We start from the raw sequence: 72,089 nt of genomic DNA, 5'->3' as shown, positions 1-72,089 counted from the left end.
TAATAACCCTTGCAATCTTGAAAAAAGGATACTTTCTTAGGGGGATCGATCACATTCAGGGAAACCTGCCAATTAATAGATCGTGCACCCCTAAAATTGACTGCAGCTCGTTCGGGAAGGACTGGGCCCAATAGTCTATCATTCAAGAGCACTTTTCAGTGTTTTCTAAAGATGATTCTAATTTGTTTGGATTGCATAGAATGGGTGGTGGTAAAGGCCCATTTAAATCTCGAGTCCGAGGTAGTCTTCGGATGCTCCATCAATGTGGAACTTCTCTCGAGTGCCAAAATCGCATTGATCTCCCTGTCCAAAAGATCTGAACTGTAACCTTTTTCAAGGAACCTAATCTTAAGTAGCTGGGACTGGGACAAGAAGTCAGAGGTTCTAGTGCAATTGCGGTGTAACCTCAAAAATTAGCCACGTGGGATCGCTTTCAGCCATTGGTCTTGGTGGCAACTATCGACCAGAATGTAACCATTCCAGTCGGTAGGTTTGAAATAGGTTCTAAATTCCAAATGATCTTCTATCGCCAAGATCTCCAGATCTAAAGAATGAACCCTAGAGGTGCTAGCCTCGTAGCTCAAAGAGATTCCCCTGTCATTCAAATTAAGAGTGGCCATGAAGTCATCCAATGAGGTGCGAATTTCACGCCCATACCTCTACCTTTGAAATTTCCACCCCCTCGTGAACCAATCTAACCTCTTCTACGGTTGAAGTCACTTCATCTGTAGAAAACACGGTTCTACATTCAGGATTATGTAATCCCTCTTTATTCAATCCCCCTGATTCTTTAGCGCCTTCGGTGCAGGTTTTCAAAAACCTTGTTTTGGAGGATCTAGAGAAATTATCCTGCCTCAGAAAAAGGGTTTATATTAAACCTGACATTAAGATGGGACTTAAAGCATTATGCGAAAGGGAAAATCTTATAATCCTCCCCGCCGATAAAGGTGGTGGGATCGTGGTCTTAGACAAAACAGATTATTTGAAGGAAATGGGTAGAATACTGAGTGACACGGACACTTACAGCCCCATCCCCACAGACCCCACCATTGTCTATAAAAAGGCCCTGTTACAGCTAGTTGATGAAGGATTCTCTTTGGGGATTGTCAATAAGAAAGAGAAGATTTTTTTAGTTCCCCAAGCTCCACGTATTCCAGCCATTTATTACCTCTCTAAAGTCCACAAGGACTCTGTCAATCCCCCTGGCCAACCCATAGTCAGCAGGATTGACTCAGTCACAGCTCAGATTGGGAGGTACGTGGACTTTTATTTACAACCCTTAGTTCGCTCCACCCCCTCCTATCTAAAAGATACCAGGGATACCATCAAACTTTTAGAATCGGTTCAATTTCGAGAAGGAATGATCCTCGCTACAGCTGATGTGACAGCACTTTACACGTGTATACCCCATGATTTGGGGTTTGAAGCTGTCGAGGGTCATTTGTCTAGGGACGCCAGACTCCCTCTCCTGCAACGTAACTTTATTATGCAGCTTTTGTAGTTTGCCACCCGGCATAACTATTTCTGGTTCCAGGAACAGTTTTATCTGCAGAAGAGAGGCGTGGTTATGGGCGCGAAATTCACACCCAGCCTCGCCAACCTGTTCATGTCCAAGTGGGAGGAGGATGTCGTCTATACTGACTGAAGGCCGGAGTTGGTTCTCTGGGCCAGGTACATAGACGACATCCTCCTCCTTTGGGATGGGGATCGCACCTCATTGGATGACTTCATGGCCATTCTTAATTTAAATGACAGGGGAATCTCTTTGAGCTACGAGGCTAGCACCTCTAAGGTTCATTTTTTAGATCTGGAGATCTTGGCGATAGAAGATCATTTGGAATTTAGAACCTATTTCAAACCTACCGACCATTCTGGTTGATAGTTGCCACCAAGACCAATGGCTGAAAGCGATCCCACGTGGCCAATTTTTGAGGTTACGCTGCAATTGCACTAGAACCTCTGACTTCTTGTCCCAGTCCCAGCTACTTAAGAATAGGTTCCTTGAAAAAGGTTACAGTTCAGATCTTTTGGACAGGGAGATCAATGCGATTTTGGCACTCGAGAGAAGTTCCACATTGATGGAGCGTCCGAAGACTACCTCGGACTCGAGATTTAAATGGGCCTTTACCACCACCCATTCTTTGCAATCCAAACAAATTAGAAACATCTTTAGAAAACACTGGAAAGTGCTCTTGAATGATAGACTATTGGGCCCAGTCCTTCCCGAATGAGCTGCAGTCATTTTTAGAGGTGCACAATCACATTCAGGGGCAGGTTGCCCCGAATGTGATCGATCCCCCTAAGAAAGTATCTTTTTTTCAAGATTGCAAGGGTTATTACCCATGTCACAGGTGCAATGTGTGTCATCATAACATTGGGGGCGGCAAAAAATTTTAACATTTACATCTACTGTAATGTCCCATATATATCACATGAAACAGTTTGCCACATGCTCCTCCCAATATATTGTTTATTTATTGACTTGTCCTTGTCATAAACAGTATGTTGGCCGCACTATCAGGACCTTTTCTATCCATGTTAATGAATATGTGGCCGGAATCAAAGGTGGGAAAAGCATACATACGGTACCACGGCATTATTTACAACATCATAACAAAGATCCTTCTGGCTTGATATCGCCACATCACTTCCTTTTGTTTTACACGTGACCAGGCGATTCTACGGCTCTGTCATGTGGTCATGTGATACTGCCTACTTTCCGACCGTGTGACTAGGAAATGACATTTGGCAGGCTTCATATCGCCATGTCATTTCCTTTTGTTTGACACGCGGGTGGAGGACTCCATGGCGTGGTTAGTTCCGGCCTGTAGATTCATTGGAGGACACACCTGCTTTTCACTGTTTTATGTTCTTCTATTGGTTCCCTAGACCAAGTGACACACTTCCAGATTTGATTGATGCCTATTTATCCAATGGGATGCGATCTGAATTTCCTTTTCCCATTGGCCATGTATTTTATGATTATTTATAAATATTGGCAGCGTGGAGTGGGTAGTCCATGCCCCAGTTGAAGACCATTGGGTCGAAACACGTCGGGCGGTTACCCCCTCTCCATGCTGCCTTTGTTGTTTTTTCAGTGATCACCATTTTATTTGTATGTTTTTTTAGCAATAAAAATCTCCTTTTTTACCTGCACTATGCGGAAGTTTTAATTTTCTTTTACATATTACCTCGTTGAGAGTGATTGCCCATTCTGGGCCATTTTTGACACACCGTGCTTTCAAGGTTCCGGGTTTGGAATTCCTACCTAGATGACCCATCCTGATGATCTTTGGAGGTTTGTCGGTTGAAGCCCAGCCTGCCAGCTCCAGCATTCCGGATATCCTTCTACTAGCCCGGTGGGGCTTACTGCCTTACTGACTCCATGTCGCTGACATGGGAGTCAACCTTATCCGGTAAGAGTACCTATCTCTTCCCATTTATTGAAGTTGAACATCATTGATGTTGTGTCTCATCCACGGATTTACACCATCCCTGCCAGTCCTTTTTTGACCTCCACTATCCACTTTTGCTCTTGGTAGTGTGGTGACACAAGTGGACAATCATTATTTAACTTCTTTGATTAAGACTTTATGATTTATTTATCACATTATTCACCACTAAGGTTAACATTTATGGACTTGATTCATTGTTTATTTATTTTATGTAATACTTTTATAGCGCTGCATTTTTCACATTAATATTACAATTGTACGCTCATGCTAACAAGGGGCGTAACATAGGCAGACTAATTCTAATAAGGACTCAAAAGAATGCAAACATGTACTGAAAACATTATTAGTGCTGTGTGCACAGTTAGGGCAGTGTGCAATACATACAAAATAGAATACAATTGTATACAGAACTTACAAATTTCGTTAACAAAGTATTAGCTTAATTTTTGCTTTCCAGGGTATGATTTCACTGCCTTGTGAGTAAGTGAGCTAGAGCAAACAGAAAAAAAGACTTTTCAGACTTCTCTGGCTACATGCTTGTTCCTGGTGTGTGAACAGCAGTTCAACTAGAATTATGATGAGTTAGGATAACTTTTAGAGATCAGGTGGAAGTTAAGTGTTTTAGAATGTTTAGGATTTAGGATAGGTTTTATGTAACGGACAAGAGTGTATATGTGTTTTTCACTTGATATCTCACACTGGGAGCTAGTGATGACAAAACATGGTGTGGCTTTTCATCCAGGTGGACATTTTTTCTTCCTGAGAACAATAGATATTTCAAGAGCCTATGCAGATGTAACAGAATGCCATGGACAATAATCATTCTATACAGCTCTAATGCACCAAATCGAACTGTGTGAAAAGAATGTAAAATAGCTAAGTTAAATCTAGCATGACACAAAAAAATGGTAATACAATATATTTCATAAATTAAAACATTCAGGGTCAACTGGCATCTTTGCATTTAGGTATGATGCAACGCAATTTTTACTGGAGGTAAACACAGGAATAGTCTTTACCGACCAATCTCTGCAATGTGCTGAAATTTTCCTTTGCCAGGAGAAACTATGTTAACTTTGAGCACCCAATTATGTTTAAGGGTAGATTAAAAATTTGATTTTTTACTTATTTTTTTACTTACAACATACTTGGGTATTCAGAGTAAACACAACTTCAACTGATTTACTACTATTCATATTTCAAAGTGGCCATACGCTTTGCAAAGAAAACATTTACCTGCTGAGGATCCTAAATCTCACAAGAAAAAACACCTGCTGAGTGCTGAAACAACTTATTATGATATTTAGGCTCCTCAGGATCTGGGGGAGAAGGGACAGTGATGTCACCCTCATCTACAGGAAGTAGCCAGAAGGTGGGGTGTAGGGGAATAACTTTAACTTGCTTTCTTTTGTGTTTTCTAACAATGTTGTTTTATTTTTATTTTTTTAATTAACTTTCATTTTTTAAATGGTGGGTAGAGGGGCCAAAATATAAGTGCTCAGTTTAAGACATAATTCAATTTGGGCGTTATTTAGTAAGAAAATCTCTAATTCTCAAACCTTCCAAATTGTAGATTACAATTTAATTGTAGAATTTACATGTACTGTCATGTATTCTGACAGTACCCGCATCTGTCAGAATACACTGATCAGCAGCTGCAGCCAATGATCAACAAAAGGTTTCCAGCATGTCCCCCCGACAGAAGCTCATCAAACAATTGACTTCTGTCAAGCAGGGGTGGCCACACACTAATTGAAATTCAACCAGTCTATGCTGAACCATCTGGGTTTCGAGTCTATGGCCAGTTTAAATTTAGTTAATTGCAGCATCAGTAACATGTCTGCCCAGATTCATTGTGGGACCACAACCTATGTACAACTTGTATCTATCAATTTCAGATCATCTTTATGGCCTGCTTTGAGCCAATTAGAAAGTTTCCAGCTTATCCAGACAGTTTTATACAAAGTAATCAGTTATTTAGACTTTAATGTAATCCTTTGCAAACCCACAATGATTCAATATTTGAATTTCTATATAGCTCTGTCTTAGGAGGACAATAGACTGTAAAATCTTACTGTATGCCACGCTATATAGGCTGAGTATTGTCCAAATCTACTCAGGTATTAGCAGGGTAAACTGAAGGCAGCTTTTTATTAATACAGCAGTAAACAGAAGCAAAACAATTACAGTCTGCAATCAGTCCAATAATATTATAGACTGGCGTTTTTTTTTTTTCCTAGAGTTTAGTTTTAAACAGATGTAGCAAATAAGAATGACTTTCTTATGCTCCTGGGAGCTAAGATCACGCATGTCAGGGCCTGGAAAAAAACAGCGGTGTCTCTTTCAGAAAAAAAGGGGGGAGACCAGAGGGTCAAGGGACAGGGTCAATCAATAAGGGACACACTGGCTATAATGATAATTTAGAAACAGTTTATTACAAAATAGAATAATAAAAATAGTTTCCACCCACATGATGAAACTAACCTCCACCACTAAGAAAGTGACAGTGCAGAAGGACAGATACCCCACCTGGTACCCACTACATACATGTGTAATATCCCCATACATGACAGCAAAGAGCCATGACCAACTGAACCCGTGCCTGGGAACAGTGTGGTAGCCTGAAAGGAACAAACCCAATAATCAAACAAATACTGGAGAGGACAATACTAAGTGACAGTAATACGATCAGCTCTGAAGAAAATCGGTCAACCGATTGAAACGCGTCAGCTAGACGCCCCCACTCCTTGACAGTCACCCCCTGGACTGTATTTACTAACCCCTACTTTATTCATGATTTGTTTTTTTCCCCTGAATACAAGCTGTTTGAAGATCCTTTCCAGGATGTCTGCTTATACTGGTTAACTCTGGTCTTCCTGTGTCGTCATACCCTTCTCAGCAGCGATCTCATCAGAGACTCAATCATCCCATCCCAGCTGAGCCGTCTCTATGGAGCGTCCTACTGCAGCGGAGTGCAGCCAGCGTTGATCACTGCTCTTCACGCCGGATGGCTGCGGTGCCTAGCGACTCTGTTGCTATACTCAGAGACCGGTTTTTGGGACCTCGCAGTCCCCTTTCCCTTCAAGTGTCGTTCACCACAGACCCGGGGATCGGGTCAGCACAGCCATCCTACAGAAGGTAACTCTGAGAACTCCGTGAACGTTACAGGTCTTCCACTACCCGACCTGTTAGTTCCCGCATCCTGAGATCAGCTGTTTTACTCCCCTCCTTCACACTACATAGCGGAGAGAGCAGAAGACTGAAGGTATATGTTCGGCTACACTGAATCTTTTCTAAATAAGCCGCTTACTACACCGTCATCTGACTATCATTTTCTATATAAGTACGGCAAACTATAGAACGGTTATCAGTTGCTCCTTTTACAGGAAGATCCATTTGAACGATCAGTTTGTATGCTCCTACTGATATTTTTACCCTATTTTTTGGACTGGCAGGCTACATACAGGCTGTTCTTTATAAGGGATCGTATTACTGTCACTTAGTATTGTCCTCTCCAGTATTTGTTTGATTATTGGGTTTGTTCCTTTCAGGCCACCACACTGTTCCCAGGCACGGGTTCAGTTGGTCATGGCTCTTTGCTGTCATGTATGGGGATATTACACATGTATGTAGTGGGTACCAGGTGGGGTATCTGTCCTTCTGCACTGTCACTTTCTTAGTGGTGGAGGTTAGTTTCATCTTTTATCATGTGGGTGGAAACTATTTTTATTATTCTATTTTGTAATAAACTGTTTCTAAATTATCATTATAGCCAGTGTGTCCCTCATTGATTGACCCTGTCCCTTGACCCTCTGGTCTCCCCCCTTTTTTTCATATATGCAATGGTCTAGAGGAACGCACCTGCTTCTATTCCTTTATTGGCAGCAGGTATTTGGCTTTGTTTCCAGCTATGGGTTTGTGATCTGACGTGTCATACGCATCTTTACACATTACCCATCCTGGAACTATATATTATAGGCACAACCCCCTTCCAATTTTTTCGTTTTTCATTAGGTGTCTCTTTCAGAAGCAAAATGGAAAATCTCTTGGTCATGACCCAAGAAAAATGAGTTGCTACCCTTCAAGATAGGGTTTGGGTGTTTGAGATGACCTGGGAACCTTGGGTACTTTATGTGAAGGCCCCTCTATACCTTGGATTTTTAACTTCCTAATCTGGACTACCTGAATGGCCTAACCTTTTCCCCTCCTCCTCTCCCTTCCCTCTTCTTGGGACATCCTGGGTTATCACTTCTTATTCCCTTTTTTCTCCCCCTCATTTCTTTGTCCCCCCCTTTTTTTTTCTCTATTATACTTATTTATTAATTTATTACTTTCTCCTTACCTCTTTAAGTTCTATTATGGCTACTAGGGTGTGCTATAATACCGCTAACTGTATGATATCCCTAGCATAGCCCTATCTTTAGTATTATTGTTAGATTTGTAGGGCTTTCTTAGTAAGTCGCTACCCACCTTCTTTTGACACTCAGAGTGTAGGGAGAGGCTTCCTGACAGAACTAGTCACAGGTCATTGGTAACTCTCTCTATCTCTGAGCAGACCAGAAGTCTCGGCTCCGATCTATCCAGGTCTAATGGGTAAAGTCTACAGGTGGTTGAGGGTCATTGTCTGTTCTGCCAGTCCTCCTTGATGGGGCCATCCCATCCACAGTTAGTTCCCCTTGGGGTGGCGGGGCTGCGCTCCATTAGGTGTCCAGTTCTCAAACTATGTTTTTGACCTTGAACCCCCATCCAGCTTGTAATACTACTGTTCTACTCATGACTATACTAATGTTTTGCAGTTAATACATCTGTAGGTAGAAACTTTATCGTTTATCAACAAGTTTTTTGCCTTACATTTAACAAACTTGTTTTCTTTTGCCATTAAGCCCTATCTTGTTTTTGTTATTCCATTTCTTATTCTCATATTGACCATGCAGGCTGACAAAATGTCTGTTATCATTGTTTGATAATCAATACTCAATAAAAAATATTGAGAGAGAATGACTTTCTTATACCACACTTCTTACATTTGCCTCAGTCTAATTGGATACTTGAGGCTGGGTTCGCACGGATGTGGTGCATCACATCGCATATGATTTACACAGAAATTGCACCGCATTTCAGTGCAGATCACATGCGATTCTGTGCGGTGCAGTTTGACCCATCAATTTTTTTTTGCTGCACTGGAATTGGATCACATGGGTGCTCACACCCATGCATTTTGATTCTAGAAAACACACTGCGACCTGCTTGTGGGGTGTCATTAGGGATGAGCTTCGTGTTCGAGTCGAACCCATGTTCGACTCGAACATCGGCTGTTCGATCGTTAGCCGAATTGCGAACGATATGGGCCGTTCGCGCCAAATTCGTGTGGCGCGTCACGGCCCATAATTCACTGCGGCATCGCAGTGCATTGCTTGCTGATGATTGGCCAAGCATGCACTATGACCCGCATGCTTGGCCAATCACAGCGCCGCCTTAACAGAGAGCCATAATTGGCCAAAGCCAAGGAGGCTTTGGCCAATTATGGCTCAGGGGATTTAGTACACGCCCCACACTATATAAGGCCGCCTGCACGGCGGCCCTATGCAGTGTGTTCCGGTGTGCTTAGAGAGAGAGAGAGACAGTGTCATTTCATTTGAGTTAGCTAGATTAGGCAGGACAGTCAGTCAGTTAGCTGCACTTAAAGTGTATTGTGTATATATATATACATCCCAGGTGTTGCATATATATATATATATATATATATATATATATATATATATATATATATATATATATACACTGTATTCAGTTTAGCTAGATCCGTTCCTGTTATCTTCTAGACTATTTACATTTAGTGCAGTGCGTCCTGCTCACAGTGTTCAGCTAGATCCGTTCCTGTTATATTCCTACTGACAGGCAGGCTTGTCTTGTTACAGTATTTTGAAGAAAATTACTGGTGTTCTTTTGATTCTATTAGTACCACAGTCAGGCAGCTAGACTATTTACAGTTAGTGCAGTGCGTCCTGCCAACAGTGTTCTGCTAAACCTACAAGTAAGTGGGGTGCGTCCTGCTCACAGTGTTCAGCTAAACCTACAAGTTAGTGGGGTGCGTCCACCTCACAGTGTTCAGCTAAACCTACAAGCTAGTGGGGTGCGTCCTGCTCACAGTGTTCAGCTAGATCCGTTTCTGTTATCTTCTTACTGACAGGCAGGCTTGTCTTGTTACAGTAAATACAGCTACCTGAAGAAAATTGCTGGTGTTCTTTTGATCCTATTAGTACCACAGTCAGGCAGCTAGACTATTTACAGTTAGTGCAGTGCGTCCTGCTCACAGTGTTCTGCTAAACCTACAAGTTAGTGGGGTGCGTCCTGCTCACAGTGTTCAGCTAAACCTACAAGTTAGTGGGGTGCGTCCACCTCACAGTGTTCAGCTAAACCTACAAGCTAGTGGGGTGCGTCCTGCTCACAGTGTTCAGCTAGATCCGTTTCTGTTATCTTCTTACTGACAGGCAGGCTTGTCTTGTTACAGTAAATACAGCTACCTGAAGAAAATTGCTGGTGTTCTTTTGATCCTATTAGTACCACAGTCAGGCAGCTAGACTATTTACAGTTAGTGCAGTGCGTCCTGCTCACAGTGTTCTGCTAAACCTACAAGTTAGTGGGGTGCGTCCTGCTCACAGTGTTCAGCTAAACCTACAAGTTAGTGGGGTGCGTCCACCTCACAGTGTTCAGCTAAACCTACAAGCTAGTGGGGTGCGTCCTGCTCACAGCGTTCAGCTAGATCCGTTCCTGTTATCTTCTTACTGACAGGCAGGCTTGTCTTGTTACAGTATTTTAAAGAAAATTGCTGGTGTTCTTTTGATCCTATTAGTACCACAGTCAGGCAGCTAGACTATTTACAGTTAGTGCAGTGCGTCCTGCTCACAGTGTTCTGCTAAACCTACAAGTTAGTGGGGTGCGTCCTGCTCACAGTGTTCAGCTAAACCTACAAGTTAGTGGGGTGCATCCACCTCACAGTGTTCAGCTAAACCTACAAGCTAGTGGGGTGCGTCCTGCTCACAGTGTTCAGCTAGATCCGTTCCTGTTATCTTCTTACTGACAGGCAGGCTTGTCTTGTTACAGTAAATACAGCTACCTGAAGAAAATTGCTGGTGTTCTTTTGATCCTATTAGTACCACAGTCAGGCAGCTAGACTATTTACAGTTAGTGCAGTGCGTCCTGCTCACAGTGTTCTGCTAAACCTACAAGTTAGTGGGGTGCGTCCTGCTCACAGTGTTCAGCTAAACCTACAAGTTAGTGGGGTGCGTCCACCTCACAGTGTTCAGCTAAACCTACAAGCTAGTGGGGTGCGTCCTGCTCACAGTGTTCAGCTAGATCCGTTCCTGTTATCTTCTTACTGACAGGCAGGCTTGTCTTGTTACAGTATTTTAAAGAAAATTGCTGGTGTTCTTTTGATCCTATTAGTACCACAGTCAGGCAGCTAGACTATTTACAGTTAGTGCAGTGCGCCCTGCTCACAGTGTTCTGCTAAACCTACAAGTTAGTGGGGTGCGTCCTGCTCACAGTGTTCAGCTAAACCTACAAGTTAGTGGGGTGCGTCCACCTCACAGTGTTCAGCTAAACCTACAAGCTAGTGGGGTGCGTCCTGCTCACAGTGTTCAGCTAGATCCGTTCTTGTTATCTTCTTACTGACAGGCAGGCTTGTCTTGTTACAGTATTTTAAAGAAAATTACTGATGTTCTTTTGATCCTATTAGTACCACAGTCAGACAGCTAGACTATTTACAGTTAGTGCAGTGCGTCCTGCTCACAGTGTTCTGCTAAACCTACAAGTTAGTGGGGTGCGTTCTGCTCACAGTGTTCAGCTAAACCTACAAGTTAGTGGGGTGCGTCCACCTCACAGTGTTCAGCTAAACCTACAAGCTAGTGGGGTGCGTCCTGCTCACAGTGTTCAGCTAGATCCGTTTCTGTTATCTTCTTACTGACAGGCAGGCTTGTCTTGTTACAGTAAATACAGCTACCTGAAGAAAATTGCTGGTGTTCTTTTGATCCTATTAGTACCACAGTCAGGCAGCTAGACTATTTACAGTTAGTGCAGTGCGTCCTGCTCACAGTGTTCTGCTAAACCTACAAGTTAGTGGGGTGCGTCCTGCTCACAGTGTTCAGCTAAACCTACAAGTTAGTGGGGTGCGTCCACCTCACAGTGTTCAGCTAAACCTACAAGCTAGTGGGGTGCGTCCTGCTCACAGTGTTCAGCTAGATCCGTTTCTGTTATCTTCTTACTGACAGGCAGGCTTGTCTTGTTACAGTAAATACAGCTACCTGAAGAAAATTGCTGGTGTTCTTTTGATCCTATTAGTACCACAGTCAGGCAGCTAGACTATTTACAGTTAGTGCAGTGCGTCCTGCTCACAGTGTTCTGCTAAACCTACAAGTTAGTGGGGTGCGTCCTGCTCACAGTGTTCAGCTAAACCTACAAGTTAGTGGGGTGCGTCCACCTCACAGTGTTCAGCTAAACCTACAAGCTAGTGGGGTGCGTCCTGCTCACAGCGTTCAGCTAGATCCGTTCCTGTTATCTTCTTACTGACAGGCAGGCTTGTCTTGTTACAGTATTTTAAAGAAAATTGCTGGTGTTCTTTTGATCCTATTAGTACCACAGTCAGGCAGCTAGACTATTTACAGTTAGTGCAGTGCATCCTGCTCACAGTGTTCTGCTAAACCTACAAGTTAGTGGGGTGCGTCCTGCTCACAGTGTTCAGCTAAACCTACAAGTTAGTGGGGTGCATCCACCTCACAGTGTTCAGCTAAACCTACAAGCTAGTGGGGTGCGTCCTGCTCACAGTGTTCAGCTAGATCCGTTCCTGTTATCTTCTTACTGACAGGCAGGCTTGTCTTGTTACAGTAAATACAGCTACCTGAAGAAAATTGCTGGTGTTCTTTTGATCCTATTAGTACCACAGTCAGGCAGCTAGACTATTTACAGTTAGTGCAGTGCGTCCTGCTCACAGTGTTCTGCTAAACCTACAAGTTAGTGGGGTGCGTCCTGCTCACAGTGTTCAGCTAAACCTACAAGTTAGTGGGGTGCGTCCACCTCACAGTGTTCAGCTAAACCTACAAGCTAGTGGGGTGCGTCCTGCTCACAGTGTTCAGCTAGATCCGTTCCTGTTATCTTCTTACTGACAGGCAGGCTTGTCTTGTTACAGTATTTTAAAGAAAATTGCTGGTGTTCTTTTGATCCTATTAGTACCACAGTCAGGCAGCTAGACTATTTACAGTTAGTGCAGTGCGCCCTGCTCACAGTGTTCTGCTAAACCTACAAGTTAGTGGGGTGCGTCCTGCTCACAGTGTTCAGCTAAACCTACAAGTTAGTGGGGTGCGTCCACCTCACAGTGTTCAGCTAAACCTACAAGCTAGTGGGGTGCGTCCTGCTCACAGTGTTCAGCTAGATCCGTTCTTGTTATCTTCTTACTGACAGGCAGGCTTGTCTTGTTACAGTATTTTAAAGAAAATTACTGATGTTCTTTTGATCCTATTAGTACCACAGTCAGACAGCTAGACTATTTACAGTTAGTGCAGTGCGTCCTGCTCACAGTGTTCTGCTAAACCTACAAGTTAGTGGGGTGCGTTCTGCTCACAGTGTTCAGCTAAACCTACAAGTTAGTGGGGTGCGTCCACCTCACAGTGTTCAGCTAAACCTACAAGCTAGTGGGGTGCGTCCTGCTCACAGTGTTCAGCTAGATCCGTTTCTGTTATCTTCTTACTGACAGGCAGGCTTGTCTTGTTACAGTAAATACAGCTACCTGAAGAAAATTGCTGGTGTTCTTTTGATCCTATTAGTACCACAGTCAGGCAGCTAGACTATTTACAGTTAGTGCAGTGCGTCCTGCTCACAGTGTTCTGCTAAACCTACAAGTTAGTGGGGTGCGTCCACCTCACAGTGTTCAGCTAAAGCTACCTGTAGAAGGTTGGTGGTGTTCTCATACTACAGGCAGACAGTTGATTTAGCTAGCTGCAGTATCAGTACATATATATATATATATATATATATCCCAGCTTAGTGCAGCTACAGGCCATTAGTATGTCTGGAAGGCCAAGAAGGAGAGGCAGACAGTCACAAGCCAATAAGCGAGGGCAAGCAGGCTCTGTGTCTAGTGCTGGTCGTGGAGACGGTGCATCCTCATCAGCACGTGGCCATGGGACACGCTTGGCCTTTTTTTCGGCAGCTGGCCATGTTGAGCCGCAACATGTGGAAGACTTGGTCGAGTGGATGACCAAGCCGTCCTCATCCTCCTCATCCTCTCTCACCCATGCCCAGGGTACTTTGTCTGGCAAAGCAGCGGCCTCTTCCCTCGGCTCAATGTCATCAGTGACTCCTTCCCTAGCCCCACCATGTCCTCCTGAGGAGTCCCTCGAACTGTTTGACCACAGTGTTGGGTACATGCTCCAGGAGGATGCCCAGCGTTTGGAAGGCTCTGATGATGATACTGAGCTCGGTGAAGGCAGTAACACGAGCACGGACAGAGGGGGTGCCCAAGAAGGACAGCAATCTGGCAGTCATGCTCCCCCTGCTGCAGCATACTGCCAGGTTTGCTCCAGTGATGAGGAGGGAGGGGATGATGAGGTCACTGACTCAACGTGGGTGCCTGATAGGAGAGAGGAGGAGGAGGCGGCACATCACCAACGAGGCAGGATGCCCTCCAGGGGCCAGCCTAAGGGCAGCACATTGACTGCATCACACCCCAAAGCTCCACATGTGCAGGGCGCTGCAGTCTCTGCGCGTTATTCAAAAAGTTCTTTGGTGTGGGCCTTTTTTGAGACGAGTGCATCAGATCGCACCGCTGCTATTTGCAACATATGTCTCAAGCGTATCTCGCGTGGCCAAAACATCTCCCGCTTGGGTACCGCATGCTTGACCAGACATATGTTGACCTGCCATGCAGTTCGTTGGCAAGCGTATCTAAAAGACCCACACCAAAGAACAAAGAGGACCTCTGCTTGCTCCTCATCAGCTGAGATTTCCAACCCCACTAGACCTTCAGTCCTCTCTGAGACCTGCACTGAGAGGAATGAAGGTGTAGAATTAGGTGTGTCACAGCCACGTACTTGTGGGCAATCTGATTTTGGTACACCGACGTCAGATTGTACCAGGCAAATTTCCCAGCCCCAGCTGCTGCACCGCCGAAAGAAGTTTGCTCCCAGCCATCCACATGCCCAACGGTTGAATGCTAGCTTGGCAAAATTGCTAGCACTTCAACTGCTGCCTTTTCAGTTGGTAGACTCTGCCCCCTTCCGTGAGTTTGTGGAATGTGCAGTTCCTCAGTGGCAGGTACCCAAACGCCACTTTTTCTCACGGAAGGCGATTCCGGCTCTCTACCAGCATGTGGAAGGCAATGTCCATGCTTTGCTGGACAGGGCGGTCAGCGGTAAGGTGCATATTACCGCTGACTCATGGTCCAGCAGGCATGGACAGGGACGTTACCTAAGTTTCACGGCGCATTGGGTGACTCTGCTGGCTGCTGGGAAGGATGCAGGACAAGGTGCAGTAGTGTTGGAGGTTGTTCCGCCACCACGCCTCCAAAATGCTAATGATTGTGACACACCTCTCTCCTCCACCCCCTCCTCTTCTTCTTCCTCCATGGCCTCTTCCTCGGAACCAGCGGTGCTCCATAGTCGTTCAAGGGGCTACGCAAGTACACAGGCCAAAAGATGCCATGCGGTGCTTGAGCTGGTGTGCTTGGGGGACAGGAGCCACACTGGGGCAGAGGTTCTGTCAGCTCTGCAGGGGCAGGTTCAGAGGTGGTTGACGCCACGCCAACTTAAGGCAGGAATGGTGGTTTGCGACAATGGCACCAACCTCCTCTCTGCCCTCCGACAGGGACAAATGACCCATGTGCCCTGTTTGGCTCACGTCCTTAACTTGGTGGTGCAGCGGTTCTTGGGCAGGTACCCGGGCTTACAGGATGTCCTGAGGCAGGCCAGGAAAGTCTGTGTGCATTTCCGCCGGTCATATAATGCCAGTGCTCGGCTGACGGACCTCCAAAAGGAGTTTAACCTGCCCAAGAACCGCCTAATCTGTGACATGCCCACCAGGTGGAACTCAACGTTGGCCATGCTGCAGCGGCTGCACACGCAGCAGAGGGCCATCAATGAGTACCTGTGCGACTATGGCACCAGGACAGGGTCAGGGGAGCTTGGTTTTTTTTCCCCACGCCAGTGGGCCATGATCAGGGATGCATGCACTGTCCTGTCACCATTTGAGGAGGCCACGAGGATGGTGAGCAGTGACAGTGCATGCATCAGTGACACTGTCCCCCTTGTCCACCTGTTGGAGCACACGCTGCGTGGAATAATGGACAGGGCACTTGAGGCAGAACAGAGGCAGGAAGAGGACTTCCTTAGCTCTCAAGGCCCCCTTTATCCAGACAGTGTTCCTGCCTGCCCGCCGATCACACAGGAAGAGGACGAGGAGGAAGAGGAGGAGGAGGAGGAGGAAGATTGTGTCAGTATGGAGGTGGAGCCTGGCACTCAGCATCAGCAGCAGTCTTTAAGGGATCAGTCCCAAGAAACACATGGACTTGTACGTGGCTGGGAGGAGGTGGCTGCGGACCATGTCGTCCTTAGTGACCCAGAGGACTCCGGACCGAATGCCTCAGCAAACCTACGCTGCATGGCCTCCCTGATCCTGCAAAGCCTGCGTAAGGATCCTCGTATTCGTGGTATCAAGGAGAAGGACCAATACTGGCTGGCAACCCTCCTTGATCCACGTTACAAGGGTAAGGTTGCGGACCTTATCTTGCCATCGCAGAGGGAGCAGAGGATGAAACATCTTCGGGAGGCCTTGCAGAAAGGTCTGTGCAACGCGTTCCCAGAGACTGGGAGGTTACAAACTCCTGTTTCTGGACAACGTGTTGCTGAGGCTTCGGTCAGTCAAAGAAGGAGCGGTGGAGAAGGTGGCCGTCTGACCGATGCGTTCAGACAATTTTTTGGTCCGCAGCCCCAAGGTATGATCGGTTCCAGCAACCATCGCCAGCGTCTGTTTTACATGGTGCAGGAATACCTAGGGGCAAGATCAGATTTGGACACCTTTCCCACCGAAAATCCTCTGGGATACTGGGTCTTGAGGATGGATCACTGGCCAGAGCTTGCACAGTATGCAATTGAGCTACTGGCCTGTCCTGCATCCAGCGTTCTTTCGGAACGCACATTCAGTGCTGCTGGAGGCGTGGTAACCGATCACAGGGTGCGTCTGTCCACTGACTCGGTCGATCGACTGACCTTCATAAAAATGAATGAGTCTTGGATCACCACCAGCTACCAAGCACCTGATGCTGATGTAACCGAATAATTTTTTTTGAAATCTCAGATCCCTTCATAGACTGCCTATGCTGATGCTGAGTGACTATCCCTGAGTAATTATCCTCTTCCTCCTCAATCATCACGCTGATAGCTTGTAAGAACATTTTTGGTTCTGGGTGCCACCACCAGTGCCTAAGGCACAATTTTTCAGCCCCTGTTTAACAGGGGCGTGTAATTATTTTTGATGTAATACTTTGCAGCAGGGCTCGTTCCTGCATTCCAACTAGAGTGTCTGTGAGGGGTTGCAGTGTTGTGGCACCAGCACCAGTGCCTAAGGCCCAATTTTTCAGCCCTTGTTTAACAGGGGCGTGTAATTACAATTTTTGATGCAATACTTTGCAGCAGGGCTCGTTCCTGCATTCCAACTAGAGTGTCTGTGAGGGGTTGCAGTGTTGTGGCACCAGCACCAGTGCCTAAGGCCTAATTTTTCAGCTCCTGTTCAACAGGGGCATGTAATTACAATTCTTGATTTAATATTTCACAGCAGAGCCCTGTGAGGGCTTACAGTGTTGTGGCCACAGCAACACCTAAGGCCCAAATTTCTGCTGAGTATATAGGGCAGGACCCTACTTTCAAACAACTAACTTACAAACGACTCCTACTTGCAAACGGAAGGAGACAACAGGAAGTGAGAATAAATCTACCCCTAGGAAGGGAAATTCTCTCCTGTAAGAGTTAATATGGGAAAAACATTTCTCCTTTCCACTGATGCTTTCCAATCCATTGGGACAAAAAGTGAGGTGAAATCTTCTGAAGAGGAGGAAAGACAGCAAAACAAATGTCACAGGGGTGATAACCCTTCCCTATGTTTTCCAAAAAGCTTAAAAAAGATTTTTTGGCTGGAGCTAAACACGTTAAAAATGTACCCGTTCAAAATTACAAAGAGATTCTACTTAACAACAAACCTACAGCCTGTATACTGCTGTTCAGAGTATATAGGGCCTGGTGGCCCCACACCTTTCCTTATTTTAATTTGGGTGCGGGGTTCCCCTTAATATCCATACAAGACCCAAAGGGCCTGGTAATGGACTGGGGGGTACCCATGCCGTTTGTCTCACTGATTTTCATCCATATTGCCAGGACCCGACATTACATTAAACCCGCAAGCAGTTTTAAATGAGATTTTTTCCTTTAAAAATGACATTTGGTGCAGGGACTGTTCTAAACACGGGAAACACGCGTCACTTTACAGGCATACTATAGACACCCCTCAGGTACGATATTTAAAGGAATATTTCACTTTTTTTTTTTACTTTAAGCATCATTAAAATCACTGCTCCCGAAAAAACGGCCGTTTTTAAAAGTTTTTTTTGCATTGATACATGTCCCCTGGGGTAGGACCCGGGTCCCCAAACCCTTTTTAGGACAATACCATGCAAATTAGCCTTTAAAATGAGCACTTTTGATTTCGAACGTTCGAGTCCCATAGACGTCAATGGGGTTCTAACGTTCGTGCGAACTTTCGGTCCGTTCACAGGTTCTGGTGCGAACCGAACCGGGGGGTGTTCGGCTCATCCCTAGGTGTCATTAACTTTAATTGACACCCGCTGCAGATTGCATGAACACAGTGTGATTGTTATGTGGTGCAATGCGGAAAATGCAGTGATTCCTGTGCGTATCCCGCATCGCATTAGTTTGAACTGAGCCTGAATGAAACACAGGATCTACAGTCTGGCAAATCCTAATTTACTTGGTTTGACTTAAATAATTTCATTTTTGATTTCAAATGAACCTGACAGACTATTATTACCATTGTAAGCCAATATGCACCTTAGAGGAAAACTTTGTAGTTATGCAGAGACCTTGACCTTGCAAAACATTGTTCTTATCTAGGTCACTTTATTAAGAGATTTTCGATGACAAATTAGGGATCTTGATAATCAAATGTAAATGAATAATACAATGTTATAATAAGGTATTAACTAGTACGTACCTGTTTTAAAATAACCTACATAACAAACGGAAGTACTGTGTTTCTACTGTATATTTCTATAACATTGTTATTTTTAATATATTTTATATATAAATAATATATTAATTGACAGTAAAGAATAGATAAGACAAACAAAAAAAAAAAACAGATACATTTAATTTGGAGGGTTAACATAAGCATAAGTAGCTTGCAAATTTCATACTGTATTCTCATGAAATGCTTCCACTTAGAACCTTTACAGAAATTTTCTTTTTTATCTACAAAAGCAAGATGATCTTGTATTGATTTTCTTCTCATATTGACTTAAAGAAAAAAAGATGATTTAGCACATTGAGTGATTACAGAAACTTGAATGAAAAATAAAAACATTTTACTTTTCTAGATGAATGTCCTTTATCATGATCTAAATACCATAATCCGAATAACAGCTGCCTCTGAAATAACAAATGCTTCAGAGTATTAAACACAAGGCTTACTGTTAAAGCAATTAAAAGCAAAATTATTTATTTTTACTTTGATTGCTCTGGAGTTTAAAACGTAGATCTAGGTTTGAAGGACTTCCAAACTCCAAATGTCACCAGCAAAGAATTTCATATCACATAAAACATAGCGAATACATTATACTAGCAGCTAAAACTATTTTTTGTTTTAGTTTTCAAGCATGTGTATTCTTGGAGGAATGTTTTTTGCTGTCCTTTTCCCCATTGGGGAGGATTTGTCCCAAATCTTGATGATGCTCACTGAGATAGGAAGCAAAGAAGCACAAAAAACAGAGATAACACAAATGATGACGTGTTAGATTTTATTGTCCCAGAGGGCACAATGACATTAAGTAAGTGCAATTCCTCCAGTAGAGACACAGCAATAACACCCAATAATACTTAACCATTCCTCACTGTATTATAAAGGTTTAGACTAGAACTAAAATATGTGGGAAAAAATATGCTCTTGAAATTTTGTTTATGGAAATCTGTAATAATACTGCCCTACTGAAACTCACTAATAACCTACTAACTGCTAAAACCAATGGCCACTACTCCATACTCATAGTACTCAACCTCTCTGCAGCCTTTGATACTGTTGACCATCCCCTCTTAAAAAAAAAACTCCACTCTTTTTGCCTTCAAGACTCTGCTCTCTCCTGGCTCTCCTCCTACCTATCACAGCGTTCCTTCTGTGTGACCTATAAGTCTGTTTCCTCCTCTCCACCTCCTCTTTCTGTAGGGGTACCTCAAGGTTCTGTTCTCGAAACCCTTCTCTTCTCCATTTACACTTCCTCCCTTGGTCTGTTAATAAACTCCCATGGCTTCCAGTACTACCTCTATGCTGACGACACCCAAATCTATCTCTCTACTCCTAACCTCACTCCTTCAGTCTCCTCTCGCATTACTAACTTACTAAATGACATCAACATGGATGTCACACCACTTCTTCAAACTCAATCTTTCTAAAACTGAGCACCAAATTTTTCCTCCAGCCCATGCCCCTCCCCCTGATTTCTCCATCAAGATCAATAATACAACCATAAGTCCCTCCCCTCATGCCAAGGTACTAGGTGTAATCCTAGACTCTGACCTCTCCTTTCAGTCTCAAGTCCAATCACTGTCCAAATCATCCAGACTTAACCTCCAAAACATCTCCAAAATATGCCCCTTTCTAACCGTTGAGACCACTAAGCAACTTATTCGCTCACTTGTTATCTTTCGGCTTGACTATTGTAACTCCCTCCTCATTGGCCTACCTCTCTGCAAGCTATCCCATCTTCCGTCTATCATGAATGCTGCTGCAAGACTCATCCGCCTTACCAACCATTCAGTGTTCGCTACTCCTCTCTGTCAATCCCTCCACTGGCTTCCCATTGCCCAACAAATAAAATTCTAAACACTAACAATAACATACAAAGCCATTCACAATTCTGCTCCGAGCTACATTACCAATCTTATCTCCAAATATCACCCAAACCATCCTCTCTGCACCTCCCAAGACCTTCTGCTCTCTAGCTTCCTTGTCTCGTCCTCCCATGCTCATCTCCAGGACTTCTCCAGAGCCTCTCCCATCCTCTGGAACTCACTACCCCATTCTGTCTGGTTATCTCCTACTCTGTCTACTTTTAGACAATCCCTGAAAACTCTCCAGGGTGGCCTATCCTGCCTCCAGCTAACAACCAAATCTTCTACTCCCCTTATCAGTTTATCCCTCACAGTCCCTACCTTTTGTTTTACCAGCCCCTCCCTCTTAGATTGTAAGCTTGCAGGAACAGGGTTCCTCTAGTCCTCTTGTTTTGAATTTTACTGTTGGTGTAGTGTCTCCCTACATTGTAAAGCTCTGCGCAAACTGTTGGCGCTATATAAATCCTGTATAATAATAATAATTGCTGACCCACCTTTCTGGAAATGCTAGTTGTCTGGCTCTCATATTGACCTTTTAACTTATACTATAAGTTGACTTAAACAAGTATGCATATAAAGTGTTCTAAACATCACTCTCTCTTTTTTTCCGGAATGCTTTTTTTAGAAAGTATTGTGCCACGTACACACGATCGATTTTCTGACGGGAAATGTTGGATGTGAGCTTGTTGACTGAAAGTTCGACCATGTGTATGCTCCATCGAACATTTGTATAATGTTCGATGGAGCATAATAATAATTTTTTTTTTGTTTTGTGTGTCAAGTTACCACAACACTGTTATTATCTTGTATTTTTTAACCTCATAGAGGATATTAAGGGGAACCCCACGCCAAAATAAAAAAAAATGGCATGGGGGTCCCCGCAAAAATCCATACAAGACCCTTATCCGAGCACCCTGCCCCCATCTGACACCAGGGGAATCCCATGGCATTTTTTTCAATTACTTTTATGTGTATTGACGGGAGCGACAATTCATTATAGCCACAAGTAGTTTTAAATTCCTTTTTTTCCTTTAGAAATGTCATTTTGCTCTCAGACTGTTCTAAACACAGGAAACATGCGCCACTTTAAAGACATACTATAGACACCCCCCAGATATGAAATTTAAAGAAATATTACTCTTTTTTTTGCATTGATACATGTCCCCTGGGGCAGGACCCAGGTCCCCAAACACTTTTTATGACAATAACTTGCATAGAAGCCTTTAAAATTAGCACTTTTGATTATTCATGTTAGTGTCCCATAGACTTTAACGGTGTTCACGTGTTCAAACACATTTTTTGCCTGTTCGCATGTTCTGGATGTGAACCGAACCGGGGGGTGTTCGGCTCATCCCTACAGGTGACATATATGTCCCGAGGCTGTGGTCTTACAACAGCCTGTGTTTTTTGCCAGACCACACCAAACCCAGGCCATCACTCTCAACACTTCCTTTCATGCTTCCTTCGATGCTGCTGTGGTGGGTGGGGTGGCTGTGGTGTTGGTGGTATTGGTGGAGGTGGTGGAGGAGCATGGTCCAACTCACAGAGGTGTGTTTGAGGTGTGAGTTTGAGGTGTGAGTTTGCCCCTCGTCCCCTTGTTTAGGGCCTTGAGAATAATCTCTTCACATATAGTGCGTTTGGCCTCCTCCATCCTTTCTAATTTGCTGGCAATGACGCATCCAAATACCTCGTGTACTCCAGGGGTCATGGTAATTGCCGCAGTAGCCTGTTTTAGGAAAGCAGCCAGGGACTCCTTCAGGTTCCTTGCCTTCCTGGTCCTTTTGGTTAGAGGGCAGAGGGGAGGAACCAGGGATTCAGTCGAGCTGCTTGCCATGGCCTCCTCCTGGCAGAGACTTTCCTATGAAAATGGTACATAGTTTTAGGTTTTTGGTCATCAATCACACACAATTTTGAGCTCATGTTGCAAACTGAATGTTAACAAATAGAAAAGACTATCATTCTGACCCCAGCATTTTTCATTTTTGTCCCAATCATTTTTGGCTACTACTGTCTATTGATATGTAAACCGCTTTGTTAAATCTGAAATTTGTGATCAATAACATCTTGTTAACATCATTCAATTTTTGACAGGAAATATCTTCAACAATGCTATACCTGGGTCAAGCTGGGCTCCCCTACATTTTCTTCCTGGGTGGAAGGCCCAGGTTGGACCTCAGGAGCCTCAGCTGATGTGGAAGAAAGTGTTGATAGCGATGGCCTGGGTTCCGTCTGGTTGGACAAAAAACGCAGGCTGTGGTAGTACCACAGCCTGGGGACATATACGTCATCTGCTTCTGCTCTGGATCTCAGGGAATCCTGGACCTTCTTGCGCTCCCTATTATATGTGCTCCTCAGGCTACCAAATTTGGCCTTCAAATAGTTGATGTCTGTCGTGGGATACACAGGCTTCACCAATTCCAACAGTTTATCCAGCGCTGCCTTCCTGTTTTGCTTGTTTGAATAGTTCCTGCTAGGGATGAGTTTCGAGTTCGAGTCGAACTCATGTTCGACTCGAACATTGGCTGTTCGCAAGCTCGCCGAACAGCGAACAATTTGGGGTGTTCGCGGCAAATTCGAATGCCGCGGAACACCCATTAAAAGTCTATGGGAGAAATCAAAAGTACTAATTTTAAAGGCTTATATGCAAGTTATTGTCATAAAAAGTGTTTGGGGACCTGGGTCCTGCCCCAGGGGACATGGATCAATGCAAAAAAAAGTTCTAAAAACGGCCGTTTTTTCAGGAGCAGTGATTTTAATAATGCTTAAAGTCAAACAATAAAAGTGTAATATCCCTTTAAATTTCGTAGCTGGGGGGGTGTCTATAGTATGCCTGTAAAGGGGCGCATGTTTCCCGTGTTTAGAACAGTCTGACAGCAAAATGATATTTCGAAGGAAAAAACCCATTTAAAACTACTCGCGGCTATTGCATTGCCGACAATACACATAGAAGTTCATTGATAAAAACGGCATGGAGATTCCCCACAGGGGAACCCCGAACCAAAATTTAAAAAAAAAAAATGACGTAAGAGTCCCCCTAAATTCCATACCAGGCCCTTCAGGTCTGGTATGGATTTTAAGGGGAACCCCGCGCCAAAAAAAAAAAAAAAACATGACGGGACTTCCCTGTGGCATTCCCCGTGACGTCACAGGGAAGTCCCGTCAAGTCACCGTGCATCACCCGGTGACCCCACCCCCCGTTATTTAAGAACTGTCAGACAAGGAGACGCCGTCGCACAGCGTGAGCCTCCTTCCATACCAGCATGGGTGCGGAGTGGCCCGGAGAAGAAAATGAAGAAGAGAAGAAGAGAAGAAGAGAAGAAGAGAAGAAAAGAAGAAGATGAAGAAGATGAAGAGAAGAGCGGGAGCCTCCCCCCATGCCATGGGTGCGGAGCGGCCGAGGAGAAGAAGATAGAAGAAGCCGCAGAGGAGATGCTGGACGAGAACGCCGGAGGAAGAACCAGAAGAAGAAGATAAAGGAAGATAGAAGAAAGAAGAAGCATTTAAATAAAGGAATTGTCAAAAACTGTCTCTTGTCATTTTTAACATTTTTGACAGTTTTTTAGTGAAATGGTAGGGGTAAGTGCCCCCTTACCATTTCACACAGGGGGGGCTGGGATCTGGGGGTCCCCTTGTTAAAGGGGGATTCCAGATTCTGATAAGACCCCCACAACCACTGGCCAGGGTTGTGGGGATGAGGCCCTTGTCCTCATCAACATGGGGACAAGGTGTTTTGGGGGGCTACCCCAAAGCACCCTCCCAATGTTGAGGGCATGTGGCCTGGTACAGTTCAGGAGGGGGGGCGCACTCTCGTCCCCCCTCTTTTCCTGCGGCCTGCCAGGTTGCGTGCTCGGATAAGGGTCTGGTATGGATTTTTGGGGGGACCCTACGCCGTTTTTTGTTTTTTTTTGCGCGGGGTTCCCCTTAAAATCCATACCAGACCTGAAGGGCCTGATATGAAATTTAGGGGGACTCCCACGTCATTTTTTTTTTTTAATTTTGGTTCGGGGTTCCCATGCCCGGTCCTACATCTAGCACTGCAGTAACACTTGGTGACGTGGCGAGTCCCATAAGTGCAATTCAAGCTGGTGAGGTGGCTACCACAACTAGTGTTCCGCAGCCACCTAGAAGAAGACAAACACAGGCCCATCGAGCCCATAGAGCTCTTCCTGCTGCATCTGAATTGGGAGCCCACCACTTCTGCAGCACTCATACTTCTCACATTCACTGGCCAACCCAGAATTCAGGTGGATACAGTTGATTTTATGTCACTTGATTTTTATTCGCTGTTTTTTATGGAAGATCTTTATAGATCTATTTTGGCCCAAGCAATTTGTACGCTGGTCAGTTCATCGCCACTAATCCCCAGTTGACCCTTGCCAGAGATTGGAAACCTATTATGGTTTCCGAATTTAAGACCTTCCTGGGCCTATCCCTCCTCATGGGCATAGTTAAAAAAAGTGAGTTACAGTCATATTGGTCCACTGACCAAATTCACCATATGCCCGTGTTCTCTGCCTCCATGACCAGGACACGATACAAGCAGATCTTGTGGTTCATGCATTTCAATGACAATGAACACTGTTGTCCTCGGGGTGACCCTGGATACGAAAATATAAACAAAGAAAGAATTTCTCCTGTGCTTGTGAAGGCATTGCTAGTATAGAGTGGTAGTACTTTCAAAGGGAGGAAATTAAAAGATGATCATGCCTTTCCCGCTGCCTAACCTGACCAGTGGTGGTCCGAAGAGAGCCTGGAAGGCGCTTTGATCAAAGCGTCAGATCATGCGCCTTCCACCTCTTTCCTTCACCTGACCCTGGATACGATCTGCTCCACAAAATCTGGCTCCTTGTAAACCAATTTAACCAGCAGTTTGCAGCCTTGTTTACTCCCGATCAAGTTGTCTGTATTGATGAGTCTCTGATTATTTCTGGCCGCTTGTCTATCAAACAGTATCTTCCCAGCAAGCATGCCAGATATGGGGTCAAGATGTATAAGCTCTGTGACAGGACAACAGGCTATACATATAGTTTTATGGTTTACGAGGGTAGAGATAGTCACATGGAGCCGGAGAACTGCCCAGACTACATAGGGAGTGCTGGTAAGATTGTGTGGGATATGGTGTCACCCTTATTCGGAAAGGGGTACCACTTGTACGTGAACAATTATTACACAAGCATGCCACTTTTTAGTCACATTTTTGATTGTGGAATTGGCACATGTGGCACCGTGCAATCTAATCGCCGGGGCTTCCCCCAACGGCTTGTAGAGTCCCAACTTAGATGGGCTGAGAAAGCCTGCTTGAAATGTAATCATTTGTTAGCAGTGAAGTGAAGGGATTCGCAGAATGTTTTCGTTCTGTCCTCCCTTCACGCAGATACGACAGTCAAAATTCCTACGGCAACCAGTGTTGTGGAGAAACCCCTCTGTGACCACGAATACAACCTTAAAATGGGAGGGGTGGCCCTCAATGACCAGTTGTTGGTGCCATACCTAATTTCTTGTCAAGCCAGATGCTTGTATAAAAAAGTTTCTGTATATTTATACCAATTGGCTCTGCTGAAAGCTTTTGTGCTATACAAAGCTTCACTGGATCCTTCCTAAAATTCCAGGAAGAGATCATCACGGCCCTTCTGTTTCCAGACGGTGCTATGGCCCACCTTCCCAATGCAAATGCAATGAGCCAGCTGCATGAGAGGCATTTTCCGTATGTCCTCCCTGGTACCCCTGCCCACACAACACCCCCAAAGAAGATGCCATGTCTGCAGAAAATGCGTATTTAAGCATGACACCCACTTTTATTGTCCCTCCTGTCCTGACCAACCTGGTCTCTGCATCGGTGAATGTTTCAAATGCTACCACACACTAGTGGAGTATTAGCGTAGAGTACAGCACTACATGGTCTTAGGGCACACTTACAGTACACAGGGTTTCGATGAGATGACCATCACATTTTGAGAGACCCTAATCTGGAACTTTTACAGTTTACAGTTTATATAAAAGTGCAAAAGAAAAAAAAAACACAAGAAAAATAAAAAAATAAAAAAGCCAAAAATAGTTTTATTTTTATTTTTGCTCTGTTGCTCTCTCTCTTATTGTTCGCTCTCTATTGTTCTATATCTAGTGTTCTCTCTATCTCTATTGTTACTGTATTTTAGAACTGTAATGTTTTATTTTTACTATGTTTTATTGTATTTGCTTTGCAGGTATGGTATGCCTTATTGTTTTACTGTAATGTTACTTTGTTTTATTGTTAACCATCATTTGCTTAGCAGGTATGCCATTCAGCTGCAGCACGGGTTTATTTACCCTGACAGCAACAGCGTTTGCTCCCATGATACATAAAGTCGTGACTCCAGCGCTGTAGGAGGTGATTTTACTGTTTACAGTTAAAAAAAAATCATATATGCCAAAGCATGGGGGCAGGGGTGGAGGAGCGATTTGCGTGTTGAGTTATTTTGAGGGGACAGCAAATTTACACTGTTATACAAGCTGTACACTCACTACTTTACATTGTAGCAAAGTGTCATTTCTTCAGTGTTGTCACATGAAAAAAATTAATAAAATATTTACAAAAATGTGAGGGGTGTACTCACTTTTGTGAGATAATGTAAGTGGAAAATAATAACTAATCGTTCCTTATAAATTGAGGCTAAAATGTTTTCTGTTACATTTCTTTGGTACAATTAACCCAAATCAGTATATATTATTTAGTTTGTTATAGATTGTACAAACTATTGTGTATATATGGTATATTTAAAAATTGTTCGGTCCTGTTGTACTGACTGTCTAATTTTTTGGAGCTCTAAAATGCCATGACAATACACATAACCCCATAATGATCCCTTTTTGGAAAGTAGAAAGCCCACTGTATTTAGTAGGAGGCATGGTGAGTTTTTTAAAGATGTATTTTTTGGGGGGAAACTAGGAATTTTTTTTTTTTTTTTTTCACAAAGTTGGCATTTTAACAAGTTTTGTTCTGCTATGTCTCTTGAGTATGGAGATACCACATGTGTGAAGCTTTCACAGACTAGCTGCATAGAGGGGGCCAAAATCCAAGAAAAACCTTTGGGCTTTCAAGGAGCACAAATTGAGCATCTAATATCCTGACTACCTTTTTTGAAAACACATTTTTGGAGGCCTTGGAGCACCAGGACAGTACTAGCATCTACACAATGACCCAATTTTAGAAAGCAAACACTCCAAGGTACCAGGGCAGAGCACCGCCACTCTGTACTTGGATCGGATCACAGAATTGCATGCATGAGACACAGATCTGGGAGGATGTATGGGTGGTAAAGCCCCCTCCTTGCAAGATACCCTTTTCACATGTTGAGGCACAAGGACCACTACCCTACATACTTAATCCAGTAGAAGTCATAGTTGCTATCCTAAGGAAGGAGAAGTGTCCTTCAACATAAGAGGAGTGGTTAAAGGTATTACTCTGTATGGAGGCGATCACAGTGTCAATCGAACATATTGTACTTACTAATGGGATACATTACCGGAGGGGGGTAGCGAGAAGGGTGGGGAGTCAAGAAGAAAGAGAACAGGGGAGAAAGAGGAAGAGGTTAGTTGGGAATATGTTGGTCGGGTAGTCCGCACGGACCCAGGTCACGCAGCAACATTATAACCGGTGGTCAGGGCGTAATTAAGGTTCTAAGAGGGGCTTGTCAAAGTCAGTGTGTAGGAAATAGTCTATCCATGGGTGCCAAATTTTGAGATGCTGGGGAATCCTATCTAGATTGTGGCTTCAATCTTGCTATGTATCGTGGCCTGGGTGACCCTATTTTTCACTTAAGCTATGTTTAGGGACGGTGTTTTCCAAGCCTTAGCGATTGCCTGCTTGGCTGCCGTGGTGAGTTGAAGGAGAAGGCATAGTTGTGCTCTGGTAAAATCCTGTGGTTTGTAATTTAGTAAGGCTATCGATGGGTCTGGGTCTAGATTATCTCAGAGCAATGTAGAGGCCACTTGAAATATTGTCGCCCAGAAGCGTTGTACAATCAGACAAGTCCACCAAATATGAGCGTGTGTCCATTTCACTGCAACCGCGGAAGCAATTCGGAGGGTAACTCGGCTGGTACTTAGCGATTCTGGCTGGGACCAGGTACCATCACATCAGGACTTTATAATTTGCTTCTGATGCGACAACATTTTGGGACAAGTTTTTTGTGTTGGTCCATATGTTCGTCCAGTCCTCCGCATCGAGATCAATTGCTAGATCTTTGGTCCACTGTAGAGCATATGAAGGGAGAGATACTGGGGGGGACGTGAGGTGAGTATAGAGGAGAGAGATGATACCTGGAGCGTGTGGGTCTGAGTCGCATATACCCTTGAACATAGTTAAATTGTCCAGCGATGTGCAAGACCCTATAATTGTTTGAGCAAAGTGAGCAATTTGAAGATATCAAAAACATTCCTTATGAGGAAGTTGAGCTTGCTCTTGTAGGACTAGAAATGCTTTAATGATGTCGCCACTAAACAGATCATACATGCGACTCAGGCCAGCCTGAGACCAGGCCTGAAATGAGGTTGGTTCGGAGTAGGCCGGGTAGAAGTGAGGGTCACCTAGGAAGGAAAGCAGCGGTGAGTGCAGTGACATCAATTTAAAAGGGTTTCGTAGTTTGTCCCAGAGTTTGAGGGAATATTGTGTTATGGGGTTGGTTATAGAGCCATGTGCTGAGGGGGGTAGCCATAGTAAATTGGTCACTATAAGAGGATGAAGATCTATTGCTTCTAAACTGACCCATATCGGCGTTTCGGCTTTTGCATGATAGAGTGTGACTTGTGCGAGTTGGGCTGCATGATAATAATGAAGGAAATTGGGTATACCAAGGCCTCCGCTGAGTTTGCTACGAAGCAGAATAGGTCTTGGGACCCTGGGTCTCGTGGAATTCCAGATATATTTAAAGACTTGATTCTGTATGACCCGATGGAAGTAGGGAGGGACCATGACTGGGAGGACTCTATAAAGATTTAAGAGCTTAGGCAATAATGACATCTTTACGGCTGCAACCCACCCGAGCGAGGAGACACACAGGGGTTGCCAGGAGTTAAGTAGAGAAGTCAAATGGGTTAACATTGGAAGATCCTTTTCATGGAAGAGGTTAGTTGGGGTATTAGTCAGTTTAATCCCAAGATAGGGTATTGAAGACATGGGCCATATGAATGGGAAGTTCTCTTGAAGGAGGTTGAGCTCAGCCTGCGGGAGAGACACATTGAGGGCCTTGGATTTGGTTTGATTAACCTCCAAGCCTGAGACCAGAGCAAACTTATCCAAGATTTGGAGGAGATTTGGAAGTGTAGTATGGGGCAAGGTAACAAATAATAGTGCGTCGTCAGCAAATAGACATAACTTGTGAGACATTGAAGCTATTTCCATGCCTCAGATATCGGGGTTCGCTCTGATCAGGGCCACCAGGGGTTCGATCGTGAGGGCGAAAACTAAAGGTGATAGGGGACAACCCTGTCTTGTTCCTTGGCAGCAAAATTTTATAATATATACTGGGAAGGCCATCTGGGCCAGGACGTTTGCGGGGCTTAAGTGTCTTCATGGCTAGGAGGACTTCCTCGACCGTAATCGGGCTTTCCATTGACTTGATTGGCATCAGACAAAATGGGGATTGGCAGATTGTGGAACAGATTTTCTGTCTGATTCAAAGGGAATGAATCTTTTGCTTCAAATAAATTTGCCAATCGTTTACGGAACTCAGAGAGCACCTTGATCAGATTACTTGTGTGTGTGTCTTTAGCCAATCTGAGTCTAATGGGATGATGGATCTGGTCCGGGCAGTGAAGACGCAACACTAAGAAAGTGTCTGGTTTGTTGGCTTTTGTGTATATTATGTGGTTGGATCTATGTATTACTTTATCTGCTGATTCAGCCAGAAGTAAATCCAGCTCTACTTTAGTTTTCTCTAGGGTTATTCTATGTGTTTCAGTCGGGGAGGACTGGAATTGGAGAAAGTGGCTGTGGAAGTCAGATTCCAGTTGCTGAAGTTTTAGTTTCTTTTCTCTTTTAAGGTGTGTGGTGACTGAGATACATTTCCCTCTAATCATTGGCTTATGTGCTTCCCAGAGGAGAATCGGGGAAATATCTGGTGTGGCATTATGTAAGAGGTAGTCTTTAAGGGCAAATTGGATGTCGAAACAATATGACTGATTAGTTAGGTGTGATTCATTCATACACCAAGTTCTATCTTTGACTTGAGGTATTAATGAAGAGATCGTGGTAATCACTGCACAGTGGTCTGACCAAGTTATAGGGCGTATATTTGAGTGAAGTAGTATCGGTGAAGATGCTACGGGGTAGATATGATCGATCCTTGAGAAAGAATTGTGGGGATAGGAGTAAAACGTGTAATTTGTCTTTGAGGGGTTGCATTCTCTCCATGTATCAAGGAGAGAGGCCTGTTGTAATTGTTTACGAAGTTGTGTAGAAGGGGAACATTGTTCTGGGGAATAAGGAGATTTATCCAAATGTGCATGGAGTACCAAGTTGGAATCGCCACAAAGAAATAGGGTTCCCTTACAGTGTGTTTTTATTACCTGCAAGAGATGCGAGAAAAAAGGGTTTGGCTAGGTATTGGGAGCGTAGTAGGAAACAAAAGTGGTTTCAGTGTCCTGTAATAGGCCCAATAAAACAAGGTATCGGTTCTCCGGGTCTTTGATTTAGGTTAATGGGGTGAACGGTATGGTATGATGGAAGGCCAGTAAAACTCCTCTATGCTTCGTTGCTGCTAAAGCCGTGAATACCTGAGGATATCTAGAGCTAAAATATGTAGGGGTACTACGCGTGGAGAAATGGGTTTCCTATAGGGCAACTATACTAGTTTTCAGGGATACAAAAGTTTGAAAAGCCTTAACCCTCTTATTTGGGGAGTTAAAGCCCTTAACATTTAAGGATAGTATGTTTAGTGGAGCCATTTGTGGGAGTGGGGAGGATTATTGCTAAGGGACATGAGGCCCGCGCAGACCAACCGACCAGAAGAAAGAGAAGGAGAGATAGCAGACCATGAGAGAGGTAAGGAGGGGAGGAGGAGGGGGTGTAAATAGTGTAGGGTAAAGTATTGGATCATTAATATAGAGAGGATAGGTCAGTAATGCCCGACCAGTTAGCGCACCGACTCCGCAACCAGCGAGCTAGCCAAAGAGTGGGTGTACCATGGGGGGGAGCAGGGGCAGCTCCCCGCTGCAAACGGGTAAAGTAAAACAGTAGCATAATATTCAGCTCAAGTTTAACCAAAGAACTTTAGCTCATAAGAAAGGTACGCTAGTATAGTAAGACATAAACATTGATCACAGGTGTCCACACAGTGCAGCGCAAGTGAGGGGGGTTGGGGAAGGGGAGGGGTCAGAGGACTGTGGGAGGAGAGGTAATGATTGTGGTGAAGGAGCGGGGGGAGGGGGGAGAGGGGAAGGAGGAGGTGGAGAAGGGGGGAGGGGGGAAGGAGGGAAGGAGGGGGGAAGGAGGGGAGGGAGGGGGGAAGAGTGGGAGGAGGACGGGGGGGAAGGGGAAAGAGGGAGATTGGGAGAGGTGAGTGTGATCCAATCAAGACATCAATGACGATCAACTGTAACAATAACATCTGGCTATTAGATCTAGCATGAGATAACATTGCTGCTAGGAGCTGAGGGGGAGAGCGGTAAAAAAGTGGGACGATTCAGTCTTTCAGTTTGGTTCCTGTGCAGAATTGAAAGTAATCATACAGTTCCAAAGAGAAAATAAAAATAAAAAAGGCAAAACTGTGAGTGAGTTTGTAGGACAACTGAACCTGTAAAGACCCTAGAGGGTCAAAGAACCTGTGTAAATTTACTTCCAGGGTGTAAAAAGTACATATCCAGCGAAGGTCCCGCAGGTCTCGGTTGAGGAAAAGCCTTCTATCTGTAGGTAGAGGTCGATTTCTTCACAGGCAACTGAGAATCTGGTTTCAACAAAAAAGAAAGGGAGAAACAGCAACTGCAACATCAACGGGGTGCATGTGCTTTTGGGCTAAAGTAGCTGTCTCCTGGTATGCGAGTAGGGGTTCCCTTCCGGATAGAGGATGGGCCCGGTTGATTGCGCTTCGGGGTCACGGTGTATGGGTGGATGGCTGAGCGGGCTGGCATGTGTGGTAACATAGTCTCAGATTGATGAGTCGGGGGGTTAGATAGAGAGTTTCCAAGAGTCGATGTAGAGATTCTGGCGATGTGCAGGAATGCTGATGACCCTGGTATGAGAACTGCAGGGCAAAGGGAAACCACCATGTATATTTGAGCTGGTGTTGCAACAAAATTTGCAGTTGCGGTTTCATGGTGCGGCGTATTGCAATAGTGAGGGGTGCCAGATCAGAGAACAATTGGTATGTGTGGCTCTGGAATTGGAGGGCATCTTTATTGCGGGCTGCTAAAAATAGCTGTTCTTTCGTACCAAAGAAATGCAATTTGACAATAATGCCCTGCGGTGGCCCATCTGCTTGACGGCGAGTGAGCGCCCTGTGGATCCTGTCAAACTCCAGGCGTTCTATGGGTATAGAAGGGGACAGTTCCTGGAACAATGCGATGGTGAATGATTGCAGATCGTTTCTGGGATACCGCGGAGTCGCAGATTGGACCTGCGGGAGCGATTTTCAGCATCTTCTAAGCGGGAAAGCAGCATGGCGTTTTCGTCATGGAGGGCTGATTGCTCTTGGGCCTGTTTGTGCAGGGTGAGCTCCATGTCATCAACCCTCATCCCTAAATCTGCTGTGCGCTGACCAAGTTCACGTATTTCACGTGTCAGCCTATTGGTGATCTGGTCAGAAGTTGTTTTAAGGGCTTTTTGGAGCATCATCTCCATTCATTTAAGAAAGTCAGTTTGTGACATACCTGACTGAGGCAGGATCGGGGAGCCACCGAGGTTGAAGTCTGTGTCCTCCTCATATCCACTGTCTGCAGGGTCCAACCTGGCCGGCGAAGCTGCGTGCAGTTTAGCCAGAGCCTGGGCCTTCACCGCCATTTTGGAAGAGGAACGGGCAAGTCCTTCTTTGATGGGTTTCGACTTGTTTTTGCCGCGGTGACCCGTTAGCACCATTCCGGGTGATGCTAGGGGGTTCTAGGAGGTGATCCTTAAAAGGATTAGGTGGAAAGACAGTTCAGCCAGCTATGCGGGTCCCAGTAATGTAGCGGGGAGTGTGGAGCTCTAGTGAGAAGCGTCCATTATGTCGAGCTTCGCGCATGCGCCCCCAGTTATAGAGATTTTTTTGGGATCATATTTTAAATAAAGTATGCTCAAAACAAGCTGCTTGCAGCATTATTTTCTATGTTAAAGCATCTCAATATTTGTCTCTGTCCTCAACCCTCACCTATCTGCATTCAATATATGTATATTACTTATAAGCCCTGGTTGTATAAGGACTTAAAATACCATCACTGTAATTTCCAATCTGCTAGACAAGTGATAAGGTGAAGCATCTTCTTAACACGTTTCTTGGAAAAGAATACCTCTTCTTCAGGAGCAATATTGAGACTAATCTCTACAATAAACATAAAACAAAAATGAAAATACATGCATATAGTGGGTTCAGTATAATAGTCAATATTTACAAAGTTTTATTATTTTACATACAGTACATTGTATGTGAAGTATGCATTGGAGCGTAAACACTAAAAAATGTTTTCCTGAGGTGAGTGTAGGGGCACCTAGAAAGGAAAATAGGACTGTGACATAAAATGAACAGCTCTGGGTTTGTACTGTCTGGAAGTGCATGGGGTCTGATGAGGACCAAAATAATGATAAATATGCTGTTTAAATCTCAGACTGTATTATCTACAAGTGTCTGTCTAATGTATTTATACCTTGAAAGCCTAGGTTGATGCAAACATGATGTCATACACTGGTGAACTCCAAATGATCACATACAGGATACCTCTTTGTAGACCAACTGTAAATTAAAACCTAAACTGAACAATATGTTATTAAGCCTGAATACATTTGCTATCATGGATTTTTTTGTCCTTATCCAAGGCAGCAATGTTATAGCCAAGCCCATCTCAGGCTGTCATGTCATTTTATGAATCCCCACATTCATTTCCTTAATTTTGTGGAAAATACTACAGCATACTTATTAAAGTGGTTGTAAACCTCAGACATGAAATATGTACAAAGCATATCACTCTATAGTGTGTACTTGTCTCAATTAAGAGCACTAAGTGTCATTTCTGTCTGCTCCTTCATTCCTCTGCTATCAGCATGAATCACTTCTGACAAGTTTTCCTGACAGCAAGAGAAAAAAAGTGACAGGGGAGGGAACTCCAGCAGATTGGCAGCCTTGGCTCTGTTCCTGTGAACTGTGTGAATGGGGTGTGCCCATTCCCTCCAATCAGCTCTCAGAGCTCTCCTCACTGATCTCTGCAGAGTGTACCTTCAGCTCTCTGCCCCTTTTTTTCTGAACTCTGACAAGCTTATAAATTCAGCACTTTGAATGACTGTAGAGAAGAGAAGACTGCAGATAAACAGGTACAACTTAGGTAGGGGGATATGTTTCATCTCTGTGTATCACCTGAGGATAGGCCCTTCACTAGTTATATGTAAGGTTTTATAACCACTCTAAATAGGACTTTTCAATGACTCAGATCCCTGAGATCAATTACTTGAATCTAGCTTTCAAAGGCTAAATGCAATGGCAGGAACGCAAAGGAAAATTAGTATGTGCTGCTAGGGGATAGGGTATGATGCAAACATGTTGTATTCCTCCATTCCATGTGTAAGGCAAAAGTTCACTTTACCTTCAAGCTGGGACATAAGTTGAGGTCTATGTGGGCACAGTGGGCCATCCTAGGTGTACTGAAAGTGGGTTTGAGGATTTTAAAGGTACTTATGGGCACTTTAGTGGTGAATATTTTTTAACCATGTTGTCAGTTTTATACATTTATTGCGTGTGACATGCTTGCATGTCACTCTATCGTTCTTCACTGAAGCAGCATTTCATTTTAAGTAGAACCTAGTAAGATAATAAATACCATAATTTCTATACCTCACAGATGCTGCATGATGGAAATATTGAGCAACTGTTGATTTTAATGGCAACAGGAAAATCTATTTAATAAATAGCACCCTTCTGTCCTAGTCTGTGTTTTTGGCCACTTTGTATCATACTATTTGTTCTGTAAGTTTCTGCAAAGCATCTTTTAATGAACTTGTTTGCCAGGGAACCAATCTCTAGTGAACAGCTTGTTGCAAGTTTAATTAGAACATTATCACACACAAAACAGATCAATTGGGGAGAGCCGGTAATGCATGCAGGGCAAAATAGACTTCTATGCAAAATACATTTTAACTAAAACAGCGTGGTGTTTCAATTAAAACTTTCTTCCAAATACCCCTATATTTTCCCTCAAGTCTAATCATGTAATTACTAAACATGGAGTAGGTTTGTGAAACAAAATAATACATAATATTTTACAACCGCATTAAAGCTTTGTCATTTTACCTTTTGGTTTCAGTCAGCTTTAATCCAAGATTTATGGTTGCAATAATTGGCAAAAACGAGCTTTGCTTGCAATAATTACACAGTGAATGTCATAATTTCCTGTTGCCACACACAAAGCTGTGCATAACTACCTAAAAATAAAGGTAGAAAAAAGACCAAAAGTCTGCTTTGTTTGTGGTGTTCTGCTGTCATCTGCATATTTCTTTTCTGTGTTGCAATGGGGTTGATTTACTAAAGGTAATTAGACTCTTCACTTTTCAAGGGAATTCCATACCTCCCAACATTTTGAGATGGGAATGAGGGACACCTACTAGCAAAGGTATATAGGCATAGGACAAGCCCCCCCTGTCACACCCCCTTAAAGCAGAATTAACCAAAAAAAAAAGGTTAGTTAAATCCACAAGGACTTTTTTTAACACTACTATTCCTTTATATTGGCTTTTAAAATTTACAAATGCAGCAATTTAGAAATTAGATGAAAAGTTTAGCACTGGGAGACACTTTTTGAAAGATAAAAGTGCATTTTGTATACAACAATATAGATCAGACCAAAATGAGGGACAAATGAAGGGGGGGGGGAGAGGGACAGAGGGACATTGCTCCAAATCAGGGACAGTCTCTCAAAATCAAGGACAATTGGGAGCTATGGAATTGTACCCCGGGGCTTAGTGAATGAAGTGATGCTCTGTAAACTTCCATTGTCCAGTCATGTACAAAAAAAGGATGTTTTTTTTTATTTTTATTTTCTTTGCAAGCGATTAGGTGTTCTTTGCAACATTAAGTTTCATCACATTTACTGAGCTCAGGGAAAATATTCCTTGCAAAGTATAACTTCCCTGGCAAAGTGAACAGCCTATTTGCCTTTAGTAAATACACCCCATTGCCTTTCCCTTTCTACACCTGGTCACCTTTTCTCTCTTTGTATTTCTGATTCTCCTGTGCATCTTGTTTTACATTCCCAGTTATACTTTTCCACTTTGACCTTGGCACCCTTGTTTACCTGGATAAGATAGAAAGTTTTCATGATGTAAGTCATCAGGACAAGTAGGTAATGGTAAAAACATTAAGCTCTGGTTAACATAATCTGCTTAAAGCAGAATGTCACATTAAGGCTTACTTCCTGGACCTGGCCAGGAGTAAGATGTTATTTCTTTGTTGTGTGTTTAGTGGTAATTGTAATAGTTTGGCTCTTTATGCTCTGGAGTTTGGCACTGACTCTATTCAGTGCACTGAAAAAAAATTATTCTAGCCGGCCAGTGATACATAATACAAGCTTTGCACAGATCAGAATGTCAAATCAGCAGAGGGCTGAGTATGTAACTAGAGACAATTTGTTTGGTTGAAATAATAATAATAATTATTATTATTCACGATTTATATGGCGCCAACAGTTTATGCAGCGCTTTACAATGTAGAAGGGGGGACAGCACAATTACAGTACAATACAGAAGGGACAGGAGGGCCCTGCTCATAGAGCTTACATTCTAAAGGGAGGGGGTGGTGGTACAATAGGTAATAGATGTGGGGAATAATTTGATGGGGTTGTTAGTTGGGTGTGGGATAGGCTTCCCTGAATAAGTGAGTTTTCAGGGATCTACTAAAGGTGGACAGGTTAGGGGCTGATCGGATATACCGGGGCAGGGAATTCCAGAGAATGGGAGAGGCTCTGGAGAAGTCCTGAAGATGAGCATGAGAGAAGGTAACAAGGGAGCTAGAGAGCAGGAGGTCCTGAGAGGAGCGGAGGGGATGATTTGGGCAATATTTGCAGATGAGGTTGGTGATGTAGCTGGGGGCGATGTTGTGGATGGCCTTGTATGTTGTGGTTAGCATTTTGAATTTTATACGGTGGGGTAGGGGAAGCCAGTGAAGGGATTGGCAGAGAGGAGCAGCAGTCACGGATCTGTTAGTGAGGTGTATTAGTCTAGCAGCAGCATTCATAATAGACTGAAGGGGGGATAGCCTGCGTAAGGGTAGGCCATTAAAGATAGAGTTGCAGTAGTCAAGGCGGGAAATAATCAAGGAGTGAATAAGTTGCTTTGTGGTGTCATTAGTCAGGAAGGGTCAAATTCTGGAGATGTTGGAGAGGTTAAGGTGGCAGGATTTAGCCAGTGATTGGATGTGGGGGCTGAAGGAGAGGTCAGAGCCAAGCATTACACATCCTGGCATGTGTGGAGGGACCAATGGTTGTGCTGTTGATCTTAATGGTAAAGTCATGGGGGGGACCGGGAAGGAGGAAATATTACAAGCTCAGTTTTAGAAAGATTGAGTTTGAGAAAGTGGTGTGACATCCATATCGAGGTGTCATTCAGTAAGCTTAAGATCCGTGAGGGGGTGAGTTGAGGAGTGGAGAGATAGATCTGGGTGTCATTGGCATAGAGGTGGTATTGGAAGTCATGGGAGGTTATCAACTGGCCCAGGGAAAGGTATAGAGTGAGACTAGGAGGGGCCCAAGGACAGAGCCTTGGGGTACCCAAACAGAGATAAGAAGAGGAGTAGAGGAGATGGAGTTGTAAGTGACACTGAAAGTGCGCTGAGATAGGTAGGTGGAGAACCAGGATAAAGCAGAATCACAGAGGCCAAGGGAGTGTAGTTTGCTGAGGAGGAGCAGGTGTCGAAGGCAGCAGAGAGGTCTAAGAGTATGAGTATGGAGTAATGGCCATTGGTTTTAGCAGTTAGTAGGTCATTGGTGAGTTTTAGTATGGCAGTTTCAGTAGAATGTTGTGGACGGAAGCCGGACTGTAGGTGGTAGAGAAGGTTGTTGTTCATGAGGTAGCGACTCATTCGGTCATGGACAAGGCATTCGATGAGCTTGGAGGCAAATGGGAGCAGGGAGATGGGTCTTAAGTTATTCAAACAGGTGGGGTCTAGTGAGGGTTTTTTAAGTATGGGGGTAACCAGTGCATGTTTGAGCAGGGAAGGAAAGGTGCCAGAGGAGAGGGAGAGGTTGAAGATGTGGGTTAGGGAGTTTAGGATAGAGTGGGAAGGTGGTTGCAGTAATTGTGAGGGGACAATGCATTAAGATGAATTCTATGCATTAAGATGAAGAGCCTTCTGTGTGCAGCAGTCGCCCCAGCCCCCCTAATACTTACCCGAGCCCCATTTCTGTCCAGCGATGTTCCTCCCTCCTGATTGGCTGAGACACAGCAGCAGTGCCATTGGCTCCCACTGCTGTCAATCAAAGTCAGTCAGCCAATCAGGAGAGAGAGGGGCGTGGCCAGGCCACACCTCCGTGCCTGTGTGGACACAGAGAGCTGTGACTCAGCTCGGCTGCCCCCATAGCAAGCTGCCTCCTGTGGGGACACTTGACAGGGGGGAGGGGCCAGGAACACAGAAGAGGCAACCAAGAAGAGGAAGATCTGAGCTTCCCTGTGCAAATCCACTGCAACAGAGCAGGTAAGTATAACATTTTTATTGAAAAAAAAAGAAAGGGGTTGAAACAGGAAGAGTGTAAAACTGATGAGGTTGCAATCAGAGAGAGAAAAAGGGGTGTTAGAGAGCAAGAAACATAAAGATGGGAGAAAACTAGGTCAAGGGTGTTGTTACCAGAATTAGCAGGAGTGTGTGTCCATTGTGTTAGGCCAAATGATGATGATAAGTGGAGAAATTGAGATAAAGTCGGAAGATAGCATTGACTAGGATGTTAAAGTCACTAGTTAGGGCAAGAGAGTAATGCCGCGTACACACGATCGGAATTCTCGTTGGAAAAAACTATGATGGTTTTTCCGACGGAATTCCGCTCAAGCTTGTCTTGCGTACACACGGTCACACCAAAGTCCGACCGTCCAGAACGCAGTGACGTACAACACGTACAACGGGACTAGAAAAGAGAAGTTCAATAGCCAGCGCGCCACCCTTTGGGCTCCTTTTGCTAATCTCGTGTTTATCTCATGTTAGTAGAAGTTTGGTGAGAGACGATTTGCGCTTTTTTTAGAATCCTGCTTTTTCAGATCGTTTTACTGCTGTTTGTGCTTGTGGGTTTGTATCTGCTTTTCAGTGCGTGAAGTCAGTTCATATCTATTTTTCAGTGCTTTCTTGTCCGCTCGTTACTGATTTTCAGCTCGCTCTTTACAGGCCTTGCTGTTCTTCAGTGCGTTCTGTTTAGTTCGTTCTGACCAGCCGACCGTTTTGAAGCCATGTTGTGGGTACGTACTCGTCGTAGACCTCGTGCTGTGCAGGGGCTTGGTGTTGGGGTTCTTATTTTGACCCAAGCCCAGTCCATGAACAGGGCGAGGAGGAGTTCATGTACCGAGAATTGGTTGCTGCAGCGTGACCAATTCTCTCCTATGCCTTTGTTGAGGGAGATCCAGGAGAATAACCCTGATGATTTCAGGAATTATCTCCAGATGACGGACCCCATTTTTCACCGTTTGTTGGCTTTGCTGTCCCTTTATATCAGCAGGCAGGACACCTGCATGCGGCAAGCCATCACTCCTGAGCAGAGGCTAGTCACCATGTTGCGGTACTTGGCGACTGGGAGAAGTCTACAGGACCTCAAGTTCTTGACAGGCATCTCCCCCCAGGCTCTGGGGATCATTATCCCAGAGACCTGTTCTGCTATTATTCAGTTCCTGCAGAAGGACTATATTAGGGTAAGTTTTCTCCTTTAACATCACATTCTAAGTATTTATTGTAAGCTTATGTATTGTATTTCTTTCATTATTCCCAAATTACCATGATTGTAATATGCTGTGAATGTCCTCTTTGTTCTCATGCATTGTGGAAACTTACATTTTTTGTTTGCCCTACATGCATATTTGCCGTCACTAACCTCCCCAGCATGCTATCCTGGGCCTATATCAACCTAGCCTAGTCACTTAACAATGTATTTTGTCAGCTCCATAGTAGTGCTTTACCCTAAACACCCCCTAAAATGTGTCCAAACGTTATTTGTGTGCTTAAATTCATGCAGAGTGCCAGAGGTTTTTTTTTTTTTGTGGCCCAAAATCATTTGGAACCCACCCCCCAACTGCTAAATCAGCCGATACCAATCCTCTATCTGCTGACTTTGCCAAACCCATACACACTATACCTACCTCTTTTGTGGTCATATTTTTGGATGAATTCCCCAAAGCATGTAGTGAAAGGGCCTGCCAGAATACTTTCAAATAGTACTGTTTAAAGTTTTGTTCTCCTATTATTATCGTGATAGGTAATTGCAGAATGTAAAAATGTGCTTCAATTTATACAGTGTGTATTTTTTTTTGTATTATGACACTTCTTACCTGTCCAGTGGGCTGCCAATAGTGTAAGTAAGGAGGGTCTGGTCAAAGTAAAACACATTATTTATGCATTCAGCTCTCAATGAAGTGGAGAGGGTTACCTGTCCAAAACATACCCCACCCCTAAAATGTTTACAATGGGCCATCAGAGGGGGTGAGGAATCTGATAAGTGGGCCTTATATTTTAGCCTTTAAATACTCCTTAAAATAAATGTTATACTGATGTCGGCCAAGAATGTTTGTGTCTAATCTGCTTGCAATGTTTATGTGCAAAATGACTAATATTTTTGTTCTTGTTTGACTCCACAGTTTCCTTCAACGTTACAGAAATGGCAGACTGTGGCATCCCAGTTTGCCCAGTGTTGGGACTTTCCTAACTGTGGAGGGGCAATCGATGGAAACATGTCCACATCGTCCCACCACCCCATTTGGGGTCATACTTTTATAATTACAAGGGGTTTAATATTGTGTTGATGGCAGTGGTGTCGGCGACATATGATTTTTTATATGTGGATGTGGGGAGGAATGGCCGGTTGTCGGATGGTGGCGTCTTTGCCCTTACCGAGTTCTACCAACGTCTTGAGAGTGGTGGCTTGGGATTGCCACCTCTGGAGGAGAACGTGGAAGGACTGCCATTTGTCTTTGTCGCATATGAGGCATTCGTTCAGGGTGACCATGTGATGAGGCCATTCCCCCAGAGGACCCTCACCCTGGAGAAGAGGGTTTTTAATTACCGGCTGGCCAGACCCAGAAGAGTCGTGGAGAATGCCTTTGGGATCCTGGCCAGCCGGTTCCCCTTTTTCAAACAGCCATAAATATGGCGGAATACAAACTAAACCATATCATTTTATGTTGCTGTATCCTGCACAATTTTTTAAAAAGAAATAATGCAAGTTATGCTGCCTCCGTTGGGCCTGAGGCCGGACTTTCAGAAACTCCAATGACGGCCTTGGAACCTGGCCGTCCTGGCTTGCCCCCCCAAAGCGCCCGTAAGTGCGAGAAAAATATGTTGAATATTTTACGGGTAAGAGGGGCATTGCTATGCTAGCACATTTTGAATAAATTTTCTCTTTTATCAGATCAAATCTTGATTTTCATTTACTGCTTGGGTTTATTTTTGCTGTCTCCTAGGTTCTCCTTGTGCACTTGTAGTGCCAAGTGGTTTTTCCATTATTAAATAAAACCCATTGTCACTGTAAACACCAACTTAACACAAAAAATGGTATTGATCATTGAAAGAAGAAGCCACACATTGTTGAGTATAAAACCTTTTACTCCGTGCACATTCACTTGTGCGTTTTATAAAACATTTGGCAGTAAAAAACCCACTTTTTTTTCAAAGTTTTACCTTGAAATTTCTGAAAAAATACAGAAACAGGCATGTTTACAAACATAACATACACAACTCTGGAACTTACAAAGTTCAACATTGCAAAAAAGAAGGCAATATCAGACATTTTATAGTGTGAAAAAGGTCTTGATATTGCCTTCATCAGATGGGGTGAAGTCACCCCTGTAAAAGCCAAATTTAGAAGATGCACACAAATTGTGAGTCAAAATGGGGATTTCCTTTCTGATCCCATACCTAATGTCAACATGTGCTATCTCCCATCATGGGGGATCAATGGGTGTGTTTTGGGGGTGCAACCACTTCCTCTCACCTACTAGAGTTTTGGGAAGAAGGGGTTGCACCCACAAAACGTGTACATTGAAATCCCCTGATGGCAGATAGTACATGTTCACACACTATGTGCATATTGGCTTTTAAACTGTATTAAAACTTTAGATAAAATTATTGTAAAAAAAAAAAATTCCAGGAATCTTTTAGGATTTAAATTATCCCTAGTACATCAATCATGTTATTCAGTCTTTGTTCAATCTCCTTGATTTTTTCTTTGATAATGTCTAAATCATGACTACAAAACATGATTTCCTGGATCATCCGTTGTGCACTGTCACTGGTCAAATCACTAGATTTTGGTACCACAACCTGAACATCACCTAAAATAAAAATACTCACCATGTATTATTATGAATATGCAGGCATACATCCATTACCTGAATCTGTGGTGTCTGACACTGAGCTCTTGTGGTGACAATCTCCACCACATCTCCTTTCTCCACATCCTCAGGTTGTGACTAGGGATGAGCCGAACACCCCCCTGTTCGGTTCGCACCAGAACTTGCGAACAGGCAAAAAATTTGTTCTAACACGCGAACACCGTTAAAGTCTATGGGACACGAATATGAATAATGAAAAGTGCTAATTTTAAAGGCTTATATGCAAGTTATTGTCATAAAAAGTGTTTGGGGACCTGGGTCCTGCCCCAGGGGACATGAATCAATGCAAAAAAAGTTTCATACCTGGGGGGTGTCTATAGTATGCCTGTAAAGGGGCGCATGTTTCCCGTGTTTAGAACAGTCTGACAGCAAAATTACATTTCAAAGGAAAAAAAGTCATTTAAAACTACTCACAGTTATTAATGAATTGCCGGTCCGACAATACACATAAAAGTTCAATGATAAAAACAGCATGGGAATTCCCCACAGGGGAACCCCGAACCAAAATTAAAAAAAAAATGACGTGAGGGTCCCCCTAAATTCCATACCAGACCTGAGGGGTCTAGTATAGATATTAAGGGGAACCCCGGCCAAAATTTAAAAAAAAAATGGCATGGGGTCCCTCTCAAAATCTATACCAGACCCCTCAGGTCTAGTATGGATATTAAGGGGAACTCCGTGCCAAAATTTAAAAAAAAAATGGCGTGGGGTCCCCCTAAAAATCCATACCAGACTCTTATCTGAGCACGCAACCTGGCAGGCCGCAGAAAAAGAGGGGGGGCGAGAGAGCGCCCCCCCTCCTGAACCTACCAGGCCACATGCCCTCAACATTGGGAGGGTGCTTTGGGATAGCCCCTAAAACACCTTGTTGTGGGGGTCTGCGGGCGGGGGGCTTATCGGAATCTGGAAGCCCCCTTTAACAAGGGGACCCCCAGATCCCGGCCCTCCCCCTTGTGTGAAATGGTAAGGGGGTACAAAAGTACCCCTACCATTTCACTAAAAAACTGTCAAAAATGTTAAAAATGACAAGAGACAGTTTTTGACAATTCCTTTATTTAAATGCTTCTTCTTTCTTCTATCTTCCTTCTTCTATCTTCCTTCGGTTTCTTCCTCCATCTTCTTCTTCTGGTTCTTCTGGTTCTTCTTGTTCTTCCTCCGGTATTCTTGTCCGGCATCTTCCTCCGCGGCGTCTTCTTATCTTCTTCTCCTCGGGCCACTCCGCATCCATGATGGCATGGAGGGAGGCTCCCGCTGTGTGGCGCTTCTCCTCTTCTGACGGTTCATAAATAATGGGGGGCGGGGCCACCCAGTGACCCTGCCCCCCTCTGATGCACGGGGACTTGACAGGGACTTCCCTGTGGCATTCACCGTGACATCAGAAGGGGGCGGGGTTACATAACGGGTGATGCGGAGCGGCCCAAGGAGAAGAAGGGAAGAAGATGCCGACACCGCGGAGGAAGATGCCAGACGAGAACACCCAAGGAAGAACCAGAAGAACCAGAAGAAGAAGAAGATGGAGGAAGAAACCGAAGGAAGATAGAAGAAAGAAGATAGAAGAAAGAAGAAGCATTTAAATAAAGGAATTGTCAAAAACTGTCTCTTGTAATTTTTAACATTTTTGACAGTTTTTTAGTGAAATGGTAGGGGTAAGTGCCCCCTTACCATTTCACACAGGGGGGGGCTGGGATCTGGGGGTCCCCTTGTTAAAGGGGGATTCCAGATTCTGATAAGACCCCCACAACCACCGGCCAGGGTTGTGGGGATGAGGCCCTTGTCCTCATCAACATGGGGACAAGGTGTTTTGGGGGGCTACCCCAAAGCACCCTCCCAATGTTGAGGGCATGTGGCCTGGTACAGTTCAGGAGGGGGGGGCGCACTCTCGTCCCCCCTCTTTTCCTGCGGCCTGCCAGGTTGCGTGCTCGGATAAGGGTCTGGTATGGATTTTTGGGGGGACCCTACGCCGTTTTTTGTTTTTTTTTTGCGCGGGGTTCCCCTTAAAAAATAAAAAAAAAAATAAAAATACTTTTGTACCCCCTTACCATTTCACACAGGGGGGAGGGCCGGGATCTGGGGGTCCCCTTGTTAAAGGGGGCTTCCAGATTCCGATAAGCCCCCCGCCCGCAGACCCCCACAACCACCGGCCAAGGGTTGTGGGGATGAGGCCCTTGTCCCCATCAACATGAGGACAAGGTGTTTTGGGGGCTACCCCAAAGCACCCTCCCAATGTTGAGGGCATGTGGCCTGGTACGGTTCAGGAAGGGGGGCACTCTCTCATCCCCCCTCTTTTCCTGCGGCCTGCCAGGTTGCGTGCTCGGTTAAGGGTCTGGTATGGATTTTGGGGGGCCGTTTTTTTTTTTTATTTTGGTGCGGGGTTCCCCTTAAAATCCATACCAGACCTGAGGGGTCTGGTATAGATTTTGAGGGGGACCCCACACCATTTTTTTAAAATTTTGTCTGGGGTTCCCCTTAATATCAATAAAAGACCTGAAGGGCCTGGTATGGAATTTAGGGGGACCCCCCACGTCATTTTTTTTTTTTAATTTTGGTTCGGGGTTCCCCTGTGGGGAATTCCCATGCCGTTTTTATCAATGAACTTTTATGTGTATTGTCGGACCGGCAATTTATTAATAGCCGTGAGTAGTTTTAAATGACTTTTTTTCCTTTGAAATGTCATTTTGCTGTCAGACTGTTCTAAACACGGGAAACACGCGCCCCTTTACAGACATACTATAGACACCCCCCAGGTACAAAATTTAAAGGGATATTACACTTTTATTGTTTCACTTTAAGCATTATTTTTTAATAATGCTTAAAAAATGGATGTTTTTAAACCTTTTTTTTGCATTGATCCATGTCCCCTGGGGCAGGACCCAGGTCCCCAAACACTTTTTATGACAATACCATGAATATAAGCCTTTAAAATTAGCACTTTTGATTTCTCCCATAGACTTTCAAAGGGTGTTCCTCAGCATTCGAATTTTCCGCGAACACCCCAAATTGTTCACTGTTCGGCGAACTGGCGAACAGCCGATGAACTCAAAGCTCATCCCTAGTTGTGACCTTTGTTCCCCTTCTTCAGGAGGTGGGGGGGTCCCTGGTTCCTCATATTTTCTTTGATCCCCTATGAAATTGAAACAAAAGGTATACTTAGCACACCAATATTTGAGGTCAGAAATAGGAATATGAAACATTGCTTGGAAGTGGGGTACAATTGTCTGTTGGGGCAGAGTTCCAAGCTGAAGACATTATTTTTTCCCTTACCAAAGCTGGAATACTTACCTTTTTTGGACAAGTTTCACACATGTAGACACCCCAAGTATCTAGTTGAGTACCTGTGTGGGAGACCCTAAAATGTTTGTTATTGTGTCCCACACTCGTGCTCCAGAGTCCAGATGTGTAAACAGCTGCTGAGTGTCCTCTCCTTACATTACACTGAATCAAGTTTGTAATGAATTCTAGTTCGAAAACACATCTAGACAACAATGTCCTAAACTTCTTTGAATACAAATTATCATGACCAAATGTAGTTAACCCTGTACCTGGCAAAAACATTGTATTTATTTGCAAATGAACGATGTTTACTACGACTGATTACTGTGCCTTCAAACATGAAAGTTGCCATTTTAAACTGTCCAACAGTAAAGAAAAGCACGTGGCGCAGCATGCAAGTAATAATAATAATCATAACACACAACTACTTACTTTTTAGAAGCACTTTCTTGATCCTTCTGTACTGATCCTGCTCCCTCAGTTTCAGGTCTGACCAGCGTTTCCTTAATTGCTCCTTGGATCGTCGTACCTCAAAACCGGTGCAGACTCTTCACAACTTTAGTCATGATCTTGGCCTTTCTCTCATTAGGGTTGGTGTATGGTCCATACTTCCCATCATAGTCGGCCCTCTTCAATATGTCAACCATCTCCACCATCTCTACAGAGGACATATTGGAGGCCTTAAATCTCCTCCTCTGGGATCGTGAGGTTTCGGGCTCTGGCTTTCCTCCTTGTTACTGCTATTATGCACCTGCTGTGTCTCTGCCATGTTCCTCTCCCCCACTACGATGAAAGAGAAGGGGCGGGAAATATTCTAGAAAGAACACCAGGGGAGGGCGACGCAGGCGGAGTTTCATGCATGCTCAGTGTCTATACAGCTAACATGCGTGTGTTGTACCTACATTCTGTGTGCGGAGGAAGGAGGAACAGAAGCGACGTACGTAATCACGAAGGTAACATTTTAACTTGGGAAATGAGTGGTCTATACTGATTCTAGATTGAGGCCTATAATGGGATAAGATTAGGCGCGTTTAGCCTGATATTAGTGTTTTTGTCTTTTGTTTTGTCTTGCAGCAAAAATGAAACAATTTAAACCCAGACTTCCTGAGCAAATTCATAGACAGATACAGGGATATTCGCAATTTGTGGGAGGTGAAAAACCCCTTATATCGCAAAAACCAGCAAGGTAGGCATCGATGGAGAAACTGCTGGAATATGTGAAGACTCTGGTCCCCAACGCAGACCTCGAGTTTGTGGATAAGAAAATTGGTAGCTTGAGAAGCACGCATAGGAAGGTGCTTCAGAAGGTCCATAAGTCCATGAGATCAGGAGCAGCAGCAGAAGACGTGTATGTACCCAGTCTGTGGTACTACAGCAGGATGCGTTTTCTAGAAAACCAGATTGAAGCCAGGGAATCACTTTCAACTCTTCCGGCCCCCCTTCCATCCACCCTTCCCTCCACCCCAGCTGAGGCTTCCGAGGACCATCCTGGGCCTTCCATCCTGGAAAAAATTGAGAAGCCCAGATGTATCTAGGTATAGTATATTTAAACATATTTTTTGTGGGAAAATGATTGTTGTTAACTAGATGTTATTATTGATAACAAATGAATGATTTAACAAAAAGTGTTTTACATATCAATAGACAGTAGTGGCCAAAAATGATTGGGACAAGAATGAAAAATGCTGGGGTCAGAATTATAGTCTTTTCTAGTTATTAACATTCAATTTGCAACAGTCATGAGCTGAAAATTGTGTGTGATTGATGAACCAAAAACTAAAACTATGTCCCTTTTTCATACACAGGAAGACCTCAGCCAGGACGAGGCTCTGGAATGTGGCACACAGGAGGAGGCGGGGGGAATTGTCAGCCAGGAGGGGGGGTTAGTGTCAGCCAGGAGGTGGCGGGGCCAAGTCTCACCCAATCCCAGGTCCCTCCCCTCCGCCTTCCAACCAAAAGGAGAAGCAAAGATGCCCCTGTAGAAGTCCTATTAGGACGAAACGCATAGGACTTTGCTTCTTTGCTCTTCACATTGCCTTTTTTTAACTGTGATTACAATTGTATGCTATTGTATGCTGGTTTTATGAAAATAAACACCTGATTTGCTTTTGATCTGCACCATCTGGAGCCCTCTTTTTTTTTTTACATATTTTCATCATGAACTTGTTTAGTCCACTCATCCAGCTACCATTGGCCCAAGGGTTGACCTTCCTGTGGTGATCGTATTGGAGAAATACCGACCTCTGAAGATACTGGTGCCTGCTCCAGTTTCCTTGCTGACCATCCCAGGACACTTTGAGCTGTTTCTATCCATGCCTGTTTGATCTGGTGTCGCTGACATCCAGATCCATTGGTTCCAGTAAGAGTACCCATTTTTTTCCTTTTGTGATACCTGCTGCCAACATTACACCTGATGTTCCTGACTGCCCACATGAAGATGTCCACAACTTGACAGACTCCTTGTTTTCATTACCACTTCCCCCCATTTGTGGTTTACACATCACTTTTTTTGATTGACTCACTTGTGATTTATCACTCATCGGGACTTGTTTGTTTTCTGTTCACATTTCATATATGTGCATTCACATGTCTCTCATTTATCATTACTCTTTGTCCACTGTTTCACACAGTCTTCATTAGCGCTACATTTTCACTCACCTCTCGTTTATGAATCTTAGTCACATTTCTATGTAGCAGCTTTAACTTTTCAGATTTTTTCAAAATAGCGCAATTTTATTTTTGACTACATTGAAATATGTTTACATACCTTTCCTGATAAATTAGTAAAGGGGTTCTTCCATATGCAGATTTCAACTGCAATAAACTGCATTTTTAGATTGGTACATTTACAGGAAACAACACAAAGCTAATATACACCCCACTTGGGAGAGATGATCTTTTGAATAGCTGTATATTTTGCTGCTGGATTGTTTTATTAAATAGGCAATTGACCACTGAAGCAGGACTTTAAAAGAATTGCAGTCTTTCTCCTCCCTTTCCAGAAACACTGTATCATTTCTGCAAGGAAAAATTATGATGATCATCTTTAATTTCAAGGATAATTACAAATGTCTCTAGCATAATTTACACCACTGTTTATGTTAGTATAATGTTCTCATTACCAAGTGGAACAAAACAATCATCCTTCCTTATATTTGCAAAAAAATCAAGAAAAAATCCTATTAAGAATGAAGAAGAAACTTTTGCAGATTATTTGTGGACTGCTTGTTCTGATAGTAAAGGGTTTATTCTTTGTAAGCCAGCAGTTTTGCAAACAGCCTTCTATTATCCTTTAGCAAGCTTTCACTTTGTCAGTGTGCTAGTCTTTCTAAGATAATTAATTTCCATTGTTGCAAATATGATCACTAGTACTAAAACAATCTAAGTTGATAAAAAGGTCATAATGTCACCTAGCATTATAATTTTGATATACAATAGGTCAACGTGGGATGTTTGGAATATCATGGTTATTTATTTGTATTATTTTTTCTTTGGAAGTCATAGTTAAAAAACAGCTTCAGGCAACACAGAACAATTATGTTCAATCTATCTTTAATAACATTTTCTACAAAATAATGCATTACCGCCACAAGTTATTCACAGTAAACCGTAATAGAAAAATGTGTGTCGCTCAGGCTACAAGGGAAAACAATTCTGTGTCCACAGCTGTGTGATGATGGCCAGGGAAGGAGCCCGTCTCAGCTCCAAGCAACTATGAGGCACAAGTTATGTCCCGTGAAGCTGCACATCAATTCAGACCTGCTGGTATGGGAGTAAATGGCAATCTTAGCCTGGGCTCCTGCCAGGCCATGCCCCCAGGGTGTTTCACTCCACCCCTTGGAGGATAACCCCAACCTCATAGTAGAGCTTAAGAAAATGGCCAGACCAATATTTTTCTCCTTTAATGAATTACAGTAACTCAGCTGTCAATTGGTCAGCTTATGCCCGGTTATCTTACATAGTTTGTCAGGCTGAAATAAGACACAAGTAGATAAATAATCTCTATAGTGCAGTGCTATCTCGCAATATGAAAATCATATCATAAATGTTAATATATATATATATATATATATATATATATATATATATATATATATATATAAATATATATACACAGTATCTCACAAAAGTGAGTACACCCCTCACATTTTTGTAAATATTTTATTATATCTTTTTATGTGACAACACTGAAGTAATTACACTTTGCAACAGTATAAAGTATTAAGTGTACAGCTTGTATAACGGTGTAAATTTGCTGTCCCCTCAAAATAACTCAACACACAGCCATTAATGTCTAAACTTCTGGCAACAAAAGTGAGTATACCCCTAAATGAAAATGTCCAAATCTGGCCCAAAGTGTCAATATTTTGTGTGACCACCATTATTTTCCAGCACTGCCTTAACCCTCTTGGGCATGGAGTTCACAGAGCTTCACAGGTTGCCACTGGAGTCCTCTTCCACTCCTCTCTGATGACATCACGGAGCTGGTGGATGTTAGAGACCTTGCGTACCTTCCATTTGAAGATGCTCCACAGATGCTCAGGAGGTTTTAGGTCTGGAGACATGCTTGTTCAGTCCATCACCTTTACTCTCAGCTTCTTTAGCAAGGCAGTGGTCAACTTGGAGGTGTGTTTTGGGTTGTTATTATGTTGGAATACTGCCCTGTGGCCCAGTCTCTGAAGGGAGGGGATCATGCTCTGCTTCAGTATGTCACAGTACATGTTGGCATTCATGGTTCCCTCAATGAACTGTAGCTCCCTAGTGCCGGCAGCACTCATGCAGCCCCAGACCATGACACTCCCAGCATAATGCTTGACTGTAGGCAAGGCACACTTGTCTTTGTACTTCTCATCTGGTTAATGCCACACACGATTGACACTATCTGAACCAAATAAGTTTATCTTGGTCTCATTAGACCACAGGACATGATTCCAGCAATCCATGTCCTTAGTCTGCTTGTCTTCAGCAAACTGTTTGCGGGCTTTCTTGTGCATCATCTTTAGAAGAGGATTCCTTCTGGGATGACAGTGATGCGAACCAATTTAATGCAGTGTGTGTAGTATGGTCTGAGCACTGACAGGCTGACCCCCACCCCTTCATCTTTATGTGGAGCAACAATTCTTTTTTTCAGATCTTTAGAAAGTTATTTGCCATGAGGGGCCATGTTGTTTGCAGGCTTGCTTGTGCATCATCTTTAGAAGAGGCTTTCTTCTGGGATGACCAATTTGATGCAGTGTGTGGCGTATTGTCTGTGCTCTAACAGACTGATCAGGCTGAACATGAGTTCGACTTGAACATCGGCTGTTTGATCGTTCGACAAAGATCGAACATTATGGGGCGTTCGCGCCAAATTTGAGCATTACGTCATGCCCCATAATGCATTGCGTCATTGCAGTGCATTGCTGGCTGATGATTGGCCACGCAAGCACTATGACCCGCATGCTTTGGCCAATCACAGTGATGTCAGCAAAGAGAGCCATAATTGGCCAAAGGCAGGGTGCCTTTGGCCAATTATGGCTCAGGGTGCCTTTGGCCAAATATGGCTCAGGGGGTTAAGTCCACGCCCCACACTATATTAGGCCGCCTGCACGTCTGCCCTGTGTAGTGTGTTGCTGGCGTTAGATTGAGCAGGCAGTCCATTCCTGGTGTACTCTGTTTCTAATCTACTTCAGGCATACAGTTGATTCAGTTAGCTGCAGTGTATTTAGTATATATATACATCCTGGTTTTGTATATATATATATATATATATATATATATATATATATATATTATACTTCAGGCAGGCAGTTGATTCAATTAGCTGCAGTGTATTTAAAAAAATGAAGACGAACAGGAAAGCTCTGGACAGCTGCACTCAAAAGAAAAAATTCTTGCCTTTATTGAAAAATTGGGGAAAACACTGTACAAGCCACAGCAAAGCGATACAGACAGGAGCTCATGCGTTTCACACTACGAAGAGTGCTTACTCATAGCTAACGATCAATGGAATGAGTATCAGATATACAGTGGGAATGGAAAGTATTCAGACCCCCTTACATTTTTTACTCTTTGTTATATTGCAGCCATTTGCTAAAATCATTTAAGTTCATTTTTTTTCCTCATTGATGTACACACAGCACCCCATATTGACAGAAAAACACAGGATTGTTGACATTTTTGCAGATTTATTAAAAAAGAAAAACTGAAATATCACATGGTCCTAAGTATTCAGACCCTTTGCTCAGTAATTAGTAGAAGCACCCTTTTGATCTAATACAGCCATGAGTCTTTTTGGGAAAGATGCAACAAGTTTTTCACTCCTGGATTTGGGGATCCTCTGTGCAAGATGCTCTGTCTTGAAGGTTCAAGCAGGAATGAATCTTTATTCAAACACATGTTATACAGATCCCACTTCAAAACACTTCCCCCCACCCTTGGAAAACAGGGCATGTTAAACTGTCCAATGACAATGGACACACAGGCCAGGTGTGCTTAACTTCTCATCAGTAAACAGTCTTAACAGGGGGACTGCTGGAGCAATCCTCCCTCCCTCTTTCCTCACAGCAAGACCATAATAGTTGAGGCAAACAGCCACAATAGACAATAGAATACAGTCACACCCCAACCATCACAGCAAAGAGTCCACAACAGGATGAGACAGCACACATTATATATACATATATACAGCATTAAATCTGACTAGCACAGATCATAGCGGGGTTCTCATTCACCCTGTGCCCCTATTAGTGACACCCGTCACACTCTGCCATTCCTCCCTGCAGATCCTCTCCAGTTCTGTCAGGTTGGATGGTAAACATTGGTGGACAGCCATTTTTAGGTCTCTCCAGAGATGCTCAATTGGGTTTAAGTCAGGGATTTGGCTGGGCCATTCAGGAACAATCACCACTCCTTTGTTATTTTAGCTGTGTGCTTAGGGTCATTGTCTTGTTGGAAGGTAAACCTTCGGCCCAGTCGGACGTCCTGAGCACTCTGGAGAAGGTTTTCGTCCAGGATATCCCTGTACTTGGCCGCATTCATCTTTCCCTCGATTGCAATCAGTCGTCCTGTCCCTGGAGCTGAAAAACACCCCCACAGCATGATGCTGCCACCACCATGCTTAACTGTTGGGACTGTGTTGGACAGGTGATGAGCAGTGCCTGGTTTTCTCCACACATACCGCTTAGAATTAAGGCCAAAGAGTTCTATCTTGGTCTCATCAAACCAAAGAATCTTATTTCTCACTATCTTGGAGTCCTTCAGGTGTTTTTTTAGCAAACTCTATGCAGGCTTTCATGTGTCTTGCACTGAGGAGAGGCTTCCGTCGGGCCACTCTGCCATAAAGTCCCAACTGGTGGAGGGCTGCAGTGATGGTTGACTTTCTACATCTTTCTCCCATCTCCCGACTGCATCTCTGGAGCTCAGCTACAGTGATCTTTGGGTTCTTCTTTACCTCTCTCACCAAGGCAATTCTCCCCCTCAGTTTGGCCGGACGGCCAGCTCTAGGAAGGGTTCTGGTCATCCCAAACATCTTCCATTTAAGGATTATGGAGGCTATTGTGCTCTTAGGAATCTTAAGTGCAGCAGAAATTTTTTTCTAACCTTGGCCAGATCTGTGCCTTGCCACAATTCTGTCTCTGAGCTCTTCAGGCAGTTCCTTTGACCTCATGATTCTCATTTGCTCTGACATGCACTGTGAGCTATAAGGTCTTATATAGACAGGTGTGTGGCTTTCCTAATCATATCCAATCAGTATAATCAAACACAGCTGGTGTAGAACCATCTCAAGGATGATCAGAAGAAATGGACAGCACCTGAGTTAAATATATGAGTGTCACAGCAAAGGGTCTGAATACTTAGGACCATGTGATATTTCAGTTTTTCTTGTTTAATAAATCTGCAAAAATGTCAACAATTCTGTTTTTTTCTGTCAATATGGGGTGCTGTGTGTACAGTAATGAGGAAAAAAATGAGCTTAAATGATTTTAACAAATGGCTGCAATATAACAAAGAGTGAAAAATTTAAGGGGGTCTGAATACTTTCTGTCCCCACTGTATACCCTACTAGTTGTATGTAGTATGGCTGGATAATTTGTTCAATTAGCTGTTCAATTGGCTAAACAGCTGATGCCCCAGTCCAATCAAGTAGGACTGATAACATGAGAACTTGGTGGATGTCTCTGAGCAATCCAGCCCAGACTCAAAACAAGATCATATAGTGTATAAGCAAATAGGTGAATGAAGGTGCAAAGGATAAACAAATATTAGTGTGTAAAAATGTATAATACGTATAAATAGGGTATGAAACACATCTAAGTGCAGAGAATGATGAAATACAAAGTGAAGATGGAAGTGAAATGAAAAAAGTATGTATAAATGTACATGAATTAATAAAAAAGTATGAAATAAATAAATAAAGTCTTAAAGTAAGCTAAGCTATAAACGTGTTGTGTTGTCTTGTGAATAAAAGATAAAATAATGTATAGACATCAAAAATAATATAATAAAGAAACACAGATGTTTAATGATGTAAATATGGGAGAAATATAGCTAGATGAAAGCATACACTCAAAGTTAAAATAGAAAAGGGATCCGTCTTACATAAGCATAAATACAAGTGTAAATATCGGTACCAAAAATGTATAAAGGAGAACAGAATAATGATAGAGTGATGACTTTAATCTATTAATGTAAAAATGTTGATGGATAATATGAACAACATGTCTTAAATAATGATAGAGTGATGACTTTAATCTGTTAATGTGAAAAAGTTGATGAATATTATGAACAACGTGTTCTGACTGGTGATAATAAAATATAAATGGTGGTAATAATATATTGATGTGTACACGGGGTTGGACCCCAGTGAGGTATGGTGTCACACAATAAGAAAAATGTGCGAAAATTAAAAAGTGAACAAACAGACACAGGCTCCACATATGGAGGTAAGAAACAGGTAAAGATGTGGAAAAATACGTGGGCATAGACATGTAAGTAATGTGTCAAAACCTCAAAAAATGTGAACCTATATGATTAAGTACCCATAGGAGGTAGTAAAAATATATAATTCCAACATGATCGTGAATTAAGATTAAGGACAGAATCCAAGCTATTATCATGAAAAAGGAAAAATGTGTTATCCCAATACAGAACCAACATGATACGGCACTCATAGACTTACATAAACATATGAGCATGTATACATATAAACATACAAGAGTTTAAAAAATCTTTGCACATATACTTATAATGTGCAGTAGGCAGGTATACCAGGTATAGGACAGGTATACCCACTGAAACATATTAAAACTGGAGCTATATTCAAATAAATTAATATATTATGATGAACTAGACTCCATAAATAGGGAATGTATTAGAAATATCATATGTTTCTTATCAGGAATGTTCCTAGACAAAAGGAGCAACAAAGAGCAACCGTCCACAAAGCAAAAAAGATTCACATGGGTACGGTTAACAGTAACCTGATCCCATTGAATCCAATTGTGGATTGAATTCTCACTGGTTCACAATCAAGGCCAAGAACTACTCAAATGTAAAACCTTAGATCATCATGTAAGTGGTGTGTTAAAATGAACAAACAGATGAATGAGTAGCTATTAGCGAGAGAGATAAAAACAATGCCTATGATGAAAGGAGCATGGCCATGAGGAGACAGGTAATAGAACCATGTGGGTACCCATACACGGAACGATGCTCCACCAACCCAAACTAGTCATCCAGATTAAAGCAAACAATAGTATCCGGATTTTAGTGAGGGTGGTGATCAATCATAGCGTGAAGGTGACAAGAAGGTAAACTCATATGTCCACCCGTTTAAACCACCTACAAAGTGATGACAATACCACAGTCTTCACAACCAATTGAAGATGGGAAATGGATATATAAAATATGTGTGTATCCCTTATCTATTCACCAAGATAATGAGTGCATATATATATAAACTAAGCGCCCCCTTCATATGCTCAGATGAGGTGCTGAGACTAGTAAAATTAAAAATATGTAAATAGCACAAAAAGAGGTGGGAGGGGAGGAAAACTGCAAGATAGTAAACAATGGATTCAATCATAATAGTGGGACACATCCCACTCAAAGTTGAGCCCTGACGGAATTCTCGTGTCGAAAGAAAAGATCCAAAAACCTTCACGTTTGCAAAGTATCTGGAATCTTTCACCTCCTCTTTTAGGAGTGATGATCCTTTCGATGCCCTGTATAGACAAACTTGAAACATCTTTATAGTGTATGTGGTTCCAGTGCTTGGCCACATTAGTAGGCCTGTTTTTCTCTATGTTGTACAAATGATTGTACAGCCGATCTTTCAGTCGGCGTGTGGTGTGGCCAACATATTGAACTTGAAAAATCTCACAAGTGATCAAATACACTAAAAAACTGGTGTTACAGTTAATAAAGGAGGGAATGTCAAAGGTTTTACCATTGACACAAGACTGAACGCATTTTCCCTTCTTAATGTAGCAACAATAGTCGCACCCCATAAGACAACATTTGAAATTCCCCTTGAAGCGTAGCCAGTTGGATCCCTGCTAGGGATGAGCTGAACACCCCCCTGTTTGGTTCGCACCAGAACATGCGAACAGGCAAAAATTTGTTTGAACATGCGAACACTGTTAAAGTCTGTGGGAGGCGAACATGAATAATCAAAAGTGCTAATTTTAAAGGCTTATATGCAAGTTATTGTCATAAAAAGTGTTTGGGGACCTGGGTCCTGCCCCAGGGGACATGGATCAATGCAAAAAAAGTTTTAAAAAGGGCCGTTTTTTCGGGAGCAGTGATTTTAATAATGCTTAAAGTGAAACAATAAAAGTGTAATATTCCTTTAAATTTCGTACCTGGGGGGGTGTCTATAGTATGCCTTTAAAGTGGCGCATGTTTCCTATGTTTAGAACAGTCTGACAGCAAAATGACATTTCAAAGGAAAAAAAGTCATTCAAAACTACTCGCGGCTATTAATGAATTGTCGGTCCGACAATACACATAAAAGTTCAATGATAAAATCAAAATGGGATTTCCCCACAGGGGAACCCCGAACCAAAATTCAAAAAAAAATGGCGTGGGGGTCCCCCTAAATTCCATACCAGGCCCTTCAGGTCTGGTATGGATATTAAGGGGAACCCCGCGCCAAAATTAAAAAAAAAAAAAACCCGATGTAACAAACAATAAATCGTCGATATAGCGACAGAAAAAAATGGTATCCAGGCGACGGGGGCTATCATGTCCAAAGATACGGGACCTCTCCCACCAACCCATGTAGAGATTGGCTAAAGAAGGTGAAAGGTCGGTATCCCATCGAGCACCCACGTTGGGTGGCTTTCTTTCACCTAGTTTATTCTCTACTGAACAGCAGGGATCCAACTGGCTACGCTTCAAGGGGAATTTGAAATGTGGTCTTAAGGGGTGCGACTATTGTCGCTACATTAAGAAGGGCAAATGCGTTCAGTCTTGTGTCAATGGTAAAAACTTTGACAGTACCTCCTTTATTAAAGCGGGGGTCCACCTATCTATCGTTTTTTTTTTTTTAGTTCATTCACAAACTTTTCTTCTCAGCATTACATACTCACATATTGTGTGTAATATGTCCGCCTGTGTCAGATTTCGTCGGAAAGAATAGCTTATATTATTCACTGCAGGCGGTTTCCATCTTCATTGTGGGCATTTGAAGCCCACAAGCATTTATTTCCTGGATGTGGTGAATGCTGTGCTCCCAGCATTCACCGCTCGTTCCCACACATGCTCAGTGGCATCCTGGGAATCCTGAGACTAGCTCCCAGGAGTCTGGGAGAGGCTAGAAACATGCCTACTCCCATGGGAGGAGAACCAGGAAGTGCAAAGAAGAATAGAAAAATAAAAGGTAATTACGGCGATTTAAATTTTTTTAAACGGCATGTCAGCATCTAGGCAAGGAAGAGAATACATACAGATATTGTTCAAAATTTGGGTGGAACCCCGCTTTAACCGTAACACCCATTTTTTAGTGTATTTGATCACTTGTGAGATTTGCCAAGTTCAATATGTTGGCCATACCACACCCCGACTGAAAGATCGGTTGTACAATCATTTTTATGACATAGAGAAAAACAGGCATACTAATGTGGCCAAGCACTGGAACCACATACACTATAAAGATGTTTCACGTTTGTCTATACAGGGCATCGAAAGGATCGTCACGCCTAAAAGAAGAGGTGATAGATTCCAGATATTTTGCAAACGCAAAGTTTTTGGGAATTTTCCTTAGACACGGGAATTCCGTCAGGGCTCAACTTTGAGTGGGATGTGTCTCACTATTACGATTGAATCCATTGTTTACTATCTTGCAGTTTTCCTCCCTTCCCCCCCAACCCCCCCTCCTCTTTTTGTGCTATTTACATCTTTTTTCCGTAATTTTACTAGTCTCAGCACCTCATCTGTGCATATGGAGGGGGGTGCTTAGTTTATATATATATATATATATATATATATATATATATATATATACACCCTGGTGCCTGGTGCGCTCATTATCCTGGTGAATAGATAAGGGATACACACATATTTTATACATCCGTTTCCCATCTTCAATTGGTTGTGAAGACCGTGGTATTGTTATCATTTTGTAGGTGGTTTAAACGGGTGGACATATGAGTTTACTTTCTTGTCACCTTCACGCTATGATTGATCACCATCCTCACTGCAATCCGGATACTATTGTTTGACTGCTTTAATCTGGACGACTAGTTTGGGTTGGTGGTGCATCGTTCTGGGTATGGGTACCCACATGGTTCTATTACCTGTCTCCTCATGGCCATGCTCCTTTGCTCATTGGCATTGTTTTTATCTCTCTCACTACTCATTCATCTGTTTGTTCATTTTAACACACCACTTACATGATGATCTAAGGTTTTACATTTGAGCAGCTCTTGGCCTTGATTATGAACCAGTGAGGGTTCAATTCACAATTGGATTCAATGGGATCGGGTTACTGTTAACCATACCCATGTGAATCTTTTTTGTTTTATGGATGGTTGCCCTTTGTTGCTCCTTTTGTTTAGGAACGTTCCTGATAAGGAACATATGATATTTCTAATACATTCCCTATTTATGGAGTCTAGTTCATCATAATATATTGATTTATTTGAATATAGGTCCAGTTTTAATAGGTTTCAGTGGGTACACCTGTCCAATAGGCACATTATAGGTATATGTGCGAAGGTTTTTTAAACTCTTGTATGTTTATATGTATACATGCTCAACACGACACGTTTATGGCTTAGCTTACTTTAAGACTTTATTTATTTATTTCATACTTTTTTATTAATTCATGTACATTAATACATACTTTTTTCATTTCACTTCCATCTTTACTTTGTATTTCATCATTCTCTGCACTTCAATGTGTTTCATTCCCTATTTACACGTTTTATACGTTTTTGCACACAAATATTTGTTTATCCTTTGCACCTTAATTCACCTATTTGCTTACACACTATACCATCTTGTTTTGAGTCTGGGCTGGATTGCTCAGAGACATCCACCATGTTCTCATGTTATCAGTCCTACTTAATTGGACTGGGGCATCAGCTGTTTAGCCAATTGAACAGCTAATTGAACAAATAATCCAGCCATACTACATACAACTAGTAGGGTATATAGCCGATACTCATTACATTGATCGTTAGCTATGATTAAGCGCTCTTCGTACTGTGAAACGCGTCAGTCCTGTCTGTATCGCTTTGCTGTGGCTTGTACAGTGTGATCCCAATTTTTCAATAAAGGCAAGAATTTGTTCTTTTGAGTGCGGCTGTTCAGAGTTTTCCCATTCGTCTTTGCTATACGCATTAGTCAGCACCTGGTGCTCTTCAACTCCAGAGGAGAAGTCTGTGTCTCAGTTGACCAACCTGAAGCAGTGGTATCTCCTTCTCTGCAGTGTATTTATATATATGTAGCAATAACTATCGGTGGAGCTGCTGGTTTAAAGCGGGCTGTTACCGTCACCTTCGTTACCTCAATTTCACCAGAACCGGGTCTAGGGTCCCGTTGAGTTTAATACCGGACAATGTAGGCACCGGACACTTGAGTATCTTTTTCAATGCTTTAATAAACGTAATTGAAAGAAGTAGCAGGCCAAATCCAGAAATGGCTGAAATGGACTCACAATTTTTTCTTTGGTCCTTTACCTCATAGATGCTCAGCCATCCTACTAGGCTGATAGATCTGTCCTGGACATTTTGTTCACTCAGTCCCCAATTTTTTGCCTCAGTTTTTCTTCTCTAATTTTGCTTTTGTTCTACTTTATGGGCATGTCTCCATTGAGGCTTGAGAGCGTAGGTGATTTTATGCTCACCAACCCCTCCCCTAATTAAATGATGACTATCACAATAGCTTTGATAATATCTTGTTATATGACCAACCTAGGGCTCCCTTGCATCCACCTGACCTACTCTGCTAGAGCGGGGTTGGGCGGATCCTTGGGAAACCGTACTGACCTAGGTCCATTGACCTTTCAAGGTCAGCTGAAAACATTTTTTTGGTTCTGTTTTGTTTTGTCTAACACTAACCTTTGTTTCTTCTTTTTAGTCTCTTCTTTTTTCATAGTCTTCTCCCTGCTCCTGAGTGACTCTCTACATGGACCGCGGGATAGGTCCAGACCCCCTGCAGGAGGTTGCCCGCTCCCAATCCCAGGATCCAAGGCCGTCGTCTTCAACCCAGGTAATATGAGCTCCCTCCCCTTCCCAACTAGAGACCATGGCTAGGATATTTTCATTAAATATCCATGGATTAAATTCCAATAAAAAGAGGCATTTGGCGCTGAGGGAATTTAAACAATCTGGCGCTGACATTATTTTTGTCCAGGAGACACACTTTGACAGGGGGGGCACCTTTGCTTTCGCATCCAGGCAATTCCCACACAGCTATCTTTCATCAGGACAACATAAACGAGCAGGGGTGGCCATACTCATTAAGCAAGGATCCCCATTTGTATATGAGAGCCACTATGGTGACCCATAGGGTCACTATGTTATTGTTAGGGGTCGGTGGCAGTCCCGGGAGATTACCCTGTGCGCTCTGTATACACATAATGTCAAACAACATAGATTTCTATCTAAAATGTTTGCACGCCTTTTTCGCTCAGAACATGGGATTTTGGTGGTGGGGGGAGACTATAATCTAATTCATTCCGCAACTGCCGACCGCCATGTGGTGGATCCCCGGGCACCATCAGCTCGAGCCCTTAGAGACTCGAAGCTCTTTTGCAAACTACTTAAAAAACATGCTCTCTTTGATGCCTGGAGGGCCCTACACCCAGGGGATCGGTGGTACACTTTCTACTCAGCTCCCCATAAAACCCACACCAGGATCGACTACTTTTTTGTTAATAATTCTACTCTTAGAATAGTTCGTGAAGCCAGGGTGCTTCCGATCTCCTGGTCTGACCACGCCCCGATTACACTCACACTAGACATAGAATCCCCCAACCCTAGGCCCTACAACTGGAGACTAAACACTTTTCTACTTCAACATCCTCAGTCAACCACGGAATTAACCTCTTCCCTGAAACTTTACTTTAAAGAAAACAACACCCCTGACATTTCTCCTGCTACACTATGGGAAGCCCATAAGGTGGTCATCGGGGGTAAATGCATAGCCCTATCATCGGCCATGAAAAAAGATGCACTAGCCACAAAATACCAAACTGAGAAGGAACTACAGGTCCTAGAGACACAGCTCCAAACATCCCCTACTGTACCCCTACTCAGGAAGGTTATTAGGCTTAGGGCGATCCTGAGGGACTTTGCACTGGGACAAGTGGAAAAAGCCCTGCTTCGGTTAAAGCAGGTGTATTATGATAGGGGAAACAAAGCACATTCCTTGCTGGCGAAAAAACTGCGGGAGGACTCCCTTAACTCAACGCCCCACCAAATTAAGAATAAAAAAGGTTGTTTGCTATCCCATCCCAAAGATATTGCACATGCCTTTGCAGACTTCTATACCGACCTCTATAACAATCCAGACATCCCAAAAAATCCCCCCGCCCCAGAGATCTCACTTAGATTACATTGTTATCTAGAACAAAGTGGTGTCCCCCGCCTACAAACTACAGACTTAGAGGCCCTAAACGCACCTATTACAGAGGAAGAAATAGAGCTTACGATCAAATCACTACCATCTCTTAAATCACCAGGTCCCGACGGCCTACCATACGAATACTATAAGACCTTCCTCCCTCTCCTACTACCATATATGAGCAAACTTTTTAACACCTTTCTCCGGGACACTCCGGTCCCAGACGACATGCAGAGATCATTTATTACCTTGATTCCCAAGCCGGACAAAGACCCCGTACTATGTGCTAATTATCGACCCATTGCCCTTCTAAATTCCGACTTAAAAATTTTCACGAAACTACTTTCAATCCGCCTGAATGTAGTCCTCCCCTCTCTCATACATAAAGACCAGGTAGGTTTCGTACCGCTTAGACAGGCAGGGGATAACACGAGGAAGGTGATTGACCTAGTGGATGTGGCGAACAGGGAGGATTCGGCGTCTTTGCTTCTTAGCCTAGACGCCGAAAAAGCCTTTGACCGTTTAGGTTGGCCCTTTCTGTTCGCCACCCTACAACATATTGGATTGGGGGGCCCCTTCTTACGGGCGGTGCAGCACTTATATTCTAACCCCACTGCCCAGGTCAGAACTCCTTTTGCCTTCTCTGCCCCGTTCCCAATACACAACAGTACATGGCAGGGGTGCCCTCTTTCTCCCCTGCTGTTTGCGCTATGCGTGGAACCTTTAGCAACCCACATTCGAAGTAATCCGGATATCCATGGGATATCAGTCCGAGGCAGGGAGTTTAAAATTTCATTGTTTGCTGATGATATCATTATGACCCTGACACAACCTAGAATATCCCTCCCGAATCTCCACGCCCAGCTGGATAAATATGGGGCCCTATCGGGCTATAAAATTAATGCGTCCAAATCAGAAGCCCTCCCAATAAACATCCCTGAATCAGAAATCACACACTTGCAGGCCAACTTTCCATATCACTGGAAAACTATATCTCTAAAATATCTGGGAATTCGCATTACTCCAACATTCGCAACTCTTTACCAGGAAAATTTCCCCCCCCTATTTCACTCTATCAGAGCCATGCTCCTCAGATGGAAAAAACACCACCTCTCCCTCTTAGGGCGGATAGCGTCCATTAAAATGACGATCCTCCCGAAGCTACTCTATCTATTTCAAACATTACCCATTTCAGTTCCATACAAACATCTAAAAAAACTTCAAATAGATCTACTTAAGTTTGTCTGGAATCATAAAAGGCATAGAATCCCCCAATCAGTCCTAATGGCAGCTCGGTCTGATGGTGGCCTCGCATTACCGAATCTAATTAAATATTACCAAGCCACTCAACTCAGAGCTATAATATCATGGTCCACCCAGTGGTCCTACAATAAGTGGACAGAAATTGAGAAGATCTGGCTGGCCCCGACCCACCCAAATAGCTTGCTGTGGTGCGCGGACGCGGAGGTGCCCCCTGAACGTCTATTAGGAGCTATGTCCCAACTCCGTAAGATGTGGAAAGCACTGCGCTCCCCACATGGCCTCTCCTCTGAAAAATCGCTCTTAACCTCCTTTATTTGCAACCCTAAAGTGCCGGATAGCCTCACACACCAAATGTCCTACCCATGGTCCTCGCGGAACTTGTTCCACTTCTGCAACATAATAGACCCTAGAACACGTAGACTGTTATCCTTCCCCGAAATCCAAACTAAATATGATATACCACGCCAAGCTTTCTATAGCTACCTACAGATCCGCCACTATGCCCTGACCATAGCGCCTGACCTGCGATTTTCCCCCTTAACCCCTTTTGAAAACTTGGTTATGGCAGGTTTGACTCAGAGGGGACTGATCTCTGATATCTACAAAATCCTAAATGCTTATTCAGTGGAGGTGCAAGGCAAACACCTCTATATGATTAAGTGGGAGAAAGCCCTTAAGGAGGAATTCTCCATGGAACAATGGCGGGCGATATGGTCTCAGGCAGCGAAAAGTTCAATTTGCACATTGTATAAAGAAAACGCATATAAAATAATTTTCTTCTGGTACATGACCCCAGACGTACTTCATGCTATTTACCCTACTAGCTCAGATCGATGCTGGAGATGCTCGGGAGCCAGGGGTACCCTTCTTCATATTTACTGGGAGTGCCCTCAAATTGTCACCTTCTGGGGAAAAGTTCAGCAGTTACTGACCAATCTCTTGGGAAAACCACTTCCTATGACCCCTAAATTTTTCTTACTAGGCCTATCCCCGCTAAAGATTTAAAAAACCAATAAAAAACTAGTGCGCCATATTTTAACAGCCGCATGATGCCTCATAGCATTGAATTGGAAAAAGAAACCCCCCCCTACCCCTGAGGCATTGTATGCAAGGATTAAAGATGTGGAATTGATGGAGAAGATGACGGCCAGGATGCAGGACAGATTAGAAGCCCATGATAAGGTCTGGGAGTTGTGGCGCCTCCGGGAGGACTCTTTATAAACGGATCATTGACTCACTCAGGTGACTTTACTTCTCTTTTTTCCCTATTCTTTCTTATTTCTTCTTTTTTCTTGCTTTTACTACATAAGTTATTTTTGTTATCAGGTATGAGAGGTTTACTCTTAATATGTGATGTTGAGAAGCAGTTGCAACCATGTTGGCTAAGCAACCATAACTCTTTTGCAATACATTAAGGAAAATACTACATATACGTGTATTTGTTGGTTTAATACCATGTACCGCACTTTCCTACTACCCTTTCCCGTTGTATTCTATGCAATGTAAACTTTGGTAACAAAATAAAATAAAATGTTATTGAAAAAAAAAAAGAAAGAAGTAGCAGGAAAGAGGTAGAAGAAGAGTTGCAGGGAAGTTCAAATACCTTTTCTTAGTATAGTATTAGGAATTGGAATCTTGTAGATGAATGTACTCTCTTTTTGGAGCTGAATCTTTGCCCGCCTGGATAGGTTTCTCTCACTAACCTAGCAGCCAGTACGCAGCATGAACAAAAGTCTCTGCCACAGACTTGAATGGAATAGAAACCCATACGATCCTCTGCCACAGGATGTAATGGTTTACGATGAATAGCAAACACAGTACTAGAACCTTTAAGCTGGCCCGGCAGTACTATGCGATAGGATTACTTTAGGATACGTCCTCCAACTGAGTCACCAGGCCCCTCTCCAGATCAGCACTCTGCATGATCCTTCCATGACAGGTCCTCCCCTGGGATCTTCTCAGTTGTCCAGCTTCTTCCCTCTAGGACAGACAGCCCAGGACCATTCCCTTGCCACTGTGGTAGGCCCCAGACAGGCTTCTGGGCCCACCCACACGCTGCAGCAACGTGCGCCTCCCAGTTGGAGGACCACGAGGTAGTACTCATAGCACATGCCTGTTGGCCAGGAGAGCCAGCAGGTGGAACGAAAACGAACCCTAAAACACGGCGTCTGTCCCATAAATGCCCTCTCCCAGAATGCAACTCGGAGGATCACCTCCACCGAGTTATCCCCGGGACAGAGGAGCACTCATACGCTTTAACGTGTTGCCTTTCCAACACCAACCCATGGTGACAATGACACCCATAGGCACAGTGTGAAACTACATGCAACTCAGCCAAGCTGGAACAGAGGCAAATCTGACTATGTATAAACAGATAACCCACTAAATTTACCTATAAGCAGCAGATTGAAAATCTACCAGCGCTACATATACACTGTATCCTGTGTAGCTAGATCTCTCTGCAGACCATTCCTGGTGTACTGTTTCTAATATACTTCAGGCAGGCAGTTGATTCAGTTAGCTGCAGTGTATTTAGTATCTATATACATCTTGGCTTTGTATATATATATATATACACACACACACACACTGTATCCTGTTTAGCTAGATCTGACTGCAGGCCATTCCTGGTGTACATATTCAAATACACTTTCAGGTAATCCAGGCTGGTTATTCAGTGATCTGCAGTGCATAAAATATATATACTGTCTCCTACATATATATCCATTCCATTCTAGTCTAGCCAAGCCTATATCTGACTGCAGGCGATTGTTGGTGTACGTTTTCAAATACACTTTCAGGCAGGCAGGCAAGCAAGTGATTCAGTGATCTGCAGTGCATTAAATATATATACAGTCTCCAACATATATATATCCACTGCATTCCAGTCTAGCCAAGCCTATATCTGACTGCAGGCCATTGCTGGTGTACGTTTTCAAATACACTTTCAGGCAGGCAGGCAAGTGATTCAGTGATCTGCAGTGCATTAAATATATATACAGTCTCCAACATATACATATCCACTGCATTCTAGTCTAGCCAAGCCTATATCTGACTGCAGGCCATTGCTGGTGTACGTTTTCAAATACACTTTCAGGCAGGCCAGGCAAGCAAGTGATTCAGTGATCTGCAGTGCATTAAATATATATACAGTCTCCAACATATATATATCCACTGCATTCCAGTCTAGCCAAGCCTATATCTGACTGCAGGCCATTGCTGGTATACGTTTTCAAATACACTTTCAGGCATGCAGGTGATTCAGTGATCTGAAGTGCATACAATATATATATACAGTCTCCTACATATATATCCACTGCATTCTAGTCTAGCCAAGCTTATATCTGACTGCAGGTAGTTCCTAGTGTATGTTTTCAAATTCATTTTCAGGCTAGCAGGCAGGTGATTCAGTGATCTGCAGTGCATAAAATATATATACAGTCTCCTATATATATAATTATTCACTGCATTCTAGTCTAGCCAAGCCTATATCTGACTGCAGGCCGTTCCTGGTGTACGTTGTCAAATACACTTTCAGGCAGGCAGGCGATTCAGTGATCTGCAGTGTATAAAATATATACAGTCTACTACATATATCTATCCACTGCATTCTAGTCTAGCCAAGCCTATATCTGACTGCAGGTAGTTCCTAGTGTATGTTTTCAAATTCATTTTCAGGCTAGCAGGCAGGTGATTCAGTGATCTGCAGTGCATAAAGATATATATACAGTCTCCTACATATAAATCCACTGCATTCTAGTCTAGCCAAGCCTATACCTGACTACAAGCCATTCCTGGTGTACGTATTCAAAGACACTTTCAGGCAGGCAGGCCAGGCAGGTGATTTAGTGATCTGCAGTGCATAAAGATATATATATACATTTTCATACATATATATCCACCACATTCTAGTTTATCCAAGCCTGTACCTGACTGCAGGCCATTCCTGGTGTAATCTTTCTTGTAAACTTCAGGCGGTGTTTTGCTAATCCAATTTTACAGCATGTCTGGAAGGCCACCAAGGAAAGGCAGATGCTCACAGGTCACTAAAAGAGGGCAAGCAGGCTCTGTGTCTACTGCCAACAGTGCTGGTCATGGACACGGTGCATCCTGAGCACGTGGCCGTTGGGCACGCTTGTCCTATTTTTCGACAGCTGGCCATGTTGAGCCACAACATGCAGAAGAGTTGGGAGAGTGGATCACAAAGCCATCCTCATCTCCCTCATCCTCTGTCACCCAGGCTCAGGGAAGTTTGGCTGCCAATGCAGCTGCCAAAGTGGCCTATTCCATTGGCTCAATGGCATCAGTCACTCCTTCCCTAGCCCCACCATCATGTCCTGAAGAGTCCCCCAAACTGTTCGACCACAGTGTCGGGTACATGCTGCAGGAGGATGCGCAGCATTTTGAAGGCTCCGATGATGGTACCCAGGTTGAGGATAAAAGCAGTAGCTTGAGCCCAGAGAGAGGGGGTGCCCAAAAAGGACAAGAAACTGGCAGTTATGTTCCCCCAGCTGCAGCATACTGCCAGGTTTGCTCCAGTGGTGAGGAGGGAGGGGATGGTGAGGTCACTGACTCTACGTTGGTGCCTGATAGAAGAAAGGAGGAGGAGGAGGAGGCACATCTCCAACGAGACAGGATGCCCTCCAGGGGCCAGCTTAAGGACAGCCAACTGACTGCATCACACCGCAGAGCTCCGCATGTGCAGGGCACTGCAGACTCCATGCATTTTTTCAAAAGTTCTTTGGTGTGGCCCTTTTTTGAGATGTGTGCAGCAGATTGCACCATTGCTGTTTGCAACATATATCTGAAGCCTATCAAGATTGGCAAAACAGCAGCCGTTTGGGCACCACATGCTTTAGAAGACATATGTTGAGCTCCCATGCAGTCCGTTGGCAAACAGTACTTAAAAGACCCACACCAAAGAACAAGGCGGACCCCTCCTTGCTCCTCATCAGCTGGGATCTCCAACCCCACTATACCTTCAGTCCTCTCAGAGACCTGCACTGAGAGGAATGAAGGTGTAGAATCAGGTGTCCAAAGCACTTGCGGCAATCTGCTAGTGGTACACCTAAATCTGATTGTAGCAGGCAAATTTCCTTACCCCAGTTGCTAAACTGTCGAAAGAAATTCGGTCCCAGCCATCCACATGCTCAGCGACTGAATGCTTTTTTGGCTAAATTGCTAGCACTCCAACTGCTGTCTTTTCAGGTGGTAGACTCTGCCCCCTTTCGAGAATTTGTGGAATGTGCGGTACTTCAGTGGCAGGTTCCCAAACGCCATTTTTTTTCTCAGAAGGCCATTCCGGCTCTCTACCGGCATGTGTCAGCAGTAAGGTGCATATTAGCACTGACTCATGGTCCAGCAGGCATGGACAGGGACGTTACCTTTCTTTCACGGCGCACTGGGTAACCCTGCTGGCAGCATGGGAAGGATGCAGGACAGGGTGCAGTAATATTGGAGCTTGTTCCGCCACCACGCCTCCAAAATGCTGGTAGTGGTGATTCTGCCACACCTCTCTCCTCCACCCCTCCTCTTCTTCTTCCTCTATGGCCTCTTCCTGTGCAGATTTGTCCTTGGAACCAGAGGTGCTCTGTAGGCATTCTAGGGGCTATGCAAGCATTCAGGCAAAAAGATGCCATGCGGTGCTTGAGTTGGTCTGCTTAGGGGACAGGAGCCACAATGGGGCAGAGATTCTGGCAGCTCTGCAGGGGCAAGTTCAGAGGTGGTTGATGCCACGCCAGCTTCAGCCGGGAATGGTGGTTTGAGACAATGGCACCAACCTCCTCTCCGCCCTCCGACAGGGACACTTGACCCATGTTCCCTGTTTGGCTCACATCCTTAATTTGGTGGTGCAGCGGTTCTTATGCAGGTACCCGAGCTTACAGGATCTCATGAGGCAGGCCAGGAAAGTCTGTGGGCATTTCCTCTGGTCATATAATGCCAGTGCTCGGCTGGCTGACTTTCAAAAGGAATGCAACCTGCCCAAGAACCGTCTCATCTGTGACATGCCCACCAGGTGAAACTCAACATTGGCAATGCTGCAGTGGCTGCACATGCAGCAGAGGGCCATCAATGAGTACCTGTGCGAGTATGGCACCAGGACAGGATCAGGGGAGCTTGCTTTTTTTTCGCCACGCCAGTGGCTAATGATCAAGGATGCATGCAATGTCCTGTCACCATTTGAGGAGGCCACGAGGATGGTGAGCAGTGACAGTGCATGCATCAGTGATACTGTCCCTCTTGTCTTCCCGTTGGAGCACAAGCTGCATGGAATAATGGACAGGGCAATTGAGGCAGAACAGAGTGTCATGGTTATGCAATAGAGTTTGTCAGCTTACCTGTCTCCATGTGTTCATCTCCAAAGACCAGCTGTCTCTCACCTGACTGCTTTTATTAACTCTCCTCTAGCATGGCTCCACCCCAGCTCCTATTAGAGAACTCTATATTAACCTCTGCACTGCAGGTCAGACCTGCTGATCAACCTTTGTGTGTTTGGCTTCCTGTTCCTGCCTGCCGTGTGTGCTACGTTTATTTCTGTTACCGACCTTGGCGTGTTCTGTACTATTCCTGTCTGCTCATGACCCTGACCTTTTGGCATGTCCCCGACTATCCCTGTTTGCCTGTGAACCTGAACATTGGCGTGTACTCTGTTGTCCTTGTCCGCTTGTGGCCCTGACCTTGGCTTATTCGTTTACTATCCCTATCCTTCTTTTGCCTACTGTGGGTGTGAGCTGGGGGACCCTGGGGGTCGCGTCCTGGAGCCAGTTGCAGCCCAGTCCATCCTCACCACTAGAGGCTCTGGTAAACACCTGCTGGCTCTTAGACTCCGCGCCCCAGGGAATCCTATGCTATAACCCCAGTGGGATCTGTGTTGGTGTTCCAGCGGCCCTGCCTTCCTTATACCCGGACTCCCATCCACAGCAGTCAGCCATAGGGTTCACTGCCTTGCGGTGCACTCCTGATCCCAACGGTGTGCATCTGTCACCTAGCCTCAAGGTGACCTGACACAGAGGGAGGAAAAGGGGGGACTTCCTTACCTCTCAAGGCCCCTTTTATCCAGACAGTATCCCTGCAGGCCTGCCTATCACACAGGAAGAGGAGGAGGAGGAGGATTATGTCAGCATGGAGGTGGAGCCTGGCACTCATCATCAGCAGCAGTCTTCAAGGGATCTTTTTCAGTCCCCAGAAACCCATGGACTTGTACGTGGCTGGAAGGAGGTGGCTGCGGATCATGTCATCCTTAGTGACCCAGAGGACTACGGACCGAATGCCCCAGCAAACCTACACTGCATGGCCTCCCTGATCCTACAAAGCCTGCGAAAGGACCCTCGGATTTGTGGTATCAAGGAGAGGGATCAGTACTGGCTGGCAAACCTTCATGATCCACGTTACAAGGGTAAGGTTGCGGAACTTATCCAGCCTTCGCAGAGAGAGCAGAGGATGAAAGATCTTCGGGAGGCCTTGCAGAAAGGTTTGTGCAATGCGTTTCCAGAGCCAGGGAGGTTACAATTTCCTGGTCCTCCTGGACAATGTGTTGCTGAGGCTTCAGTCAGTCACAGAAGGAGTGGTGGAGAAGGTGGCCACCTGACCGATGCATTCAGACAATTTTTTAGTCCGCAGCACCAAGGTCTGATTGGTTCCAGCAACCATCGCCAGCATCTGATTTACATGGTGCAGGAATACCGTGGGGCAAAATCAGACTTGGAGACCTTTCCAACCAAAAGTCCACTGGGTTACTGGGTCTTGAGGATGGATCACCGGCCAGAGCTTGCACAGTATGCAATTGAGCTACTGGCCTGTCCTGCATCCAGCGTTCTATCTGAACGCACATTCAGTGCTGCTGGAGGATTGTAACTGATCACAGAGTGCGCCTGTCCACAGACTCGGTTGATCGGCTCACTTTCATAAAAATGAATCAGTCTTGGATCACCAGCTACCAAGCACCTGATGCTGATGTAACATTAATTTTTTTTATGAATGTGAGATCCTTTGAAGACTGCCTATGCTAATGCTGAGTGACTTGATCTTGTTATGCTGAGTGACCCTCCTATTCTTCCTCAATGTTCATGTTGTTAGCTTCTAAGAACATTTTTGGTTCTGGGCACCAGCACCAGTGCCTAAAGCCCAATTTTTCTGACCCTGTTTAACAGGGGCGCGTAATTA

Source organism: Aquarana catesbeiana, linkage group LG09 (assembly GCF_042186555.1).
Source record: "Aquarana catesbeiana isolate 2022-GZ linkage group LG09, ASM4218655v1, whole genome shotgun sequence".
NCBI lineage: Eukaryota > Metazoa > Chordata > Amphibia > Anura > Ranidae > Aquarana > Aquarana catesbeiana.
This window is presented reverse-complemented; position numbering follows the sequence as displayed.